This window comes from Podarcis raffonei, chromosome 8 (genome assembly GCF_027172205.1).
Source record: "Podarcis raffonei isolate rPodRaf1 chromosome 8, rPodRaf1.pri, whole genome shotgun sequence".
NCBI lineage: Eukaryota > Metazoa > Chordata > Lepidosauria > Squamata > Lacertidae > Podarcis > Podarcis raffonei.
Genome location: NC_070609.1, coordinates 13,933,186 through 13,984,101, shown reverse-complemented (window position 1 = coordinate 13,984,101; position 50,916 = coordinate 13,933,186). Strand labels below are relative to the sequence as shown.

At 44.3% G+C, this 50,916-nt stretch overlaps 1 protein-coding gene across 1 annotated transcript; it reads left to right on the top strand.

Annotated features, from left to right (window-relative positions):
* The first annotated feature begins 33,426 nt into the window (after positions 1 to 33,426).
* On the top strand, positions 33,427 to 43,110 carry LOC128419188 (phospholipase A2 inhibitor and Ly6/PLAUR domain-containing protein-like). The gene is made up of 5 exons (XM_053399605.1): positions 33,427 to 33,485; positions 34,549 to 34,667; positions 37,896 to 38,045; positions 39,634 to 39,792; positions 42,938 to 43,110. Exons 1-5 carry the CDS (start codon positions 33,427 to 33,429, stop codon positions 43,108 to 43,110), a joined length of 660 nt encoding a protein of 219 aa, XP_053255580.1.
* Positions 43,111 to 50,916: the final 7,806 nt, after the last annotated feature.

Genomic DNA, 50,916 nt, shown 5'->3' with positions numbered 1-50,916 from the left:
GCCATCCTTCTTATCATGTGTACTGAATGTTTATGACCTCCGGAGTTGCTGTATTCGCTCCTTTGTAGTATTCATTCATTTACCCAAAAGTATGTATGCCTAACTAGTGTTTATAGTTTAACTTTGTCCCCACTTAAGGTTTGTTTGAATGCTCCGATGAAATCTGATTGGTTCTTACGAGCACTGTGTAAAGGATTCTTTTGCTAATAAAATGCCCTGGTGAGGGTTGTGATGGATGCACTCCCTCCGAGAGCCTTGCTGGTCAAAGCCTCGTGTCTCATTTTAATCAGGGTCCAATCTGTCCTTTGGCCTCTGAACGCAACACTTGGTCACACCACAGTTGGAATACTGTGTCCAGTTTTGGGCACTGCAATCTAGGAAGGATATTTACAAGCTAGACTGTGTGCAGAGGAGGGCAACCAAAACAATAAAGGGTCAAGAAACTAAGCCTTATGTGGAATGGATGAGGGAGTTGGGTATATTTAACCTGTAAAGGAGGCAACGGAGAGGACTCATTTTCAAAGCCTTAGCCACTGGACTGAAAGCGATTATCATTTGTTAGTTTTCCTCAGGGATGCTGGTGGCACTATGGTCTAAACCACTGAGCCTAGGGCTTGCCGATCGGAAGGTTGAAGGTTGGCAGTTCAAATCCATGTGACGGGGTGAACTCCCATTGATTGGTCCCTGCTCCTGCCTACCTAGAAGTTCAAAAGCACGTCAAAGTGCAAGTAGATAAATAGGTACCGCTCCAGCGGGAAGGTAAACAGTGTTTCCGTGCACTCCTCTGGTTCACCAGAAGTTGCTTAGTCATGCTGGCCACATGACCACCAGCTCCCTCGGCCTATAGAGAAAGATGAGCGCACAACCCCAGAGTCATCCGCAACTGGAACCCAAGAATCAGGGGTATCTTTACCTTTTTACTTCCACCAACGGTGCATAGGAGTTTGCTGAAATCCCTACGCCACCTCATCCTTCCAATCAAATATATTTATTGGTGAGGGATCGAGTGGAAACTTGAGAAGCACCTTTGGCTATCAAGGAAGGAGTTGCTTTGCTAAGTAGGACTAACAAAAATAATGAAGCAAAGGGAGGGACACCCCAACATAGACAGCTTAGTGCAAAATGTCCTCTGTGCCTTCTGTACTATGTGGCTAAAAAATACCTTGGGTGGTGTGTCCAAAGCAATGAAAAGAGAGGAAGATAGGCCAAAAGCTGTCCCTCACCAGTTTAAACATCAGTTGCAGATACTGGATCAGGACAATCACCCATCTATTCCAGCATCCCAACAGATCCCTGTGGGAAGACTGAAAGGTGGACAAGACTGCGACAATGTTCTGTCCATCAGCTATTCCCAGCACCAAGTATTTAGAGGCAAACTTCCTTTGACTGTAGAGGTAGAACATGGCCATTGTGGGTAACATTGCCCTGTCTGAATTTGTCTAATCCTCTTTTTAAGTCATTTAAGTTGGTGGCCATCACTGCTGCCTTTTAGTGTTGCCATTTCTTGAAGAGCAAAAGAGCACAGCCAGAGCCGCTGCTAGCCTGCCAGCCAGGGAAAGAGGCATGAGGGCCCAGGGTCATGGGCCCCTACTGCCACACCCACACAGTGGGATTGGGCCCTCCTGTCATGATAGTCCTGTACCCATGGACATCTGAACAGCCACTCCAAGAAGGATGCTGCTGTACTTCAGGGCTCTTCTTATCTTTTGAAAATGGAGAATGGGATTTGAAGCAGGTATAAACAACTAGCTGGGTTCAATTCAAGACAATGTGGCTAAGGACAGTCATCAGCAAACAGATCAGCTGAGTCAAAGTAACTTTCCCTGTCCCAACAATCTGACACAATTAGAACAAGGAGGGGGGAAATGATTTAATTAGCTCTCATAATTAACTTGAAGTCATTCAGTGCATAGCAGTGTGTCCCTGGCACCTTTCAACAGTCGTGAAAGCTATGTTCAGCTTTGCCAGCTGAGCAGTCACCTGAGCTGTACCTTGAGGCTTTTATTGTACTTTGATCAGTATTTTGCTCCTTCCAACTCAGTAAGACCCTCACATCAAGTAAGAGCAAAGACCGAGGAACAGGCTCAGAATATACCTTTATCCATCAAGGACCAAACAACTTCCCATCGACCTAGGATGTGATAGTACTAGCAGTTTGTGCACATCTCTGTAGCAAAGGAGGGCTGTAGTCAGGCACTGAAGAATATGGTTGGTCATCTTAGCCATTGTGAGAAGAGATTTAGAAATATAATCACAAGCCCTTCAAGCACTCAGTGCTTGCAGCAGAACAACCAAAGCACTAAATTAGTTTTCCTGCTTTAGTGATGGGCATAGTCAGATGGCCTCAATTGATTTTGCAGCCTTCTTTGAACACGGTGCTCATTTGGAGCAGCCGGTGGTCCTGCAGTATCTCCATTAGGGGGAAATGACACCTTCCTTGCACCAATATATGTGGCATCTGCCTCATTTGCTAATAGACAATTATCTGTATTCTCACTATCCAAAACCTTTTAGGATTCTTTAAGGAGTTTCTGGTTTAAAATTTCTATGTAGATACAGTCTTATAAAACTTATAAAACTGAATGGCAGCTATGCTTTTAAAATAATAATAATAATTCAAAAACCAAGATTAGTAAAAGAAATTGAAGAGCTGTAGTAGCTGTAGGAGTCTGGCTGCATAAAACAACAAAGTTTCAGAGGAGCAAATTGTAGGACAGGAAAATAATTGTGGAAGGTTTTTGTTGTTTGTTGTTGTTTAGTCGTTTAGTCGTGTCCGACTCTTCGTGACCCCATGGACCAGAGCACGCCAGGCATTCCTGTCTTCCACTGCCTCCCGCAGTTTGGTCAAACTCATGCTGGTAGCTTCGAGAACACCATCCAACCATCCCGTCCTCTGTCGTCCCCTTCTCCTTGTGCCCTCCATCTTTCCCAACATCAGGGTCTTTTCCAGGGAGTCTTCTCTTCTCACAAGGTGGCCAAAGTATTGGAGCCTCAGCTTCACGATCTGTCCTTCCAGTGAGAACTCAGGGCTGATTTCCTTCAGAATGGATACGTTTGATCTTCTTGCAATCCATGGGACTCTCAAGCGTCTCCTCCAGCACCATAATTCAAAAGCATCCATTCTTCGGCGATCAGCCTTCTTTATGGTCCAGCTCTCACTTCCATACATCACTACTGGGAAAACCATAGCTTTTACTATACGGACCTTTGTTGGCAAGGTGATGTCTCTACTTGTGGAAGGTTAGACAAATTCAAAAAATATGGGCAGGTGAGGATTTTGTCTAACTCTTGTGTGGAAGCAGTGCCCCCCAAGACAGCCACGTGTATGCTATAGCCTCCAACTGTGGGTTCCTGAGAAAGGGCGGTGAAAAATGGACTCATTCTTGTTAGGTGAGCTTTGGGTATCAGGTAAAGGTAAAGGACCCCTGGACGGTTAACTCCAGTTGAATTCGACTTTGGGATGTGGCACTCATCTCCACTCTCATGCCAAGGGTGCTGGTGTCTGCCCACAGACAGCTTTATGGATCATGTGGCCAGCATGACTAAATTGTTTCTGGCCCATAGAGGAGCATGACAAGTGTCAGAGTGCATGGAAACACCGTTTACCTTCCCACCACAGTGGTACCTATTAATCTACTTTCCTTGGTATGCTTTCCAACTGCTAGGTTGGAGGATGTGGGACAGAGCAACAGAAACTTACCCCGTAGTGAAGATTCAAACTGCAGACCGTGTGATCGGCAAGTCCTAGAGTCTTGGTGGTTTAGGCCACAGCACCACCTGCATCCTTTGACTATCAATCCAACACACACCTAGGTCTCATTACTCCGTTTTTACTCATTTTTTTCATGTCACTTTTACAAGGTAGCATCCCCCGCATGGAATTAAGGATTGGCAGATGCCTGAAGTGTGCTCTTATCCCAATAATGCAATAGAATGCCTAATCCTTTTCTCCTCAACCTCATCACCTGCCTAGATGCTTCTTTCTTCTTTCTGTAGCTCTCCAAATCAGATTTGTTCTTACCTACTTCCACTGGAGCAAAAATATAAAAGCAACCCACAAACAGAAAATCATTTACTTCCAGATATCTCACTTTATATCTTATTCTTACTACTACTAATAATAATAATAATTTTTTTATTTATACCCCACTTTTCCTGGTTCAAAAACTGGGCTCAGGGCGGCTAACAACAAATTTAAAAAACTTAATTGTAAAAGCAGCATAAAATACAATATAAAAACATGAATAACAATAAAATTCAAAAATCAAAAATCAATTTGGGGGAAATAAGCATTAGATAATCCCCAGGGCTAGCTGGCTGAATTGGTCCTACTTGGGCCAGTGAGGAGGCCAGGGGAGAATTAGCTGTGGAGTCTCAGAGCAGGTAATCTTCATAAAATGGGAGGGGGAGGGAAGAGAAGGGAAATAAAAGATCAGGCTGAATTCAAATTAAAGGCCAGACAGAATAGCTCTGTCTTACAGACCTCATGGAAGGAGGTTAAATCCTGAAGGGCCCTAGTCTCATGGGACAGAGCATTCCACCAGGTCGCAGCCATCACTAAAAAGGCCCTGGCCCTAGTGGAGGATAGTCTGACTTCCTTAGGGCTTGAGACCTCTAAACTATGGCTATTCATGGACTATTAAGGTCCTTTGCGGGGCATACCTGGAGAGGCTTGATTCACTGCCCCCACTCTTCTTCTGTGTGGATGCACTAAGAGCTTTTGGGGATAATTTGGAGCTTAACCAACAATGTCTCTTCCTCAAGTGGCCTTTGCACATGGCCTGAAGCCTCCCACTCGGACTGGTTGAGAGAATGACCATGTTTGTGTAGCTGCCTAATGGAGGAAGTTCCATGGCCATTGCTGACTCCCATCGAGACCTTCCTCATACTTGTGTGAGTGGCTGATTCATACCTGACACTCTCTCAGTCATTGGCACATTCGACTCCTGAGGTCTCACTTTATCCATTTTACCCTTTGGAAACCTTGGCCAAGACAGAGGATCAGTTTTACTTGTTAAAGCCTTCAGTGCATCCATGTGCACCCGGAGCACATTGCATATGGATCCAATATCCAGGATTTTTCTGAAGGAGCATCTCAACTCCCGTCATTCAGCCCAAACACTGAGATCTAGTTCTGAGGGCCTTCTGGCAGTTCTCTCAATGTGAGAAGTGAGCCTAGAGGGAACCAGGCAGAGGGCCTTCATAGTTGTGGGGTCCACACTGTGGAATGACCTCCCATCAGATGTCAAGGAGACAAGTAACTGCAGAACCTTAAGAAGACATCTGAAGGCAGCCTTGTATAGGGAGGTTTCTAATGTTTGATGTTTTATTATGTTTCTGTATAACCTTGAAGCCACCCAGAGTGGCTGTGGTTGTCCAGTCAGGTGGGTGTGGGAATTTTTTTCTTTTTTATTAAGAGGAATAAAATTCCAACAGTGAGCTTTGAATTTCAAAATGTCTCTCTCTTTCTTTGTAGTGAACAAACAACTCTCATTCCCAGACCTCACAGAACTATTTGTTCCCAAGTGTTACTTGCAACATGAGTCCATGGCCTATAAATCTCTCCAGCCAAGCCTCGATCTGCATCAATTCCCTTGTTGATCAATTGTTGATCAATTCCCTTGTTGATCAGTTCCCTTGTTGATCAATTCCCTTGTTTGCTCTGAGTCTCCTAATCTTTCTAGAATGCTGAAGGCACTCCTGAGCGCATGTCTCTTCTTGTCCCTGTTTTGTCCAGGTAAGATTGGGAACATTTAATGATCTTTAGAGAACTTGCTGCTTGGGAGGGAAGGGGAGTTAGGAGTGTATATCAACACCATAGAGAGCAAGGACTGCTGGGTTACGAAGAGAAAGTAGGGGAGAGTCAAGTCAAGGGTTTATTTCTTGTGATGTCGTGGAGATAAATTATATCATACAGATTAGTAATGAAATATCCCACTCTACCATGGAAGCTGCATTCCAGCAATACACACAAAATTGTGAAAATCTCTCTCTCTGTATGTGTTGTTTGTGTGTGTGTGTGTGTGAAACATGACTAGGTGTGGAAACGGGGGGGGGGGTGTTGCAAAGGCAAGAGATTGCCAGATGAAAATGTAGGGCATGATTTCAAAGTACAGGGAAAATGAACAATCTTTTCTATAGTGGGGGAGGGGGAGAAAATATGATTTAGAAAGTAGGACAGAATAATAATTCCATTGGAATGTAGAGGAAAAGTTGCTTAGGTAAGGGAAGGGAAGAAAACAAAGTATGAACATAGAAGGAAGAAATTAAATACATTTTACAAAGAAAGAAACCACCCCTATGGAACAGAGCACATAAACTGACTGTCAGACAAGGATCCAGGAGACCAGGGTTCGAATCCCCACTCAGCCACGAAGCTCACTGGACCAGGCAATGTCCCCCGGCTTAACCTACCTCACAGGAATCTTGTAAGGATAAAATGGGGGAGGGGAGAAGCATGTGTACAACTTTGAAATTCTGGAAGTGGCTGAAGATAAATAAGTAAATTAGAAAAAAATAGAAATTGAGAGCAAGCAAAACTGATAGATTGGTTCATCCCTAGTCCAGGATCCTATCCTCACACTGGCCAACCCAATGACTATGGGAAGCACACAATCAAGACCTCAGCACAGCAGCAGCACTCTGGCTTACTGTGGGTTCCAGCAACTGTTATTTGAAATATGCTACATTTGATATTGGAGGTAGTACATAAGCATCATGCTTAGTAGCCTTGGCAGTCTTATTCTCCATCAATTTGTCTAATTCTCTTTTAAAGCCATTAAAATTGGAGCCCTAACTACCTCTTGTAGAAAATACCATAGTTTAATTGTGCTCAGATCTAAGCTTGTAACCAAATAGTGGGAAGAAAATGTATTGAAGTGAGAGTCTGGATGGGAGGAAAAGTAAATTGTGGGAAAGGGAGGGTTCACCTCCCCACCTCTTGGAAATAATTCAACTAGTGTTCTGGACAATGGCTGCAAGAGTTTTAATTAATGAGTCTTTTACTCATTTTATTTCATTTTCTTCTATTAAAATGCTTACTAATCTGAACCTTTTTAATTTAAGTTGTAATTCACTATCACCTCCTCCTCTGTGTCTCATTAAGTAAACCACAAAACCAAATAATAATAATGTTAATGATAATGATAAAACCATGAAGTAATTTTTTGCTCCTGTCCTCAGCATTAGCTAGGATGTGCAGACATACGTTTAACAAGACTGGAATGACATATCATGGGTATTTTAAAAAAAGTTTGTGCATCCACTGAAGATTCCTGTGAGGCCACTGTTCTGCGTAGAAATATAAGTAAGATTTTCCTGACTTTTTGTCTTCTGTTGTTGTATTAGATCCATGTTAACATAGTTCTACTAGCATATAGAAGTCTATTGAACGCCTTGGGAGTCGAATGTTACGGCTCCCGAATGATCAAAAACCAGAAGTGAGTGTTCCAGTTTTTGAACTTTTTTTTAAGCCATATATTTGGTGTGCCTTACGCTATTGTTTCTGGCGCACCTGCACAATCGGAAACCAATTGGCAGCTGTGCCAATTTCAGAACTTTTCGGAAGTCAAACGGACTTCCTGAACGGATTCCTTTCAAATTCCAATGTACGACTTTATGGATATGAAAACACATATATCTTATCCAGGTTTCCTTCTAAATGACCCTTGAGCTGCTTCTGGTCAGTCTTTTAATTGGCAATATAAGCACTATCTAAGCTAGCAGTTATTATTTTTTATTTCTACATTATTTATTGAATTTATATACTGCCCTATGCCCAGTGGTCTTAGGGCGGTTCACAGAAAGTCACGGATTGCTCGTTGCTGAAGAGCAGAATAGAGACAGAATCTCTATACAGAAATAGGGGACTAAAAACATATATTATCAGAGAGTCTACACCATATTCAATGGCATGAAAACATTAAGAGATGAAAAGGAAAAGCATGTTCATACTCCTCAACCCCCCTTTGGGTAAAGGTCATTCATGTCAGAGACCAATGGTGACTTTGTCCCATGGTCAGTAATGAACCCAGATTGTGCCTAGATCATATTTTTATCCAAGATTACTTGCAGCTACCCCACCAAAACTGTAAGGTGCTAGGGTGGATTCTATCAATATAACACATAAATACAAAAACAGACAAAACCATTAACATGCTCACTATACTTTTGATTTTGGCAGTTCCTGATCGCAACACACTTCCCGAAAATGGTCTGCAGTGCCCATCCTGCTTCTCTGAAGGAACCAAAAAATGTAAAAGTGAGAGAAGCAATTTATTCAGAACAAAAAGTAAAATTGATAGTAAATAATGTGGTGACAGAAGAATTTAAGATAGAAAAAGGAACACGTCAGGGCTGCCCTATCTCTCCATTATTATTTATTTCGGTCCTGGAGGTGCTGTTGAGCATGATTAGAAGGGATCGGTTTATCAAAGGAATTCAGGTCGGAGCTAAAAAATATAAATTGAAAGCTTTTGCAGATGATCTGGTTTTGACATTACAGGAGCCAGAATCTAGTACGAAAAGAGTTTTAGAATTGATTCAAGAATTTGGTCAGGTGGCAGGATTTAGATTAAATAAGCTAAAAACTAAAGTGTTAGAGAAGAATTTAACATCAATAGAAAAAGAAAGGTTTCAGAATGAAACAGGTTTAATTGTGGTTAAGAAAGTGAAATACCTAGGGATTAATATGACTGCGAAAAATTTGAATCTATTTAAAGACAATTATGAGAAATGTTGGTTAGAAGTCAAAAAAGATTTAGAAATTTGGTCTAAATTGAAGCTTTCCTTGTTGGGTCGAATTGCAGCTATAAAGATGAATGTATTGCCAAAAATGTTATTTTTGTTTCAATCATTGCAAATTTTGGACAAGATGGACTGTTTCAAGAAGTGGCAGAGAGATATTTCTAGATTTGTCTGGCAGGGCAAGAAGCCCAGAATAAAGTTTAAAATATTAACTGACGCAAAGGAAAGAGGTGGATTTGCCCTGCCAGACCTTAAACTGTACTATGAATCAGCAGCTTTCTGCTGGTTGAAAGACTGGCTGCTTCTTGAGAACACAGACATTTTGGATTTAGAAGGTTTTAATAATGTTTTTGGGTGGCATGCATATTTGTGGTACAACAAGGTTAAAGCACATAAAGCATTCAAAAACCATATTGTCAGGAAAGCATTGCTTAATGTCTGGATAAGATACAAAGACTTACTGGAAAATAAAACCCCAAGGTGGCTGTCGCCAATGGAAGCTAAGTCTCAGAAAAAGCTCAATATGGAGGCCAAATGGCCAAAATATTGGGAAATTCTGGAGCAAGAAGGTGACAAATTGAAGCTGCAGAGTTTCGAGAAACTAAAAGATAAAGTGCGAGATTGGCTTCATTATTATCAAATAAGAGAGGCCTATAATTTGGATAAAAAAATGGTTTCCAGGTGGAAAAATCGAAATTGGAAATAGAATTGTTAGAACCAAAAATTAAGATTTTGTCAAGAATGTATAACTTGCTGTTAAAATGGAATACACAGGATGAAACGGTCAAATCAGCTATGATCAAATGGGCGCAGGACATAGGTCATAACATTATGTTTGCTGACTGGGAGCAGTTGTGGACCACTGGTATGAAGTTTACGGTATGTAATGCCTTAAAGGAGAATATTATGAAAATGATTTATAGGTGGTACATGACCCCAGTTAAGCTTGCAAAAATTTATCACCTGCCTGATAACAAGTGTTGGAAATGTAGAGAAGCTGAGGGAACATTCTTTCATCTTTGGTGGACGTGCCCAAGGGTTAAGGCTTACTGGGAAATGATCTATAATGAACTGAAGAAGGTATTTAAATTTACCTTTCTTAAGAAACCAGAGGCCTTCCTTTTGGGCATAGTCGGCCAATTGGTGCCAAAGAAAGATAGAACATTTTTTATGTATGCAACAACAGCAGCAAGGATACTTCTCGCTAAATATTGGAAGACACAAGATTTGCCCACCGTGGAAGAATGGCAGATGCAAGTGATAGACTACATGGAGATGGCAGAAATGACCGGCAGAATCGGAGACCTGGGAGAAGAGTTGATGGAAGAGGATTGGAAAAAATTCAAGGACTACTTACAGAAATATTGTAAAATGTTTGAATGTTAAAATGATAGGGGATGTAAAGGTAACACGGCATTTGGGACATGGTTAAAAGAGGTATGAAAAAAGAATTTAAAAAGAGAGGGGGGGTAAGACTTAGAGTAATATTATGTCAAAGTATATAAAGTGGAGTAAGGGACTAAGATAAGGGAAATTAGAGACATAATAAGTGGGAATATAATTATAAACGAGACTTGAAAGAGGGTTAGAATTTGCTGAATTTGATGGAATAAAGAGGAGCTGTCAGCGCTGCCCAAGGTCCCAGCTCACACAAGACCAACGCTGCTTCTTGCTCAAGTTTAAAAGTCTTTATTGAAGTTCAGTTTCATTTCCAGACGTGCAGCGCGCAACGCTACGTCTATCCATCAGACCGTAGAAGTCCCATCTGAATCTCCTCCCCCCTGACACCAGCTTAAGATTCTAGCCTTACTCCACCTCTTCCTCTGTTCCTTCTTTCTCTGGGTCCTTCTGCTAGTCGGAGTCTCAGCCCTCCTAGATTCCTCTGACGCTGATTCTGCTGACTCTTCTCCCCCCCTCCTTCTGGCTTTAGGACCTGGCTCCCAATCCGGGTTTTCTGCTGTCCCGCGCTCCTCCACATTTGAACTTGGCGCGCGCGTGCAGCCTCCCACTTTCCTTCTGACCGTTACACTTGTGTCACTGCTCCCCCCTTCGGGGAGGCTAGCTGGACCTGGCCTTCCCTCCGTCTCCCCACTCCCCGATGGAGGAGAAGCTGGTCCTGACTCACGTGACTCTTCCCCCCCACTGTGCTCTGGTGGGGGAACTGGCCCTACTCCTCCGCTACTCCTTTGGGACTCCCCTCTGGTTCCTTGTTTATGGATCGTCCCCCCTGGGACTCGCCTCGCCCTTACCATAGGCGCCCCCTCCTGGGAATCTTCTGATTCGCTGGAGAAGCTCATGGAATCTCTCGGTCCACTGTCATATTCCCCTACGCTCCCCTCTGATTCCTCTCCTCCGCTCTCTATTTGCTCTCTCCCCTGCTCTTCTGCTCCTGAGCCTCTGACATCCATCCCCCCCTCGAAGCCCCCCCTTCCCCCCTCCCCCTCTTCGGGTGTGGGTTCCAGGTGCTCCAGCGCTGGGGGTGTGAGTGCTGGCTTCCGTTCTCTCCCCCTGGTGTGCAACCGGCCAGCGGGTTCAGGCCCCCCCACGATGGGTTCGTCGACGTCGACTTCCTCTGCTTCCATTTCTCTGCTGTCGTGCTCAAAACCAAGATCCTCCCCCCACACGTCCATGTCCACCTCTCCACCCGGTCCCTCGGGTGAGGCTGTGTGCAAGGGCCCCCTCAGCAGTTCCCTGCTCCACCCCACTTCTGGTTGAGTGTCCCACCAATAGGAGCGGTCCGTGGCAAACCCCGAGAGCGACCCCTCTGGGGAGCTCATCCCCGGCGTCGGCTCCTCATCTGAGGAGAAACCCTGGAACGTGCTGGCTGACAGTGTGGGTGTGAAAAGCCAGTCGTCGAAATACTCCGCCGGCATGGGTCTGTGTGGGAAGATCGAATGGAACTCGTCTTTGAGGTAGTGCTCCTCCACGGCGTAGCACGGCACCCACTCGTTGGCGCTGGCCGGAGTACCCTCCCTGGCGAGGAGATATTCAACTCCCTCTTCCCCCCATCTGGAGTCCAAAATCTGCGTGACCTCGTTGAGTGGCGTCGCCCTCTGTGGTCCCTCCCCTGTTGGCGATGGGCTACGTGGGGCTGGTGCGGTCCCTGGCGCCTGAAACCTGTGGGGTGCCTTGTAAGGCGTGAGCACTGACCTGTGAAAGACTGGGTGCATTCTGGAGCCCTCCGGGAGTGTCAACCGGTAGGCCACTGGATTGATTTGTGCCGCGACCTGGTAAGGTCCCAGCTGCTTGTGTCCTAGCTTCCTCTTAGCTAGCGTCCTGGCCGGCACTGCCTGAGCTGCTAACCAGACCCAGTCCCCTACCTGTATGTCTTCCCCAACCCTCCTGTGCCTGTCTGCCTGCATCTTGTAGGCGTGTTTCGCGAGTTCCAAGTGCCTTCGGAGTTGCTCATGGACCTCCTGTAACTCTGCGGCTAAGTGCTCTGCCCCCCGTGGCTCCCCCTCTGCCTCGGTCTCCAACCCCGGGAAGGTTCTGGGGTGGCGCCCATTGTTGGCGAAGAACGGTGTCACCCCTGTAGACCCGTGCTTCGTGTTGTTGTAGGCAAACTCGGCTAGCGGTAGGTAGTCCACCCAGGTCGAGGGCTGTTGATTGGCGTAGCATCGCAGGTACTGCTGCATGATGGCGTTGACCCTCTCCGCTTGTCCGTTGGTCTGCGGGTGTCGTGCCGACGCTAAGTTGATCTTGACGTTCAGGATGCCCAGCAGCTTCTGCCAGAAGTTCGAGATGAATTGGCGGCCCCGGTCGGACAGGATGGACCGCGGCAGGCCGTGAGCTTTGAATACGTGGTCTATGAACAGCTTGGCGGTCTGTTCCACTGTGGCCACCTTCGCGCACGGAATGAAATGCGCCATCTTGGTGAAGAGGTCTACGACCACGAGTACCGCTGTTTTGCCGCGCGAACTGGGCAGATCTGTAACAAAGTCCAGGGCCACTTTCTCCCATGGTTCGAGCGGCGTCTGCAGCGGTTCCAGCAGACCCGCTGGCTTCCTGTGTACTGGCTTGGCCCTTTGGCAGGTGTCACACCTGGAAACGTAATCCGCAACTTCTCCCCGCACCTTGGGCCACCAAAAGTCCCTGGTGACTAATTCCGCCGTCTTGTCCTTGCCGAAGTGCCCAGCGCTGGGCGCGTCGTGCAGCTGCTGCAAGACTCTCGCGCGAAGGTCATCTCCCGGTACGTAGAGAGCCCCTTTGCGGAGGAGTAGTCCGTCGCGTATCTGGAACTCGTCATCCCTCGCTGTGCCGTTTCGCACCTCCTCCATCTTGGATTGCACAAACGAATCCGCCTGTAGCGCGCGACGGACTGCGTCCAGGTCCACTGCGGCTGAAGCGCACGCCCACACCTCTGGTGCGAAAATGTGTTTGGCCGCTGCCGGTGCCGCTTCCTCGAGATACTGCGGCTTCCTGGATAGCGCATCCGCCATGATGTTGTTGTCTCCCGGGATGTATTCTATCCGGAAATCGAAATCTGCAAAGAACTCCGCCCAGCGGATGTGTCTCTGGTTCAGGAACTTCGCCGTGCGCCAGTACTCCAGGTTCTTGTGGTCCGTGTGGACCTGCACTGTGTGTCTGGCTCCGACGAGGAAGTGCCACCACGCCTTGAAGGCTGCATGAATGGCCAGCAACTCCCTGTCCCAGATGGTGTAGTTCTGCTCCGACGTGCTGAGCTTCCTGGAGTAGAATGTGCACGGTCTCCAGTCCCCTTGCGGATCTTGCTGCAACAGGACCGCCCCCACCGCTCTGTCCGAGGCGTCCGTTTCAACCCTCATCGGTTTGCTGGGGTTTACGTGTAGCAGCTGTTCTTCGGACGCGAAGAGACGCTTGAGCCTCCGAAAGGACTGCTCCGCCTGGTCCGTCCAGGTGAACTTCTTCTTCTTGGAGCTGAGGGTGTCCGTGATGGCCGCCGTCTCCTTCGCGAACCCCTTGATGAACTTGCGATAAAAGTTGGCGAAACCGACGAACTTCTGGACCTCCTTCCGGTTGCGCGGGCTCTTCCAGTCCAACACTGAGCGGACCTTGGCGCTGTCCATGGCAAGTCCCTTGTCGGACAGCTTGTAGCCCAGGAAATCCACCTCTGTCGTGTTGAACTGGCACTTCTCCAGTTTGGCGTAAAGTCTGTGCTCCCGTAGTCTCTGCAGGACCTCCTTGACGTCCTCCTCGTGCGCCTCCTGCGAGTCCGAAAAGATCAGGATATCATCTAAGAAGCAGACGCACTTCTTGTAGAGGAGTCCCGCTAGCACGTGGTGCATGAAAGCTTGGAAACAATGGGAGCCATTTTGGAGACCAAACGGCATGACTCTGTATTCATAGGTTCCTAAAGGCGTAAACATGGCTGTCTTCCACTCGTCGCCCTCCCGCATGCGTATAAGGTTGTAGGCCCCTCGTAGATCCAACTTGGTGAAGATCCGTCCCTTCCTCACCGTCGCGAGCAGGTCGTCAATTTTGGGCATGGGGAATGCTGTGGGCTTTGTCCTGGAATTGATGATCCTATAATCCACTATGAGCCTCCGTTCGGGCGTGTCCCTCTTCTTCACGAAAAACACGGGACTGCCCCCCACTGCTTTGGATTCCCGGATGAATCCCCGCTTCAAATTGCGATCTATGAACTCCCTGAGTTCTTGCATTTCGTCTTCAGACATGGAGTACAGTCTCCCAGTCGGCAGCGTCGCCCCTGGCAGGAGGTCAATCTTGCAGTCGTAGGGTCTGTGGGGAGGCAGCTTGTCTGCTTCCTTCTCGCAGAAGACTTCCAAAAAGGCCTTGTACTTGTTGGGCACCGCTTGCACCATGCCTAGGTGTAGCTGCGGTGCATCCTCTTGCCCCTCCTCTTCCTGGCAGGTCTGGATGCAGTGCGCTGCGCAGTAGGAAGAGCAGAAGGTCAATTGCCGCTGGTCCCACGCTAATGCCGGGCTGTGCCTATCCAGCCAACTCATGCCCAACACTATGGGCGTGTCCGACAGGTGGGTGACGTTGAAACTGATGACTTCACGGTGGTTCCCAATTTGCATCACCAGAGGCGGTGTCTGCTGTACCACCTCTCCTCCCAGTATCTTCCTGCCATCTACCGTGACAACATTTAGGGGCGTCGTGGCTGGCAGGAGTGCTATGCGATGCTGCTTGACGAAGTCCAACCCTACAAAGTCTGCGTTGCTACCAGAGTCAATGGTAATAGGGACCTCCAGGGTGAGCCCATCGGGCAGCTGGAGCGATGCAGTGAGTTGCACCACTGGTTTGGGTGGGAGGGGGTCTGTGGGCTGCAAAATCTCTGGGGACTGCTTCACTGACTCGCCTGGTTGAGCCCCAGTGCCTCCGTCTCCAACCAGGCTTCGCCGTTTCCCTGCTGCTCTACTCCCTGCTGAATTGCTCCTTTAACGGTTGCTGAGGCTGCAGTGTGCTTCTGGAGCCTCTGGGGACACTCTTTGGCCATGTGCAGTGCACTGTCGCAGATGTAACACTTCCTGCTCCCTCTAGGAGCCTTCGCCTTGACTGCTCCTGGTGTTTGGGCTCTGCTTGCTGTCTGAGCCCTTGCACCTCCGATTTCCATTGGCTCCTCTCCCCTCATCAGCGGAGGCGTGGACTGAGCGCGCTCTGTCTCTCTGGGTAGGAAGGGAGTCGTTCTAACTGACGTGTTTGCTCTTCGCCCCTCCTCCCTGCTCCACGGGCGTTCTTCCAGGCGCACCCCAATTGCGAGCGCCCTTTGGACTACTTCTGTTGTATTTTGGGGTCTCTCCCCCCAGGCCAGCTCATCTTTCACGGCTCCATTCAGCCCCTCCCAGAACAGATCCCTGACGGCAGCTGAGTCCTTCTGCCAGCCCAGCACATTTACTAAACCAAAAAAGCGGGAATGATACTGGCGCACCGTCGCTTTTCCTTGCCGCAATCCATGCATTTCCCTTCTAGCGACATCCACATCCACCGTTGATTTAAAGCAAGCGTCCATGGCTTCAATAAAGGCGCTTGAATCTTTGAGGGCGGGGTCATTTTCGCGTAACAAGGTTCGCAGCCACGACTTAGCTTCCCCATGCAGATGAGTGATTATGAAACCCACTTTCTCCTCCTCATCTCTAAAGTCTTTCCGAAGCAATTTGAGCGCGAAAACTACTTCTGCTCTGAAGTTAGGGTACTGCTGCAGGTTCCCGTCAAAATGGGTCACAATACTCGCCCCCCTTTTCCCGAGGCCAACTCCCTCCGGCTTGGCTCCCAGCTGCCCCTCCTTTCCCCATCTGTCCCACCTGGCTTGCAGATCCTGGCAGAGCGCAGCTGTTTCTCCTTCTTTTTTCTTAGACGCAGCCAATTCTGCGTAGAGCGTTGAGACCGCTTCCTGCAGTTGCTTGACTTTCTCCTCTGTAGTCATCTTTGCCTATCTTCGTGAGCTTGCAGAGTTTTTTTTTTTGAGAGATGGGACTTACTGTCAGCGCTGCCCAAGGTCCCAGCTCACACAAGACCAACGCTGCTTCTTGCTCAAGTTTAAAAGTCTTTATTGAAGTTCAGTTTCATTTCCAGACGCGCAGCGCGCAACGCTACGTCTATCCATCAGACCGTAGAAGTCCCATCTGAATCTCCTCCCCCCTGACACCAGCTTAAGATTCTAGCCTTACTCCACCTCTTCCTCTGTTCCTTCTTTCTCTGGGTCCTTCTGCTAGTCGGAGTCTCAGCCCTCCTAGATTCCTCTGACGCTGATTCTGCTGACTCTTCTCCCCCCCTCCTTCTGGCTTTAGGACCTGGCTCCCAACCCGGGTTTTCTGCTGTCCCGCGCTCCTCCACATTTGAACTTGGCGCGCGCGTGCAGCCTCCCACTTTCCTTCTGACCGTTACACTTGTGTCACTGCTCCCCCCTTCGGGGAGGCTAGCTGGACCTGGCCTTCCCTCCGTCTCCCCACTCCCCGATGGAGGAGAAGCTGGTCCTGACTCACGTGACTCTTCCCCCCCACTGTGCTCTGGTGGGGGAACTGGCCCTACTCCTCCGCTACTCCTTTGGGACTCCCCTCTGGTTCCTTGTTTATGGATCGTCCCCCCTGGGACTCGCCTCGCCCTTACCATAGGCGCCCCCTCCTGGGAATCTTCTGATTCGCTGGAGAAGCTCATGGAATCTCTCGGTCCACTGTCATATTCCCCTACGCTCCCCTCTGATTCCTCTCCTCCGCTCTCTATTTGCTCTCTCCCCTGCTCTTCTGCTCCTGAGCCTCTGACAGGAGCACAAAAAAGGGAGATGTGAGGAGGTCAGGAAAGAGGGATATAGAACCATGAAATTTAAAAGTGGACTCTTTTTCTTTCTTTTTTTTATTATGTGTGTATTTTCTGTTTTCTGTTTTGATATATGTGTTTGTTTATATCTATGTTTTGTAAAATCCTAATAAACATTTATTTAAAAAAAACAACAAAAAATGTAAAAGTGAGAAGACTGTCAACTGCCTTGAGAATGAGACCCGGTGTATTGATTTAAAAGGGCTTCTTACTGTTGGTAACATTATGCCTCAAACAGGTAAAAAAAAAAGGCCTAATCATCGACTGGGACATACAGATTCCCTCCGTTTCTACCTTCCTCCGTCTTCCTTTCCCTTGCATATTGTTGGAAAAATGAGAGGGGCCACATCTTTCACTGGCTCCACTCTGCATCCTTCCTTTGTGTTTGCCTGCCTGGTCTGTGTCCTTTAACTCTCATAATGCCTCTTGCGTGTCCAAAAGGAGGATTCAGAGTGAGATGTGTATATAAAATACCCTTCTGAACAAAAGTAAGAAAGTGCATTCATTGCTCCACCCAGTTGCATCTGGATCTGTCCACCACTGGAATGCAGTCCAGGACAAAATGTGTTCCTCTTGCTCAAAAAGCATATTTATTATGTAAATGGCATGTAATAAATTTCCTTAAATTCTGTGACAATGAGCAGTATCTGGCTAACTCAGACCATTAGTGCAAGGATTTACAGTTGTGCAAGAGAATTTCCTCTCTCTTCTGCATGTATGTGCTCTGTATTCTCCCTAAATCTGCTCCACAGAATTGGGAAAAACCCCAGAATGGATTTAGGGGATACACAGGAGGAAGAAGAGCGGGAGGATATGTTCCTTTTTACAACCATACATTATTTTGCAAATGTCATGATTTAGCTACATTCGTAAAGAACTTTATATGCTTTATAACACTGTGGCAACAGATGGCATTGTGCAGTTCCATCTTTCACAAACAGAATTTCCTTACAGAAGATTACAACGCATTGAACTGATTTGCTTTTCTAATGTGTCTAGATCCAGTTTTACATGAACCCCTCCCTATCAACATAGTTCTGAGGAATAATGCTGTTTTGAGGCAGGCCAAATTTACCACACCCTTCCTTCCTGAAAAGAAGAGGGGATTGGGAATGAATGGGGGAGGGGCATATGGGCTGATCTGCCCCATGAGAAAAGAGGCAGAGTCCAGGCCATTTGAGCTGCCTTTGCCATACATTCTTTCTTCTCATCCTTCTCCTGCCCTTTACAGCCTGGGTTTTGCTAGTTTCTCTTTTAAGGGTTGAGTAAGAATTCTGAGGTGAGTAACTGATTTGCTCTTGGGATTCCCACTTTTTATCTGTTTTATGTGTTTAACATGAAAATAGATATGGTAAAATAACATGAAACATGAAAATAGATATGGTAAAATAAATTCTGGATACTTAGATCACAGTAAGGCAACAAGGGAGTCTCAGTTGGCACCCAACCATCCTGAGAGACAATGAAGTGCGCCTCCAGCTTCTTTTGCTGCTGCATCACCCTGTTGACTTATGGCAGGTTCACTCAAGGTTCAGACACCAAGGAGGGAGTGTTGTTTTCAAATCTTGCTGTGTGGCCACAGAATGGGTCTTTAACATGCCCAGGATGGAAGGGTAGAATTCCTCCCATTTTATTACAACTCACCTGCCCACAAGAATTTGATTTGGTTAATCTTATTAATTAGGCCTGTTTTCAAATCCTCTGATTTCATTATATCTTATAAATATGACTTGTTTATTAATATTCTTTGTGTCTTGAGAGTCCTTTGGGTATGATTGCAATTTTAAATTATATCTGAGTTATTTTTTTTACCTGAACTTCTAATGTTGAAAATTTTGTATATTCATGTTCTGATGAAATTATGATATTTTTCAGATTTCTTATATATATACTTTTAAAAACTAACTTATCAAAATTCTCATTCATCATTACAGAGGTTTTGTTAGATAATAGGTTTCTCCTCTGAAGAATTTAACTTAGAGCATTGTTTCAGCCAGAGTTCAATGGAGCTCAGCTTTGACACCTTTGGGGGGGTGTTATTCTATTGCCATTCTCAGAGAACAAGGAAGTTCATGGTGAGCTCCGGCATTTGTAAATCTAGGAAAACAGCACTGATCCCTACAACCTCCCCCCCCCCATCATCGTCCTTTCTTTTTATAATTAAGTTTGAGTTTTTCTTGCATTACCAAGTCTTCTTTCATATGAATATTTCAGAATGGGGAAGCATATATAGCAGACAGGAAGCCTGAAAGTTACAGGACCCTTGTGGCAATCATGGTGGAGCGTCAGTATCAAGATTCAAGCTCAGTTTTGGAGTCCATGGTTTATCATTCCTGGACTCAGCCAGCTCATCTCTCTCCTGACACTGAATTACAGGCCATGGGTATGGCAGCTGGTCGGTCTGTCTCTCCTAGTTGCCTTCAGACAGGCTGCCATAGATACTGCCCCCCCATTCCACTGACCGAGCAGCCTTGCAAGATACATTGGTCATGCATACAACAGGCATCAGTAGTATTACAATACGACCTCCTGTCAATTAGTTATGCCCCACCCCTCTAGAGTTTGATTGAAGATGTCATATGACACTCCACCCAAAAAATCCCATCCCAGAAGTCCCACCTCCAAGGGCCACCATGAAATAACTTGGGGGGGGGTACACATAACCCATCTGTGTTGATGGCTCACCACTACTGCCTTCAGATAGGCAGGGACCACACCCTCTTGTAAGGAGGCATTAATCACATTTTGAGCCAGTCAGCTGTCCCCTCCCTGCTCCTTTTCCTCAAATAAGAGGGGCAAGAGGCAATATCCTTGACTGTTACCAACTGAAACACTTCCAACACAACAGGGCTGGACAGTTCTCTGGACACCCCTTGAGATTCATCTGCAGTAACAGAGGGGTCAAGTTTCCAGCGGGTGCAAGCAATTTCATCCTCAAAATGCTTCGCAAACAAGTCACAGCATTGACAAGTCAAAGCACCCTCCCTGACTCCCAATGACAGACCCTCCCCATTTTCACCTTGGACCTTTCCTTTTCTCACCCAGCCTCTCACCCTAGGAGATGCCCACTTCTCCACCTCTCCACCTGGTAACTGGCACCAGGTTCAGATTTCCCACCACCACCACTTGTAGCACATTAAGCATTTTATTTTATTTTATTTTTAAAGCCACGGTGGGTACAAGGGACATCTGGGTGATTCCAGAAAGCAAGAGCTTTTTTCAGATGTCTCCAGCAGAACATAAAAGCCAGGATTCCCAAAAGGATCTGAGGTACTGGTTTGGATCAAGACTGCATCCAAATATCCACAAAAAGTACAGAATACATATTTATTTAAGAAAAATAAGACAACAGTGGAGTAAGAATCCAGTTACCAAATAGGAATAAAAAATGTCAGAAGAAGGTCACTTAAGATTTTGGGAACATTTGGGGAAATATGTACACAGAAATCAACAAATCTGACATAGTCTAAGCTAGTATATTTTCACACCACTTTCTAAACCTCAAAGAGATGTGGCAGCCATGTTAAAGTTTGTGGGTTGTAAATCCTTTGGCCCACGGAGTTTGATTTATTGTCACTCCGACAAACTTCAATGGTGCCCACACGCTGCCACTCGAGTGCTGCCACTCTTCTCAGTTGCTGGATGTTAGCAGAGTTCACACGCAGTGTAAAAAGGCTTTGTCTGTGTCTGCGTGGTGTCCTCAATAACTCAGCTTGACACCAGTGCTTCTATTCTATCACTCTTTATTTAGAAGCATACAAAAACAGAAAAGAAAAACCTACAGAATCTAGCTGCATGCTGGCAGCTTTCTGTCTCTAACAAAACGAAACTACCTTGCTCACATTCTCAGACAGACTGCTCTCAGCAGCCCCCAGAGAGCACAGATCAAAGGAAAATGCCTGGGTCATGTGGGCAGTGCACCCAGTTGAGAAGAATGTTCCTGGAGTGTTAACTCTTAACTATCCAGAATCACAACACCCCCTCTCATTCGCAATGACCTGGGTGCAAATGTACAAACAGTTCAACCCATGTTTAGCCCCTCACAGAACTCTCTGTGCTTCTGGAAACTTAAGGGCTTGGTAAAACCATCAGCAAGGTTCTCTTCGCTAGGACAATACTTCAGTTTGATCATGTTTGTCCTAACACCCTCACACACATTTTTGAACTGTATGTCCAAATGCTTGGTCCGGGCATTGAATTGGCCTGTCTCTGCCAGTTTCAAGCAAGCTTGATTGTCCTCCCACACTGTTATGGGTAGGCAACAAACTCCACATATCTCCTGGACCAGACATGTGTAGAATTCCAGCTGTCTACACACTCCTGAAAGAGTGCTGAATTCTGCCTCAGTTGATGACAGAGCAATGAGGCTTTGTTTCTTGGACCTCCAGCCAATTACAGAATCTCTGTACATTACAACCATTCCAGAGATAGACTTCCTGTCTGAGTTGTTGGCCCAATCTGCATCTGCCCAGCACTGAATCTGTGCATCTCCCTGAGCTGACAGTGTGAGACTATACTCCTTGGTCTCTTGCAGACACCTAAGTACCCTTTTTACACCATTCCAGGCCACCTCACTGGGTTGCAGCCTCTCTGCTTAAGAGATTAACAGCAAAAGCTATATAGGGTCTGCACCATTGTAAGAGATATAGCAGACTCCCCAGAGCAGATTGAAACACCTCCCAGTTCTCGAACTCTGGCTTTACCTCAGACTGGCTGTCTTTCAGAAAACACGTTTCCACTGGTGTTCTGACACCTTTGCAGTCTGCCATCTTGAACTTTTGCAGTAATTGCTCTATCTTTCTTCTCTGATTTAGCAAAAAAACTGCCATCTTTGTCCCTGTGACTCTGCACCCCAAGGTACAAGCTCACAGGACCTAACTCCTTGAGTTTGAAGTGCTGCTTCAGCTTCTTTGCAAACTCCTGCATCTGTTTACCTGTCCAGGTAACAAATACAATGTCATCAACAAAGATAGGAACCAGTTTCTGTTGCTGGCCTATCCCCTTCAGGTACAGGCAGCTGTCTGCCAGACTCTTCTGAAACCCTAGTTTCCCCAGAGCTTCGTTGAGACATAAATTCCAATTTCTGGCTGATTGCTTCCAGCCATAAATGGAACGGTGCGGTCTCCATACCAGACCTGGTTTGTCGCCCTCAAACCCTGGTGGAGGTAACATGTAGATCTCCTCCTGCAGCGGTGAGCTTAAATAGGCAACATCGATGTCAAAATGAGTGACCCAGAACCTCTCTGCGCTGATATTGCCAAAAGCAATTGCATGGTCTCATTTCTGGCCGTGTGTGCGTAAACCTGGGAATAGTGTAGCCCCGGTCACTGGCTAAAGCCTTTTGCCAGCAATCTGGCTTTATATTGTTGCTCTCCACCTGCAGTGTGTTTCAACCTGTAGATCCAGCGAAAACTCACCGCCTGCTGGTCAGCTGGCAGAGTTGTGAGCGTGAAGACTCCTAGAGACTTCATGGCACTAAGCTCCTTTTCCATGGCTTGCGGCCACTTGCTGGATTCTGCCTGAGGTAACTTCTGAACCTCAGCAAAGCTTTCTGGTTCGCACTGAGCAAAACCAGCCCACACATTCGTGACTGTGAAACGGTCAGGTGGTTTACCCTTCGTGGTCCGCTTAGACCATCTTTGCCCCATGCTGGACTCCCCATCTGACCCAGACGTGCTGGATTCTGCCTGGGAGTCCCTAGCATCTGGTGAACCACCAAGTGACTTGCTGCACCTGTGTTGTGCTCCTGGACTGCACCTGTCTGTGGGACACAAGGGAGGCCTGCAGAGATGAGGGTACACTCCTGGGTTCTGATTTTACCTTTTTCTTTGGAATTGCCTCCTCTGGCACTGCACCCTGGTGGTGTTCGGCAGCTCGGTCTGGACCGCCAGCAGGTGCATCACCATCAGCTTCGCCAGCAGGTGCAATTGGTTGATCCTCTGAACCAAGATCTCTAAACCAATCTGTCCAGAACCACAACAAGCCATCAGTGTGTGCACATCCCTTGTGGGTCACATCTTCCACTGTGATCTGCAACAACTGGTATTAAGAGGCTTAATGGCTCTCATGCTGGAGGGAAGATAGCTATCATGACTAGATTTAAAAAGAAAAATACTGATAAGCTACAAAACTGACAGTAAAAACTTGAATGGCCCCATGGTTGTGAGCAGGTTCCAGGTTCACCTGATTTCTGGGAAGAGCATGTGTGTGACATGCTAATTGTTGATTACTTTGTGCCTCATTAGAATTAGGTTCTTTCAATCTCAGTTTTATCATAAAGCCCAAGGGAGGAACACATATATTTAAAGTACCTGTTTACTGACAGTGTAGGTGTGGTTAGACTGGAAGAGGCATCTGGCTGATTTGCACAGAGTTCCTTAAAAAGACTGCATCCAATATGAAAAAGAGCTTCGTGTTACAATATAAAAATATAGGATTTCTGGGAAACCTACAGAATCTAGCTGCATGCTTGCAGCTTTCTCTCTCTAACAAAATGAAACTACCTTGCTCACATTCTCAGTCAGACTGCTCTCAGCAGCCCCCAGAGAGCATAGATCAATGGAAAATGCCCGGGCCATGTGGGCAGTGCACCCAGTTGATAAAAACGCTCCTGGAGTGTTAACTCTTAACTGTCCGACAACTGAGAAGAGTGGCAGCACGGGAGTGGAAGCGTGTGGGCATCGTTGAAGTTTGTCGGAGTGGCAATAAAACAATTTTATTGCAGTGCTGTTGCAGCAGACTCCGTGGGTCAAAGGATTTACGACCCACAAACTTTAACAGGTTATGGGCGGCAGTAACACGCTAATGGCTGAGTGTCCTGAGGTGATTGATGGCCCTGGAATCAAGGCACAGCCCATGACAGCTTAATGAATTATGTGTCCATTCTGGCCAAATTTGAACTGTTGAGGGGTATACATTCAAATCAGCTTGAAAATAACTTTGCCTCCAGGGTGAATGTACACTTCAACTGTAAGGAGAATATTAGAACATTTACAACTCAGAATGGTCAGAGTTGGAGGCCATAGGATTGGCGTAAAAGTCCATTGCCTTTTAAATATGACTTTTTGTATGTTGTGTTTAAAAAAGGTTAAGGTACCTGAACATACAAAGATTGTTAGGCCCAGCCAGTCTCTTCCACCACCTGTTCTAACTTTTTTCTCATTTCACTTAGTTGAGAGATGTGTCCTCTTGTATTTGGGTTAGATGACATAACCATGCATTCAAAAACTATCAAACCTCTGTTTGCCTTCTGTTTTACATTAAAAACAAAACTCTGATGCTTTATATCAGCATATACCATACTTCCCCATTCCAAACTAATGATTTGAAAGATGCACATTTTAGAACCAACTTTTTATTTCACACAATCCTTTGTATTTATCATAATAAGTATAATGACACACTATAATACAGCAAACTTTTCTCTGTGTCCTGCATCCCATCTCCCTCCATCAACAGCAAAAAAGGAAGAGACACGGATCCTGAGGGCTGACTCTCACCACTAGGCTTCCAACTCCCCAACTGCCCCATTGCTGTGAATTCTTGAATTCACAAGGAGGAGATTTATGCTGAACCATAATTACCCATCAGTATGAGGCTGGTATAGCGGGAAATGAGGATATTGCTCTGTGTCCAAGAGCAGTGGAAAGAGAAGAAGGAAATAGGCAAAAAGCTGTCCCTCACCCATTTAAACACAAAGTGAACATGCTGGATCAGGACAATCACCCATCTAGTCCAGCATCCCAACTGATCCCTGTTGAAAGCCTACAAGCTGGACAAGACTGTGACAATATTCTGTCCATCAAAAATCCCCAGCACCAATTATTCAAAGGCAAAACTTCTTTTGACAGTGAAAGTAGAACATAGGCACTGTGGGAAAACATGCCCTCTCTGAATTTATCTAATCCTCTTTTAAAGTCATCTGAGTTGGTGACCATCACTGCAGCCTATTAGAGTTGCCATATCTTGAAGAGCAAAACAAGCACAGCCAGAGCTGCTGTTAGCCTTCCAGACAGCGAAAGAGGCATAACGGCCCAGGTTCACGGGGCCGCTACTGCCACCCGCACAGTGGGAATGGCCTACCACCCTCCTGTCATGATAGTCCTGTACCCATGGACATCTGAACAGCCACTCCAAGAAGGATTCTTCTGTACTTCAGGGCTCTTCTTATCTTTTGGAAATGAAGAATGGGATTTGAAGCAGGTATAAGCAACTAGCTGGGTTCTATTCAAGACAATGTGGCTAAGGACAGTCATCAGCAAACAGATGAGCTGAGTCAAAGTATTCCACTCCTTAGAACAAGGAGGGGCAAAGTTCCATAATATGATTTAATTAGTTCTCAGTAATTATCTTGGAGTCATTCAAGACTTCCGGGGGCGGCGCGAACGGCAATGGCGGTCCCCTTTCGTTTGTGAAGGGGAAGCTCCGCAGAAACGGGTCGTCCGCTACGGCGAAGCGGAGACCCTTGCTGAAAAACCCACAGGCGGAGATAGCCTGTGGTCGTGGGACTTGGCGGGCACCTTTAGCGCTCCCCGATTGCGTGAAGGGACCCCGTAAGGGGCTCCGGAACGTGTCGGGGCTGACGCGGTGCTGTGAGTCGATCGCTCTTTTTGCGGAGTGAAGCCGCTAAGCTGCTGTCGGTGAGCGCTGACCCTTTTCCTGGGGACCATTCGGCTGCAAGAAAACTACTACCCGTGAGTAGGTGACTGAATCAGGATTAAAAATTAATTAATTTGGCACACAAGCGGGAGACGCAACCAGGAAGTCCGTCTCTCGGCTTTTGTTTTAAGATCAAAGCAAAGACTTTTAAAGAACCCAAGCCTTTGGAATTTGGGAGTTAACAAGATCCAAACTTCCACATTAAGCAGAAGACCTCACCTCAAATTATTTTGGGGTGGAGAAGGTGAAAATCAGCTTTTCCCTACTTGTTTCTTGGACTTTTGAAAAAACTGAATCCCTGGTTACTGAGCTGTCAGTGTTGGAACTAGAAGGCTGTTTGGAACTGTCACTTTGTATCTCGCATTCTGTTGGGACATGTTAACTTTTAAAGAGTAACTCTGTGGAAATTTAATGGACATAAAAGGAGTCTGAAGGTTTTTTGGCAACTGGACATTGTATAACTTGTCGAGGGCACTTTGTAACTTTTACAAACTGCGACATTTCTGAACATTCTTGAACATAGTGTCCCTCTAGTGGAGTACCTAGGTTTGACAACTTACTGGGGGAATTTTCCATCTGTGGATTTGGGGATTTCCATGAGAAAGACAGACTGTGGGACTGACCTTGACGCATAGATAAGAAGGGGGATGAGTGGAAAGACAAGATCAGCCAAAGCTAAAACATTGCAGACTACTTTAACTTCTCAGCTACGCAGATCATCTGTTCCCACGATTCCTGTGGCTCAAGAGGAAGATTTAGAACAACCTAGGCCGGAAGGAATGGCCTCAGGAGGGGACTTTACTGCAGTGCTAAATAAAATTTTTGAAAAATTGGAGGGTCTAAGCAAACAAGTGACTGACCAGTCAGCCAAGATAGACCAAAATACTGCCAGTATTAACAATTTGACCCAGCAAGTAAATTTAAATGCGCAAACTATTGGAAAGCTTGTGGAAGACACCACTGCAAATCAGAAAATAGCTGAGGAGGCAAAGCAGAAAGTTGAGGAAGTTCAAGGAGAAATTAAACCTATGCGTAAACAGATAGGGGAACATCAGGCACTTCTGTCTATGATTGAGTTAAAAAATAAAGAAAATAATCTGAGAATCAGATCAATTCCAGAAATTGAGAAGGAAGATCTAATTGTTTACCTTACAAAGGAATTTACAGAATTTTGGTCTCTGGAAGAAGAAAAGGACTTTAAAATTGTAAGTGCATTCAGACTGGGAAAGGGAGGGAGGAAGATCAAGTCGAGAGACTGTCTGATCTCCCTAAGAACGAAGGAAGAAAGAGATAAGATTCTGAGTGCGCACTTTAAGACGCCTTTAGAGATCCAAGATACAAGGGTGGAAATTTATAAGGACATTCCGAAACATTTGCTTGAGCTTAGAGCGAACTACGGAGATCTGGTGACACTATTGAGGAGTAACAAGATTATCTTCAGATGGGAATTCCCCCAGGGGATATCCTTTACCTTTAGAGGGAAAAAAGTTAAAATCAAATCTGTGGAAAACAAGGAAAAATTTTTGAACGACCACGGAGAAGACCTTCAGAAAGGGATTGAAGAAGAATCAAGTGACTTAGGACCTGGATTACTGAGTTTAATACCTACACCTGGGGGATTGAAAGACCCTGAGAAAGAGACGCCACTTTTGGGAGCAACAGGAGGAAAATAGAACTATTTCGACATGTCTCTGCAACTACTAAGTTGGAATATTCACAGAATCACAGAATCACAGAATCATAGAGTTGGAAGAGACCACAAGGGCCATCGAGTCCAACCCCCTGCCAAGCAGGAAACACCATCAGAGCACTCCTGACATATGGTTGTCAAGCCTCTGCTTAAAGACCTCCAAAGAAGGAGACTCCACCACACTCCTTGGCAGCAAATTCCACTGTCGAACAGCTCTTACTGTCAGGAAGTTCTTCCTAATGTTTAGGTGGAATCTTCTTTCTTGTAGTTTGGATCCATTGCTCCGTGTCCGCTTCTCTGGAGCAGCAGAAAACAACCTTTCTCCCTCCTCTATGTGACATCCTTTTATATATTTGAACATGGCTATCATATCACCCCTTAACCTCCTCTTCTCCAGGCTAAACATGCCCAGCTCCCTTAGCCGTTCCTCATAAGGCATCGTTTCCAGGCCTTTGACCATTTTGGTTGCCCTCCTCTGGACACGTTCCAGTTTGTCAATGTCCTTCTTGAACTGTGGTGCCCAGAACTGGACACAGTACTCCAGGTGAGGTCTGACCAGAGCAGAATACAGTGGCACTATTACTTCCCTTGATCTAGATGCTATACTCCTATTGATGCAGCCCAGAATTGCATTGGCTTTTTTAGCTGCCGCGTCACACTGCTGGCTCATGTCAAGTTTGTGGTCAACCAAGACTCCTAGATCCTTTTCACATGTAGTGCTCTCAAGCCAGGTGTCACCCATCTTGTATTTGTGCCTCTCATTTTTTTTGCCCAAGTGCAATACTTTACATTTCTCCCTGTTAAAATTCATCTTGTTTGTTTTGGCCCAGTTCTCTAATCTGTCAAGGTCGTTTTGAAGTGTGATCCTGTCCTCTGGGGTGTTAGCCACCCCTCCCAGTTTGGTGTCATCTGCAAATTTGATCAGGATGCCCTTAAGTCCATCATCCAAGTCGTTGATAAAGATGTTGAATAAGACCGGGCCCAAGACAGAACCCTGTGGCACCCCACTAGTCACTCTTCTCCAGGATGAAGAGGAACCATTGATGAGCACCCTTTGGGTTCGGTCAGTCAGCCAGTTACAAATCCACTGAGTGGTAGCATAGTCAAGACCGCATTTTACCAGCTTCTTTACAAGAATATCATGGGGCACCTTGTCAAATGCCTTGCTGAAATCAAGGTAGGCTACATCCACTGCGTTCCCTTCATCTACCAGGCTTGTAATTCTGTCAAAAAATGAGATCAGGTTAGTCTGACATGACTTATTTTTCAGAAATCCATGCTGACTATTGGTGATCACAGCATTCCTTTCTAGGTGCTCACAGACTGTTTGCTTAATGATCTGCTCCAGAATCTTCCCTGGTATTGATGTCAGACTGACTGGGCGGTAATTATTTGGGTCCTCTCTTTTCCCCTTTTTGAAAATAGGGACAACATTTGCCCTCCTCCAGTCTGCCGGGACTTCATGGTTTGAATTCCCCTGAAAAGAGGAGGAAAATCTTTCATTTATTAAAAAAGGAACAATTGGACATAATTTGCTTGCAGGAAACACATGTGATTAGGCTTCACAGGAAAGTGTTAATTAATAAAAAACTAGGCCAAGAATTTATTTCATCAGATAAGGTGAAGAAGAGAGGAGTGGTTATTTATGCAAAAGAAAGCCTATCACCAAAATTTCTTTTTAAAGATGAACAGGGAAGAATCTTGGCAATTGAAATTCAAACACAAGGAGAAAAATTTTTGATTCTAGGAATCTATGCACCAAATGAGGGGAATTCGGAGTTTTACAAGAAGTTGCATGAGACACTGATCGACTTTATGGATTACAATAACATTATTATGATGGGAGACATGAATGGAGTGGTATCTACGAACATGGACAAAGCACAAAGACAGACTGTAACGAAAGAGGGCAGACTACCAAAAACGTTTTTTGAACTGACTGACAATATGGACTTGATTGACATCTGGAGGACCAAAAACCCCCTAGGTAGAGAAGGGACGTTCTTTTCTGAAGCCAAAATGACATGGACTAGGATTGACCAAATTTGGATAACTAGAGGCCTGGCACCTAAGATAAAAAAGGTGGAAATCTGCCCAAAAACCTGCTCCGACCATAACGCTGTAAGGATGGAAATGAAACTAACACCCATCGGTTCCTTCAGATGGAGGATGAATGACACCTTATTAAGAAATCAAGACATCGTAAGGAAGGCCCAAAAGACTTTGAGAGACTATTTTGAAATAAATCTGAAAACTACGGTTGAAAAAAGAACAATCTGGGACGCAAGTAAAGCGGTTATGAGAGGGTTCCTGATTCAACAGAATGCAATAAAAAAGAGATCTCAAAATGAGAAAAAAGGGAAAATTTTGGAGAAAATAAAAGAAGGAGAGAAGAAGCTAAGAGCTAAACCAAACTCAAAAGAGATCCTAAGAGAAATCAAGCTATATCAGGTACAATATATGAAATTGATTAATGAGGAAGTAGAATGGAAAATTAAGCAAATGAGACAAAAGACTTTTGAGGCAGCTAATAAATGTGGAAAACTACTGGCGTGGCAGTTGAAAAAAAGACAGAAGTTAAATACGATTACAAACCTTGAGATTCATGGGAAAAATATACAGAACCCGATGGAGATTAGAAGGTGTTTCCAGAGATATTTCAAACAACTTTATACGCAAGGGCCGCAGAAAGAAACTGATATAGACCAATTCTTAAGAACCAATGGATTACAAAAAATATCTCAAGAAAATAAAATAATATTGAATCATCAAATTACAGAACAAGAAATTGAAGGTGCCATTCAGAACATGCAACTGGGCAAATCTCCAGGACCGGACGGACTAACCTCCAAATATTATAGGACTTTGAAAGACTTTTTAATTCAACCATTAAAGGAGGTTTGCAACTAGATTATGGAAGGGAAGAAGGCGCCTGAATCGTGGAAAGAAGCATACATCACATTGATACCCAAGACAGAAGCTGAAAAGACACAACTAAAGAACTACCGTCCCATCTCCCTTTTAAATGTGGATTACAAAATCTTTGCAGACATTTTAACTAATAGACTTAAAAAAGTGTTAGCTGAAGTAATACACAAGTACCAGGCAGGCTTTCTTCCAGGCAGACACTTATCTGACAACACAAGGAATATAATTGACATTTTGGAGTTGTTGCAAACGAATATCAATACGAAAGCAGTGTTAGTTTTTATTGATGCGGAGAAAGCCTTTGATAATATTTCTTGGAGTTTTATGAAGAAAAATCTTAAAGGGATGGGAGTGGGACAGGGGTTCGAAAATGGTATAGGAGCAATCTATTCAGAACAAAAAGCAAAATTGATTGTAAATAATGTGGTGACTGAAGATTTTATGATAGAAAAAGGAACACGTCAGGGCTGCCCTATCTCTCCATTATTATTTATTTCGGTCCTGGAGGTGCTGCTGAACATGATCAGAAGGGACCGGTCTATTAAAGGAATACAGGTCAGAGCCAAACAATATAAATTAAAAGCCTTTGCAGATGATTTGGTTTTGACTGTACAGGAGCCGGAATCTAGTATGAAAAGAGCTTTGGAACTGATTAAAGAATTTGGTCAAGTGGCAGGATTTAGATTAAATAAGACAAAAACTAAAGTATTAGAGAAGAATTTAACACCAATTGAAAAAGACAGGTTTCAGAATGAAACAGGTTTAACTGTGGTTAAAAATGTGAAATACCTAGGGATTAATATGACTGCGAAAAACTTGAACTTATTTAAAGATAATTATGAGAAATGTTGGTCAGAAGTAAAAAAAGATTTAGAAATTTGGTCTAATTTGAAGCTTTCCTTGTTGGGTCGAATTGCAGCTGTAAAGATGAATGTTTTGCCAAAAATGTTATTTTTGTTCCAATCTTTGCAAATTTTGGACAAGATGGACTGTTTCAAGAAGTGGCAGAGAGATATCTCTAGATTTGTCTGGCAGGGCAAGAAACCTAGAATAAAGTTTAAAATTTTAACTGACGTAAAAGAAAGAGGTGGATTTGCCCTGCCAGACCTCAAACTGTACTATGAATCAGCAGCATTTTGCTGGTTAAAAGACTGGCTGCTTCTTGAGGACACAGATATTTTGGATTTAGAAGGTTTCAATAATGTTTTTGGGTGGCATGCATATTTGTGGTACGACAAGGTTAAAGCACATAAGGCATTTAAAAACCATATTGTCAGGAAAGCTCTGTTTAATGTCTGGACAAGATATAAAGATTTGCTGGAAAGCAAAACCCCGAGGTGGTTGTCACCTATGGAAGCTAAGTCTCAGAAAAAGCTCAATATGGAGGCCAAATGGCCAAAATATTGGGAAATTTTGGAGCAAGAAGGTGACAGACTGAAACTGCAGAGTTTTGAGAAATTAAAAGACAAAGTGTGAGATTGGCTTCATTATTATCAAATAAGAGAGGCCTACAATTTGGACAAAAAAATTGGCTTTCAGGTGGAGAAATCAAAATTGGAAACAGAACTGTTAGAACCAAAAACTAAGATTTTGTCAAGAATGTATAACTTGCTGTTAAAATGGAATACACAGGATGAAACGGTCAAATCAGCGATGATTAAATGGGCGCAGGACATAGGTCATAACATTATGTTTGCTGACTGGGAGCAGTTGTGGACCACCGGTATGAAGTTTACGGCATGCATTGCCTTAAAGGAGAATATTATGAAAATGATTTACAGGTGGTACATGACCCCAGTCAAGCTTGCAAAAATTTATCACCTGCCTGACAACAAGTGCTGGAAATGTAAAGAAGCTGAGGGAACATTCTTTCACCTTTGGTGGACGTGCCCAAGGGTTAAGGCTTACTGGGAAACGATATATAATGAACTGAAGAAGGTATTTAAATTTACCTTCCCTAAGAAACCAGAGGCCTTCCTTTTGGGCATAGCTGGCCAATGGGTGCCAAAGAAAGATAGAACATTTTTTATGTATGCAACAACAGCAGCAAGAATACTTCTTGCCAAGTATTGGAAGACACAAGATCTACCCACCGTGGAGGAATGGCAGATGCAAGTGATTGACTACATGGAGATGGCTGAAATGACTGGCAGAATCCGTGACCAGGGAGAAGAACTGATGGAACAGGACTGGAAAAAGTTTAAGGACTATTAACAAAAACACTGCAAAATGTTTGAGTGTTAATATGATGTGGGAAGTGAAGGTAACAGGGCTTGTGGGATTTGGTTAAATGTGAATGAAAAGAAGAATGTTAAAAAGGAGAAGGGGTTATGAACAGAATAATATTATGTCATAGTATATAAGATGAGGAATGGGTTAAAACAATGAAAAATTGGGACATAATAATTAGAAGAATATAATTTAAGCATGGTTTAAATAAGGGTTTGAATTTGCTGAATTTGATTGGAATAAAGAGGAACACAAAAAAGGGAGATGTGAGGAGGTCAGGACAGAGGGGTATGGAATTTTGTAAATTTTAAAAAGTGGATTTTTCTTTTTTCTCTTTTTCTGTTTTTTGTTGTTGTTATATATTTCTGTTTTTTATGTGAGCTTTATTTGATGCAATGATCTATCTGAAATGATGAATTTTTTGATTTGTAAAACCTTAATAAACATTTATTTAAAAATAAATAAATAAATAAAAAATATCTTGGAGTCATTCAGTGCATAGCAGTGTGTCCCTGCCACCTTTCAACAGTCCTGAGCTATGCCAGCTGAGCAGTCACCTGAGCTGTACCTTGAGGCTTTTATTGCACTTTGATCAGTATTTTGCTCCTTCCAACTCAGTAAGACTCCCACATCAAGTAAGAGCAAAGACCGAGGAACAGGCTCAGAATATACTTTTATTCATCAAGGACCCAGCAACTTCTCATAGACCTTGGATGTGATAGTATTATCAGTTTGTGCACATGGCTGTAGCAAATGAGGGCTACAATCAGGCACTGAAGAATATGGTTGGCGGTCACAGCCATTGCGGGAAGATATTTTAAAATATTATCACAAGCACTTAGTGTTTGCAGCAGAACAACCAAAGAAACAAATTACAGTATTTGTTCTGCTTTAATGATGGACATAGTTATATGGCCTCAATGGACTTTTCAGCCTCCTTACAACACGTTGCTCGCTTGGAGCTGTCCATTGTCCTGCAGTATCGCTACCAGGGGGAATCGACACCTTCCCTGCTGCCCTGCACCAATACATATGACAGCTGCCTCTTTTGCTAAGAGACAATGGTCTGTATTCTCACTATCCACAACCTTTTAGGATTCTTTAAGGAGTTTCTGCTTTAAAATTGCTATATAGATACAGGTTTATAAAACTGAGTGGCATGCTGTTAAAATAATAATAATTTTAGAATCCAGATTACTAAAAATAAAAAAAAATGAAGAGCTGTAGTTGCCTGACTGCATAAAACAACAATGTCTCAGAGGAGCAGATTGTAGGACAGAGAAATAATTGTGTATGGTACAAGTGGATTTTATAGAGTCCAGAGGTGGATGTACTTCTACACCCATTGCGTTAGGAGACTGGGTATAAAGAGAGGAGACAAAAACATACTGTATCAGATGAAAAACTCTGAACCACACAGGTAGGAAAGACCACATGTGCACAGTATGCAAATCATCTGTTAGGCTCCAATGCTTTTTGGGAAGCCTGCCCTGCAAGGAGGACAGGTAAGTTAATCTTCTGGAGGAACTGCAAACCAAATTTGGACAAATTCAGAAAATGTGGGCAGGTGAGGATTTTGTCTAACTCTTGTATGGAAGCAGCCTCCCCCCCCCGCACGACTGCCAGCCACCAAATGTGGCTTCCTGAGAAAGGATGGGGAGAAAAGGACTCACTTCTTGTTAGGTGAGCTTTGTGTATCAGGTAAAGGTAAAGGTAAAGGACCCATAAATGGTTAAGTCTAGTTTAATTTCCTTTGGGGTGTGGCACTCATCTAACTGGGTCACCCCAGTCAATCTTTGCCTATTTGGCTCTCAGTTGCTTTCTTGAGTGCCTTCACCATTTAAACTGTAAATGATATCAAAAAAGTAATCAGAAACATCTATCAGCAACTAATGAGATCATAACTAATGAGCTTTGCATTTCAGTATGTCCCTCTTTATCTTTGTAGTGGGAAAAAAATCTCCCATTCCCAGACCTCCCAGAACTATTTGTTCCCAAGTGTTCCCTGTGACATGAGTCCATGGCCTTTAAATTCCTCCAAGCAAGCCTCTACCTGCATCAATTCCCTTGTTGATCCATCCCTGCTCTGAGTCTCCTAATCTTTCTAGAAAGATGAAGGCACTCCTGAGCGCATGCCTCCTCTTGGCCCCACTTTTTGCAGGTAAGATGGGGAACATCTGATGATCTTTAGAGGACACTGAAGAGAACTTGCTTCTTGGGAGGAAAGGGGAATTAGGAGTGTAGATCAACACCATAAAGAGAAAGGACTGCTGGGTTACCAAGAGAAAGCAGGGGAGAGTCAAGTCAAGAGATTATTTCTTGTGATGTCATACAGATAAACTATGTCATGTAGCAAAATAATGAAATATCCCACTCTAACATGGAAGCTGCATTTCAGCAATACACACAAAATATGGAGATCTCTCTCTCTTTCTCTCTCTCTCTGTGGGTGTGGGTGGGTGAGGGTAGGGAAACCGAGGGGGGGGGATTTGCAAAGGCAAGAGATTGCCAGATGAAAATGTTGGGCATGATTTCAAAGTGCAGGGAAAGTGCTAAGAAGGTGAATAAGCTTTTCTTTAGTGGGAGAGGTGGAGAAAATATGGCTTAAAAATAGGATAGAATAATAATTCCATTGGAATGGAGAGTAAAAGTTGCTTATGAATGGAAAGGGAAGAAAACAAAGTATGGCCATTGCAGGAAGAAATTAAATAAATTTTACAAAGAAAGACACCTTCCAGTCTACTCCTTGGAACAGAGCACATCAACCCACTGGTGAGGATCCACATTCACTACTACTACTCGTTGATTGTGGAAATTTGGGGAGCTGAATGTGATTTGAGTGTCAGACAAGGATGCAGGAGGCTAGGCTTCACTCAGCCACGAAGCTCACTGGGGATCCCTCAGCTTAACCTACCTCACAGGAATCTTCTGAGGATAAAATGGGGAGGAGAAAACCATGTACACTACCTTGAGCTTCTTAGAGGAAGTGGCTGCAGATAAATAAATGAATTAGAAAAATAAGAAATTGACAGCAAGTGAAATTGATAGATAGGTTCATCCCTAGTCCATGATCCTGTCCTAACACTGGCCAACCCAGTGACTAAGGGAAGTACACAATCAGGACCATACCACAGCAACACTCTGGCTTACTGTGGGTTCCAGCAACTGTTATTTGAAATATGCTACTTTTGATATTGGAGGTAATACATAGCCGTCATGCTTAGTAGCCTTAGTAGTCTTATTCTCCGTCAATTTATCTAATCCTCTTTAAAAGTCATTGAAATTGGGGGCATTCAGTGCCTCTTGTAGAAAATGCCATAGTTTAATTGGGGTCAGATCTACGCTTGTGAAAAAACAGTGGGAAGAAAATGTATTTAAGTGAGAGTCTGGATGGGAGGAAAAGTTGGCTGTGGGGAAGGGAGGGTACATCTCCCCACTTCTTGGAAATAATTAAACCAGTGTTCTGAACAATGGCTACAAGAGTTTTAATTAATGAGTGTTTTACTCATTTCATTTCATCCTCTTCTATTAAAATGCTTATTAAATTGAACACTTTTTTAATTTAAAAGTTTAATTCACGAACACCTCCTCCTCTGTACCTCATTAAGCAAACAGCAAAACAAAACAATGATGATGATGATGATGATTCATGAATCTTTTCCTCCTGTCCTCAGCCGGACGTCTGGAGTGCAAACATAAGTTTATCGGGACTGGAATAACATCTAAAAGCAATTCAGATAGACCTTGTAATAATAATGTTATGTATACCTGTTCTGCCAGTGTTCTGCATACAAATATAGGTAAGATTTGCCTGTCTTTTTGTCTTTTGCTGTTGTATTTGACCCAGGTTAAGATATAGGTGAACTTTAAGGGTTCTACTAGCATATAGAAGTCTATGCTGGAACAACTCACCTATGAAAAAAGTGAGGTGAGGAAGCTGTGACACTTCAGCTGTAGATGAATTAGAACTCCCATCAGCCTCAGCTAGCCTGGCCACCAGTCAGAGATGACGGGAGATGCAGTCCAACAACATCTGAAGTAAGGAATGCATGGCTTGCATATGAAAATGGGGAATCTAACATCACCTGATCACAAGCAGTGGCTGAATTTGGTGCTGATCGCCAAGCTTGGAGAACTTGATTTGCATCAACCAGAAATCCCTATTGAGCCAAACCAATGAACTCCAGTTTAGTTTTGGTTTTCAAACTAGGACAAGAAGCCTGCAAAATAAGCTGAATATCCCCCTTGCCGTAAATGACATTAAAATTGAGAATCCTTTCACAGATGTATAAAAACTATTCAAAAGCTGAGCAACCAGAATGGGAGATGATGGTGCTTCACACTTTTATGGCTCCTTGTGGGGGGCCTTAAGTAATTTTGAAATAATTCTCAGTGATGAAATGATGAGGAAGCAACCAACATGAAGGAAGTATTCCTGTAGTTCACCTCTTAAAAAGGGTTTCAGTTACACAGCTTGATTCAGAGTGGGTCCCTCCACCTAGATGGTTATTGGTTCCTACTTCAACCATTAGTTAAGGTTGATTTGATCCCTTTGCTTGTTCCTGGTTAACCCACTCCTTTTACCCAGGAGGGAGTGGGTACCATTTGGCACCTCAGTGCCAAAATGCCTTGGGGCAATCCTGGGTGGGATGGTGCTTGCTTGACCATCTGTTCCAACATCACTGCTACATTCTTGGAGGGAGAGGCGTAAGGGGGTAGTAAGGTTGGTGCAATGCAAGTGTCTTGCTAAGTGTCTTGTGTTCAACAACAGGAGTTCAGGGAAGCATGCCCTGAACCGGCAAGCTGTTAGGATCGACTAGAAGAGAGAGTGCAGTGTATGGCAGATGTATTGTCAGATGTATACAAAAAGGCATGATTCTTCATGCAACAAATTTGACCTAAAATGAAGTTCTGCAGAAATTCCAAATTTAATGCATTTTGCAAATTAATTGTGAACATAAAAAGAATGTCTGGTTCTATGGATTAAGGAGGAAAGAGACTACTGCTTGTGATTGAGAGATGAACTCTTAAATGCCTGCAGAAAAGCTTTCTTTTCCACCAGGCCTGTGCAGACCATTAAGAATACACTGGTTTATTGAAATCTATTTACTTTTAATATGGTTCTTATTGTATCTTTTATGTATTATAACTAAAAAACATTTTGATATCTCTTTCCTTTTATGATATAGCAGTGTGCACACATTTAAATAAATAAACAGCACCTCACTTTAGATTGCCAAATTGAATAATACCTTCCATATTGTATTTTTCAAAAGGTCCTGATTCGGGTAACACAGAAAATTGGAACCATTATAATGAATGTGCTTTAGTAGCAATAGACCACATTTCCACCCAGATCCTGATAGTTCTTTCAAATTCTTTTTCATAGAAAAACCGGAAGTGCAAATTGAGAATACTTGTTTGTCATCCAGATATTGTTTCTCAGGCGATTACAGCTTTACTGCAGTGGATGGTAAATTCTTTGAGATGAAGACACAATGCTGCAACACTGACTATTGTAACAATGAAACTCTCAGCCGTAAGTTTCTGCATCATTGTGGAATCATTAACATGTTAGGGCTGTGCACTGGATTTGGCCAAGGCTTGGATCCTTAGTCAATCAGCAGTACTTAGAGAATCTGTGCCTCGTTCAGATGGGGTGAGACAGCCCCAGATGGATGTAGGTTGGGTTGAGCAGTTCAGGTCTATTAGGGGCTCTCAACGGATGGGAATTCAGATTGGACAGAAAGTCAGGCATGACGAGATACTGTGAAAAAGAGGGACCTAATAGGCAGCATGGAGGGACCTACTAGGGATGGATTGCCTTTCCAGCCAGACCTCTCCTTCTTCCTGTCCCTTGACGTAGCACCATGAAGCATCAGATATACCGTATTTTTCGCCCTATAGGACGCACATTTTCCCCTCCAAAAATGAAGGGGAAATCTGTGTGCGTCCTATGGGGCGAATACAGGCTTTCGCTGAAGATTGGAGAGCGAGAGGAGTCGGTGCGCACCGACCCCTCTCGCTCTCCAGGCTTCAGGAAGCTATCAGCAAGCCTGGGGAGCCCGCGGAAGTTCCCGCAGGGCTCCCTAGGCTGCAGTTAGCAGCCTGCCTCCTGGCGCGCGGGGCGCCCTGAAGCAGAGCGCCCCTCGCGCCGGGCAGACATCCGCAGTGTGGGGAGCCTTGCGGGAACTCCCACAGAGCTCCCCGCGCTGTGGATAGCAGCCTGCCACCCAGCGCACAGGGCGCCCTGAAATAGAGCGCCCCTCACGCCGGGCAGACATCGGCCAGCCCCACAAGCTTGGGGGACAGCGGGGAGGCACAGCGCCACCATCCCGCTGTTCCTCGACCTGGTTTTGGGGGGGAAATAAAGGAAAAAATTTTTTCCTTTATTTCCCCCCCAAAAAACTAGGTGCGTCCTATGGGGCGGAGCGTCCTATGGGACGAAAAATAGGGTGTAATTGGATACCTAAGCTCCTGAACTGCTCATAAATAGCTTATGGTCCCTTCAAGTTCACTTTCAATTGGATGTTTCAAATATGGACCTTACAACCCACCTATCTTATTCAAATGTCCTCCTGAATCACCCTTAAGCTGGTTCTTCTCTGTCTTTTAATTGGCAAGCACTACCTAAGCCAGCAGTTATAATGGTGCAAATATAAGACCCTACCTAACAGCATTCTCTGAAATTTGTTTATTGAATTTATTGAATTTTTGTACCACCCTGTACCTGGGTGTCTCGGGGCGGTTCACAAAACTTATTGGATAGCTCATTGCTAAAGAGCAGAAGAGAGACAGAATCTCTGTACAAAAATGGAGGACTAAGAAACTATATTTTCAGAGAGGCTACACCATAATCGATGGCATGAATACATTCAGAGAGATTAAAAGTTCACACTCTCCCACCCCACTTTGGGTAAAGGTCATTCATCTCAGAGACCAATAGTGACTTTGTCCCATGCTCAGCCCTGAACCCAGATTGTTTCTAGATCGTGTTTTCATCCAAGAACACTTGCAGCTGCCCCAGCAGAACAGTAAGTTACTAGGGTGTATTCCATTTATATAACACAGAGATACAAAAACAGACAAAGACATTAACATGCTCACTTTACATTTGATCTTGGAAGTTCCTGATCGCAACATGCTGGCTGAAAATGGTCTGCGATGCCCAGCCTGCTTCTCCAAAGGAGAAAATGAGAAAATGAGAAAGTGTAAAAGTGAGAAGACCGTCAACTGCCTTGAGAATGAGACCCAATGTGTTGATTTTAAAGGAGCTTTTGCTAGAGGTAACATTGCTATTCAGTCAGGGGGAAAGGCCTAGACATGGGCTGGGTCACGCAGACTCTGTCCTGATCTCCTTCTCTCCCTTCCTTCCTCTCTTTTTCCATTGCACATTGTTGGAAAAGTGATAGGGATCATATCTCTTACTGGCTGCACTCTGCACTCTTCCTTAGTGTTTTGCCTGCCTGGACTTTGCCCTTTAACTTTCATAATGCACTTGCTTGTCTAGAAGCAGGATTCAGATCAGGATGTTTATATTAAATACTCTTCTGAACCAAAGAGGAAAATGCATTCATTGCTCCACCCCAGTTGCATCTGGATCTTTCCACCACTGGGATGCAGTGCAGGACAAAATGTGTGCCTCTTTCTCAAAAAGCATATTTCTTATGTAAAAGAAATGTAATTACATTTCCTTAAATTCTGTGACAATGAGCAGTATCTGGCTAACTCAGACCATTAGTGCAAGGATTTATAGTTGTGCAACAGAATTTCCACTCTCTTCTGCCTGTAGGTGCTCTGTATCCTCCTAAAAGCTGCTCCAAAGATTTAGCTGTCATAATTTAACTAAATTCGTAAAAAGATACCGTATTTTTCGCCCTATAGGACGCACTTTTCCCCCTCCAAAAATGAAGGGGAAATGTGTGTGCGTCCTATGGGGCGAATGCAGGCTTTCACTGAAGCCTGGAGAGCGAGAGGGGTTGGTGTGCACCGCCGGGCTTCCACGGCTTGCGGAGAGCAGCCTGTTCTGAGGGCTGGGGTCAGGGGAAGCTCAGGCTGGGGGAGAAATAAAAATTGTTTTCTTTATTCCCCCCCCCAAAAAAAAACTAGGTGCGCCCTATGGGCCGGTGTGCCCTATGGGGCGAAAAATACGGTAAATTGCTTTATATGCATTATAACACTGTGCTACCAGATGGCGATGTGGAGTCCTATCTTTCTGCATTGGGATTTCACAACACATTGAACCGAATCATTTAACTGTATCACTGTATTCATGTGCCTGGATCCAGCCTTACATGCACCCCCCACCCCTTTCAACAGCGTTTTTGAGGAACAATACTCTTTGGAGAGGGATCATTTTTTTAAAAAAATATTTATTGAAATTTTTAAAAAATAAAAAGAAAACCATAAAAAAAACATAAAAGAAAACCAACAATTAAAAACACTTAAAGTTCACCTCTTACTGTCAATGACCAATTTCCTTGACTTCCCCACACCTCCCCTTCTTGTATTCCAGTTCCAATTTTAGCTCAGCAAGTTCTTGTCCCCAAACTTTATCATATTTTCTCTAATTCATTTTAATTATCCAATTTTAACTTATAAACCTCAGTCTTTGTACATCAATACTTATTCTTAAAAATCTTTTTCTAAGTTCACCCCATCAATTTAATTAACCAACTTTAACTTAAGAACCTCAATCTTTATACGTCAATACTTATTCTTAAAAGTCTTTTTCTAAGGTCGGCCCCAATTCCCTTCCCTAAAATCCCCATTTTTATGTTAATGACAAAACCAAATTAATTAAAACAATACATAGTTACACACCCTTCGGATTCCCAGGACCCCACCACCCCTTTTTCCCGGTTTCGAACCCCAACAAAAAGTCCATCAGTCCATCTGCAATCAGCCTGGCGACCTCACATCTGAGGCTCTCAATTCTCTCTCAGTTCCTCTCTGCCGGTTTTTTTGATAGTCCTTATTTCTCTTCCGCAGGCTCTCCCATCGATCGCTCCCGGGTCTTGGGGGGGGGGTGAATTCCGTTTCCAATGTTAGCTCTTATCCTCCAGCACAATCACTTAAATTGCCCCAACGTAGAGTTAATTGCTTTTCTCCACAAAGAAGAAAGGTATTCTCAACCTTAGTAATAAAATCCTTGCTTTACGATGTTTACAAGGCGGGTGGGCGGACCTCCTTTTAACACCTCACCCGATCGTGCCTAATTCCCAAAGAAAATTTCCCTTTTAAGTCCAATTTCCGTATTACTCACGGGTTGTTACTTTTAGTCCAAATGTTCAAAAAGAGAAGTTAGCGCTCTCCGTCCATGGCATGAGGCTTCACTCAGCAGGAGAAGCAGTCGACTCACAGCACCACGCCACTCTCCGTCCCCTGTTCCGGAGCCTTTAAAAAGGCTCCTTTGCGGGTCGGGGGGGTGCAAATGGTGCCCGCCGAGTCACCAGGTCCACAGGCTTCAACGCCTGTGGTTTATGAGGGTCCCCGCGTCACCGCCGCGGCAGGACCCAACCCCTGCTGAGCCGATTCCCTCCGGAGCTCGGAGGGAATCCGCCATTAGGCGATGGCGCTAACCCGGAAGTCGGAGAGGGATCAATTTTACCACACCCTTCCTTCCTGAAAAGAAGAGGGGATTGGAAATGAATAGGGGAGGGGTATATGGGCTGATTTGCCCCAGGAAGGAAGAGGCAGAGTCCAGGCCATTTGAGCTGCCTCTGCCCTACATCCCCCCCCCATCCTTTGCCTGCCCTTTGCTAGTTTCACTTTTGAGAGCTGATTAAGAATTCGGATAGGAGTTCCTGATTGGCTTTTGGGACCCCCTTTTCTCCCACTTCATGTTAGATGTGTTTAACATGAAAATAGATATGGCAAAATAAAAGGAGGATTCTCTGGATGGCTAGGTCACAGTTTTTGACAGTGCGGGAGCCTCAGTTGGCATCCAACCATCCTGAGAGACAATGGAGTGCAACTCCAGCTTCTTATGCGGCTGGATCACCTTGTTGACTTGTGTGGCCACAGCATGTGCCTTTTTAACAGGCCCAGGAGATACTGGGATTGAATTCCTGTCATTTTAATGCAAATCACCAGACCACAAGAATTTGATTTTGTTAACATGGTTAATTAGGGCAGTTTTCAGAACCTCTAATTTCATTATATTTTATAAGTATAACCTGTTTATTAATAAACTTCATGTCTTGAGACTCCTTTGGGTGCCAATTTTGATTATATCTGAGTAATTTTTTTACCTGAATTCCTAATGCTGAAAATTTTGTACATTCATGTTCTGATGAAATTATATTTTTCAGATTTCTTAAATATACCCTTTTTAAAACTAACGTGTTAAAATTCTCATTCACCATCACAGGCACCATCTCCTATTCCCTGGGAAGAGGACTAAAGTCAACATTTCTTTTTGTTTTCCAGATACCTTCTTTGTCACCTTTTTCACATTCAAAGGTTGTGCAACAACAAAATTTTGTGCCGTCCGGAAAAATGGAGAAGTCATTATTGGAGCTGGGAGATTTCTTCTTTCACTTTACGAAGAAAGCTGTTATAATGCTTCACGAATCTCACACCAGCCTGAACAGGAAGGGTAAATCGGACAGTGTAGACCTCCTCCTTGTGTATTCCAAAATCCATGGCAATGAGGGGGTATTGGAGGCCTAGTGGTGAAATCCAGGACTCGCAATCTCTGTTTTGTTCTTTCTTGCTTTTGGTGGAGGTAAAGGGAAACAAGAGCAGAGAAAAAGGTGTCAGAATGTAGGGATTGTGGATTCTAAATACAAAGAACTCTGTAGTGTATCATTAAAAAATAGTTAAGCCTTCATTATGATCATTATAATGCAAAATAAATGGTTATGGAAAATAAAATGTCAGATGCTAGTGGTGGTTGCTCGTGATTAACCAGGCAGGATTCCGGCCTGTCTTTTACAGGTTTTATTGTGCAAACTATTTACAGTGCAGATATACAAAGTTCATGTGCAGATTTTATTGTGCAAACTATTTACAGTGCAGATCTATAAAGTTCATGTGCAGATTTTATTGTGCAAACTATTTACAGTGCAGATCTACAAAGTTCTTAGTCACTTGCACAATCTGAGAGTGGCCCCTTCTGGCTTCTCCACAAACATAAGAACTTCGGCACCCGAAGATTCCTCCCCCCCCCCACTTGCATTTCACCCCTCTGCGCAAGTTTGGGCGATGGAAGTGGCGTGTGTCCCTCCTGACAAGCCTGGCGAGGTGAGGCACTGGGGCTCTCAGCAGCATCCTCAAGCCCTTTCCTTGCTTTGCTGGCCCTTTCCCTTTCTTCTCCACTGGAGGTGTGGCTCCCCCCCCCCCGCTGGAAGAGGAACTGCTCTTCAGAAGTTTCAGAGGCTCTCTGTATCCCAACAGCTCCCCTGCCTCCCTCCCCTTTTCCAATAGCAGTCCCCTGACATCCACTCCCCCTCACCCCCCTTCGGTGGGGTCCAGAGCTGCTTCCCACTCACTGGCGTTGGCAGGAGGGGGGGAACCAATGAAGGAATTGTTCTCCTCCTCTGTGGAGTCAAAAAATGCTTCCCCCCCGACAATCCTTGCCCTGGTGGGAGGTCCCAGGAAATTTCCTCCTCATCAGAGACCTCGGCAACTTCGTCCCCTATTCCCTCCCCCTCCCCTGAGGGCGGGAATCCCTCAAAGTCACCCTCGTCCACTGTAGGTCCAAACACTTCCCCAAAAAACAACTTCAGGGGTTTGGGCTTGTGCCAGAAGAGAGCGTGGAACTCCTCTATGAGATACTCCTCAGTCACGCACCCCACCAGAATCCCCCACTTGGATAACCTCCCCCGGTCTCCTATGTTTGTCCACCGCCTTGTTGTACGCCTCCTTGGCTCTTTCCAGAGTCATCTTGAGCTGTTGGTATATGGCCTCCATCTCTTCTGTGAATTGTTCTGCGGCTGGTACACTCAATTCCTCCTCCTCACACTCTGGAAAGGCCCTGGGATGACATCCGTAATTGGCAGGAAAGGGACTCATCGTTGTGGTCACGTGTTCAGCATTATTGTATGCAAACTCTGCCTGCACTAGCTTCTCCACCCTATCATTCTGCCACTGATTTACGTAGCAGCACAAGTACTGCTGCAAAATGGCATTTGCCCTCTCCACCTGTCCATTTGTCTGCGGGTGCCTGGCTGTGGAAAAGCTGACCTCTACCTGCAACAAACTCATGATCTTGCACCAGAAACGCAAGGTGAGCTGTCTTCCATGGTCAGAAATCACCCTAGAAGGGATCCCATGCAGCCAAAAGATGTGATTCAGGAAGAATTTGGCAGTTTCCTCAGCTGACACAGCATGAGAGCATGCCACAAAGTGGCACATCTTGGTCAGTAGGTCCACCACCACCAGGACTGCCGTCTTACCTCGGGCAGGTCCATCATGAAATCTATGGACACCATCTCCCATGGTCTCCCCGGTGTTGATAAGGGTTCCAGCAGCCCAGCCGGGGCCGCCCTTTCCCTCTTTGCTCTCTGACACATGTCACACCCTCGGACATATTCCCGCACAGCCTCCCTTACCTTGGGCCACCAGAAATCCCACTTAACTAACAACATGGTATTGTGTTGCCCAAAGTGCCCAGCTGTAGGGTTGTCATGGAACTGCTCAAGGACTCTGACCCTCAAGGGCTCTCCCGGTACATACAGTGTCCCTTTGTAGAACAGCCCCCCTTTCTCCTCAAAGCCCCCAGACCCTCCTTGAGCTCCCTAAATTTCCTTTGAGCAAAATCATCCTCTCTGGTGAATCTAACCAGTCCTGCCTCCCCTGCCAGTGTTCCCCCACAGGCCCATTTGTCCTCCTGGAAAATTTGTCTGGCCACTGGGGGCCCTTCATCTTCCATGTACTCAGGCTTTCTGGAAAACGCGTCTGCCCTCACATTCTGCTCTCCAGGAACGTATTGGATCTTAAAGTCAAAATGGGCAAAAAACACCGCCCATCGGATCTGCCTCTGACACAGCACATGTGCAGTGTGCCAATATTCCAAGTTATTGTGGTCTGTCCACATCTGGATCTGCTGTTGCACCCCAAACAGAAAGTGTCTCCTGCTGTGTGACATCCCCCCTGAATTTTGCTGGTAAACATTGCATCCATCGCCTCATAAAATTTCCACATGTCCTGGAGGGCATTGTTTCCCACCGCTATCAGGGGTCTCACCCATTCCCAGGCTGCACTTTCTAAATGGGAAACTATGAATGCCACCCTCTCCTCATCATTGGAAAATTCCTTCTTTTGTAAGTCCAGGGCGTATTTAATCTCAGTCCTAAAGGCAAGGTACTCTTGAGGGTTCCTGCCAAATTTGCTCACCAGTGCGGCATCTTTCGCCCCACCGGAGTTGCCATGATTTGCTGCTCCTGCAATCTGCGCTCCTCCAGCCTCGCTGCGAGGTCAGCAATGTGCACTTCCAGCTCCACGTTCCTCTGCACCAGAGCCGGTACGTTCCACGCCGCATTTTCCTCAGCGCCTCTGCCTGCAGCTCTTTGCGCCTCCAGCCTCCCTTTATTCTCTTGACTCATCATGCCGCTCTTCACTGCTACACGCGAGCAACCGCAAAGACTCCTGGATTGCTGTCAGATGCTAATGGTGGTTGCTCGTGAGTAACCAGGCAGGACTCTGACCTGTCTTTTACAGGTTTTATTGTGCAAACTATTTACAGTGCAGATCTACAAAGTTCATGTCCGACTTAGTCACTTGCAGAATCCGGGAATGCCATCTTCCGGCTTCTCCCCCAACATAAGAACTTCGGCACCCGAAGCCTCCTCCTCCCCTCCTTGCATTTCACCCCTCTGCACAAGTTGGGCGATGGAAGTGGCGTGTGTCCCTCCTAGCCAGCCTGGCAAGGTGAGGTGCTGGGGCTCTCAGCAGCATCCTCAAGCCCTTTCCTCTCTTGGCTGGCCCCTTCCCTCTCTTCTCCACTGGAGTTGTGGCTTTCCCCACAGCTGGAAGAGGAACTGCTCTTCAGAAGTTTTGGAGGCTCTCTGTATCCCTACAGCCCCCCTGCCTCCCTCCCCTGTTCTGATGGCAGTCCCCTGACATCAAATGCTGGTTCTCAGATCTGTTTCTTTTGGATAAAAATGCAATTATAATTGATTGCTTTAGCTGAAGAAATTACAAAAATAAAATACATAAAATTGGATAAAAACAAAATAATATACATTGCACAGCTAAAATCATTATTGTAATGAGAAAATTTGTTAGATAAGAGGTTTCTCCTCTGAAGAATTTAACTTTCTTTCAGCCAGAGTTCACTGGAGCTCAGCTGTGGCCCCTCTCATGTGGGTGCCATTGCAATTCTAAGAGAACAAGGAAGAGGTTCATGGTGAGCTCCAACAGCTCCTTTTCTAGAAAAACCACTGATGGGCAAAAGATGTGGAACATAATATACAGATGATAGATTGGGAATGATAATGAAAAATGATATAAAATTTATGGCACTTAAGGAGAATTATATGAAAATGATGTACAGATGGCATTTAACTCCGGTCAAACTATCAAAAGGAAGCTTTCTTAATAGGTATAACTGGAATGGATACACCGAAAGAATATGCAACAACAGCCGCATGGAAATTGATGGCCCAACAATGGAAAGAAGAACAAGTCACAACCAAAAAAGATTGGCAACTTATTTTCTTTTCTTTTTTTTCTTTTTTATTGATACACCAAGAAAAAAGAAAAAAAAACACAAATCTCAAATTACACATAGGAATAACCATAGACACACAATTTTCTTAACAAACAATAAAACATAAATTGGTCTTAACACTAAAGACCCAACCTCCCGTCTATTCGATATTTTGATTTCATATTACTTATTGCCAATACACACTTTTATAATAATTATGCTGGAATGGCTCAATTAGCCGGAAAACTTAGAAATCAAGAATACAACATTATATATATATGAAAAATATTTATTGCATATTTACAAAAGAACTGTAAGGAAATTAACACAATAACAGGTTCTACAAAAAAAACCACACCACTTGTAATATTAAGGACAATGTTGAAAATTGGGAATAATTAAGGATAAGGAAATTATAGACATTTACAACATAAGATAATACAAAAGAACCAGGGGAGTGAATGGAGGGAAGTCAAAGAATCTGAGTTATCCCAAAATAAGGTGTGATTGATTATCCAGAGTGAGGCTTTCCAGCCCCCCCCCCACTCTATTTTATTCAAGTTAGCACTGCTGACGACTTCCAAAAAGAGAAGCTTTGGAAGCTCAAAGATGGTGCAAATGTATTTATTCTGTTACAGATTCAGGTTTTGAGGAGATCCTCAGATTTGTGCACCATAACAGATTTGTGGACTGACTTCTTTTAAACTGCTTTTTAATTGTATTTGTTATATTTTAAAATTCTTTTTAACTGTTTTTATGTGGGGGGTTTTCGGGGGGTGTTATTCGGCTGTATATATAGTGTTTTTATATTTTAATTTTATCTTGTGAAATGCCCTGAGATGTGTGGGTATAGTGCAGTATATAAATTGAATTTAACCACAACAACAAGAAGAAAACATCAACAACAAAAGGTTTTGAGGGCTGGGGGAATCAGCGTACTCCCTTTATTCCAACAGAACATTGATAGAGAGTTGACTGAATTAATAACCAATGTATTGTATTTACAAAGTGTTTATTGCAACTGAAAAGTAGAAACCTATAAATTTAAAGGATTTGACCTATTGGCAGAAATCAAAACATTAGCTTTTAGGTTTTATTGTATTACAAAGTCTTTTTTCAGATGAATACTTCAGAATGCAGAAGTATATATATAGCAGACAGGATGGCTGAAAGTTACAGGACCCTTGGGGCAATCATGGTGAAGCTTCAGTATCAGGATTCAGGTTCAGTTTTCCAGTCAATGGAGTATTATTCCTTGACACAACAAGCTCATCACTCCTGACATTGAAGTGCAGGCCAGGGGCATGGCAACTGGTCTATCGGTCTTTCCTTGTTGCCTTCAGACAGGGTGGAATAGACAGAGCCCCCCCCCCATTCTACTGACTGAGCAGTCTGGCAGGATACATTGGTCATGCATGCAACAGGCATCAGTAGTAGAGGGATACTAAAAGGACCCCTGACCGTTAAGTGCAGTCATGGACAACTCTGGGATTGCGGTGCTCATCTCGCTTTACTGGCCAAGGGAGCCGGCGTTTGTCCACAGACAGCTTCTGGGTCATGTGGCCAGCCAGACTAAGCCGCTTCTGGCGAACCAGAGCAGCACACGGAAATGCCATTTACCTTCCCACCAGAGCGGTACCTATTTATCTACCTGCACTTTGATGTGCTTTTGAACTTCTAGGTTGGCAGGAGCAGGGACCTAAAAATAGGAGCTCACCCCATCGCAGGGATTCAAACCGCAGACTTTCTGATCGTTTACTCTCTCTGTGGTTTACTACAGTTACTACAGATAGAGAAGGATACTATTTCCTGTCAATTGCTTATGTCCTGCTCCTTCTGACTTTGGTTGATGATGTCATATGACACACCACCCCAAAACTTCGATCCCAGAAGTGCCAGCTTCAAGGGCCACCATGAAATGACTTTGGGGGAAAGGACCACGTAACCCATCTGCAAGGAGGAACTAATTACCGGTATCTTTCTGACCCAGTCAGCTTTCCCCTCCCTGCTGGTTTTCCTCAGCCAAGAGGGGCAAGGGGCAATGTCCTTCAATCTTACCAACTAAAACGCTTCCAACATGAGAGGGCTAGACAGTGCTCTGGACACCCCGTGATATTCATCTGCTGTAACAGCAGAGTCAAATTCCCAGCGGATGCAAGCAATTTCATCCTCAAAATGCTTTGCAAACAGGTCACAGCATTGACAAGTCACAAGCACATTCCCCAACTCCCAATGAGAGGCCCTCCCCATTTTCACCTTGGAACTTTCCTTTTCTCACCCAGCCTCTCACCCTAGGAGGTGTCCACTTCACCTCTCAACCTGGTTACTGGCACCAGTTTGAAATTTCCCACCACCACCACTTGCAGCACATTAAGCATTTTACTTTTAAAGCTCTGACCAATGTTTCATATCATCATGTTATTGAGATATCTTAAATTCTGAGATTTAGAGATACTGATATTCTGTTAGTATAAGCAAATACAAAAGACACGCCAATACAAAGAAAATGAGTAGAAAGAGGAATATTTAAATAAAATTAATAGCAATATTGATGGTGATGGTGATGATGATGATTTTAGGGTTTATGAAAGAGAAAACACCATAAAAGTAAGAAAGGGAAGAGAAAATAAAGTTGGCAATATGAGAAAATGTAAAAATAAGAAGAAAGAAAGAAAGAAAGAAAGAAAGAAAGAAAGAAAGAAAGAAAGAGATGGGTTACAAGATGATATGTAGCTTATGAAAAGGATCCATCATTCTAAGGGCTTCTTCTCTTGTAGGCTTTTGATTTCTCTTAAACAAAAGGCCAAACTCCCAGAATATTAGGATGTCAACACTCTTGCTAACAATTCTTCCCTTCCGGTCCAGGAGACACCTGTGAGTACAAAGGACATCTGGGTGATTCCAGAAAGCAGGAGCTAAATGACCACTCTCTGTTGCCCGTTGTCTCCAGCAAAATATATCACCCAGGATGCCCAAAGAGTTCTGAGGTACTGGTTTGGATCAAGAGTGTATCCAAATATCCACAAAAAGTAAATAATACATATTAATTTAAGAAAAATAAAATAATGGTGTAGCTAGAACCCTGTTATCATATAGGAATAAGAGATAATAGAAGAAGGTCACTTAGGGCCATCTGTCTTTGAGCTCTTTGCTCTCCTCGAATGCTTTCTAGTGATAACGTATCAGCCGGCTCTGCCTCTTCCTCTTCTCCCATTATTTCCCAGCTTCTCCCCTCATCTTCCTCTGAGCTGTGGCCTCCTCTCAAATCTCTGTTGTATTTCTTTTTGTTTTGTTTTGTTTTGTTGTTTTGTTTTTTCTTCCTTTTCCCACCACCATCCCTCACCCCCACCCCACCCTTGTGTTAGACTTCCAGTCTACTCAATTGCAATTTCTTTCCACTTCTATTACTTTCTTTCACACACTTTTAAACCAGTTTTCTTTTTCTTTAAATAATATTTATTAAAGTTTCAAAGTTACAAAAATAAGAAAAGAAAAAAAGAAGCAAAAATACAAAATACAGAAAAGTAAAAATGATTAAAAACAAATCAATCTTTCCATGTCTTGTCTTTCATTTACTTGTTTCCCTGACCTCCTCACACATCCCTTTTTTGTATTCCAGTTCAGTTAGTTATTTCAGCAAATCCTTTCCATTTTTGCTTTTATCTTAATAATTTATCTTAATATATTATAACTTTACATTCTCACCTGTTAACAATCCATTTTTACATACTCCTTTGTAACCTTACTGCTAAAA

Bases quoted from the DNA above. Each gene is read 5' to 3' on its own strand.
- LOC128419188 (XM_053399605.1), top strand. From the start codon at position 33,427: ATGGACTTTTCAGCCTCCTTACAACACGTTGCTCGCTTGGAGCTGTCC. The intron at 33,486-34,548 runs GTATCGCTACCA...AATTCCTCCAAG, and splicing joins GAGCTGTCCATTGTCCTGCA to CAAGCCTCTACCTGCATCAA. The intron at 38,046-39,633 runs GTAAGTTTCTGC...TGATCTTGGAAG, and splicing joins TAACAATGAAACTCTCAGCC to TTCCTGATCGCAACATGCTG.